A 72,089-nucleotide genomic window follows, 5' to 3' on the forward strand; every position below is an offset into this window, starting at 1 on the left:
CTTGGACGAAAATGTTGCACTGGATAGGCTACAAAAGCACATTAATACTAAGAGTCGGTTAAGGTCGACGTGTAGACTGTAGTAATACTGGATAATTCACATTTGGTACACAACTATAACATTCTCTTCAATGAAGTCTATTCATCGCAAATATTCTTAGAGCCATCTCATTTCTCCAATATATCAAGGGACCACATTTTTTTTTCTTTCTCTTCTTCACAAATTTCCCTTAAACTGTGATAGAACTATTTACAAAATAAAATATTAACATTTTCATTTCCCCCAAAACTTGGTGAAATCCTTTTATGTACAAAAAAGAAAAATTCAGGCCTCGCAGATCGCATGCTTGTGTGAGCAGTCTCTCGGTAAAAAATAAAAGACTCAAAAGAAATACTGTGGGTTGTGTGTGTGTGTGTGGGGGGGGGGAGAGGAAAGAAGTAAAACTTGGTGGCTGTCCATGCCTCCTCTTTAGTCCATGCATTCTGTCACTGCCTTTAAATTGATCGTCTGGGCCTCTTCTCAGTCCACGTTTCACTGGCTGACTTTGATTCCAAGCAGTTTTTCTCATTTTTCTTTTTTAAAATTCTGCAGTTTCTCTCTCCCTCTTTTCCTTTCTTTTCTGTGTTTCTCAAAAATATTTACACGTACCATTCATTGAAATTTGACGACAGCGCGCTGTGGCTGGCTGTGTGGTGCACTGCCGAGGCTGCTGGTGATATGGAGCTGCTGCTGCTCTGGTTCTCTGTGGACGGGGAGACGATGGTGGGAGGTGTGGACGACTCGTAGCCCGAGCTGGCCGCTGGAGACGGCTGCGAGGCCGGATTGGTGGATTCGTGGACCTTCAGTAATGAGAAACACGTTGTTTAGGAGAAAGAAAGAAAGAGGGAAAGAAGGAAAAAGGGAAAAAGGGTAAACCATGCCGTCTGGTGCAAACACGAGACATGGGAAATTCATCAAAACAAATTAAAACTCCTAATCTGACGGCAACAAAGCTCAACCAAAACATTATTCTCATTAAGATCTTAATCTGATTTGTCGGTTGGAGGACAAGACAGAAAGAAAGTGTCAAAGCAAATTAACTTATCCTTCTCTATTTCTTTAAAAAGGAAACAAAAAAAACAAAACATGCAATCTCTTCTACTACGGCTCCACCACAATATAAATAATTACAATATCTGCACATTTCACATATTAAATAATACATTTCAGAATGTTACTCAAACAGGAGAAGAGTGGGAATAATTAAAAAAGGAATGGAGGGATTATTTTTTTTACCTTCATGTGTTTTCGGAGGGAGCTGGGGTGTGTGTAGGACTTGTCGCACATTTTGCACAGATACGGTTTGTCCGACGTGTGGACGTGCATGTGTTTCTTGCGGTCACTGCTGTTTGCAAATCTCCTGTCGCAGCCCTCAAACTCACACTTAAAAGGCTTCTCCCCTGAAGGAAAACACAACATTGCACCGTTAGACTGGTTAAAAAAAAAACTCAATAATACACATTATTTTGGTTACACATTTTAACATTTTAAAATAGGAAATTAACAATATTAAGATAAAATATATAGACAGCTTTTCAATTTGACATTTTGCTTCATTTAAATAAATATTCTTCTGTAATTAATTTGACTTTACCCACTTATGCTTACGAGTAAATTCAGGTAATTCAACCACAATATTTTACACAAATCAGATTTTACGCACAGAATAAGAAGACTAAAAATAAAGCCTATGAAATATTTTCTGTCGACACCTGCACTGAATCACATGCCAGTGAAGGGACTCCAGCTGCCCACTAAATAATAACCCGGATCGCATGCATACTTTAGTCCGGGATATTGTCAGCATGGATTTGAGCAGTAAAACAAAAACGACCGGATCTGCACGGATCTTACCGGTGTGAGTCCTTTTGTGAATTTTTAGATTTTCCGATCGGGCAAATACTTTGCCACAGCCGGGGAACGGACAGGGGAAAGGCTTTTCTCCCGTGTGTACTCTGATATGATTCACAAGTTTGTATTTGGCTTTGAACGGCTTCCCCTCTCTTGGACAGTCCTCCCAGAAGCAGATGTGGTTGGTCTGCTCGGGTCCCCCCACATGCTCCACGGTCAGATGGGTCACCAGCTCGTGCATCGTGCTAAAAGTTTTGTTGCACGACTTTTTGGGGTTCGTCAGCTGCTCCGGCTCGATCCACTTGCAGATGAGCTCTTGCTTGATCGGCTGCCTCATGTATCGAAAGAAGGCCCCGGCTCCGTGGTGCGCGGCCATATTCATGTTCATGGGGCCGTAGCCGTGCAGCTGGGTGGAGGCGTAGTGGTCGGACCGCGGGCTCGTAACGTGGCCGTACTGGTCGGCGCGTCCGTACATGTCCCCAGAGAAGCCCAGCCGCATCTGGCTGTTGACCACGTTGGAGGACGCATGGCTCGCCGCCTGCTCGTGGAGCCCCGGGAAGAGCAGGTGCCCCGCCGCATCTGAGTGTCCATGTGGCCCTGCGAAACTTCCAGAGGCGAACAAACTGTGCTGCGCCCCGGCGGCGTCCCCGAAACCCCGATTTCTGAAGAGAAAGTCCCTGGTGGAGTTGTACGCCGCCGTGGAGTAAGAGCCAACGTGGGTCGGGTGGTGATGGTGTCCCAGGGCGGCTGCAGCGTAGCCGGGCGCCTGGGTGGAAAACGCCGTCTGTCCGGAGCCGATATCGTGGGAGCTGTGGTTTATTTTGAAGGCGCCCATCCCATCCGCGAACGGATTTATCCCCAACGCCACTTCTCTCTCTGTGACTTCGCCTGTTGAGTGATGCCGTGAGGAGCCGAAAGTAGTGACTCCTATGGTGGGATACTGCGGTCCTGCGTCCAAGAGCATCTTCAGTCTAGACTCGCCGAGACGACTGAGAGCAGAAGTAAAAAAATCACGCGCAGATATTCTTCCTCCCCCTCTCTCTATCTCTTGGACCTCACTCGACTGAGCAAACTCTCAAATCCACCGCTTTCCTGTTTACTTTCTACGACGCGAGGAATTCCCCTATACCGCTCATCCGATGCACACGCAAAATCATGTATGCATGCAATATTGTCTTTTGCGGTTTATCTTCCTGTGGCGCAACTTTCACCTCCTCAGTCAGGCGGTGAGCTCTAGACTGATAGTCGCAATCATTCCTGCAGATAAATGAATTGAAAAGACAACACAGTCCAGCCCTGATGAATGGGAGAGGAGGGGGGGTAGTCATGTGGCCGCGGAGATGCGCTCCCATTGGCGGAGCTCCTTTCCCCCCAATAACATGCACTCACCAAATAACAATCCACGGTGCAGGGCCCACGCTTCTATTGGCCTCTGCGCATCATCAATCCCAGATATTGTGAGATTGCTGACTGGGAATTTGGTTAAAAGGCTGAATAACCGCAAAAACAAAAGTCGAGGAACACAGCACAACAGTTGGGCTCGTAGGAAGTCGGAGCACGTTCTGCAGCCGTGTACCGCGGCGAGTTTATAAAACCACACGTGTCAGATTGTCCCCTATCTATCTATCTATCTATCTATCTATCTATCTATCTATCTATCTATCTATCTATCTATCTATCTATCTATCTATCTATCTATCTATCTATCTATCTATCTATCTATCTATCTATCTATCTATCACATCTATCACATCTATGTATCTATCTAATATCTCATAATCTCATAATCTCATACATCTATGTATGTATGTATCCATCACATATCAGTTACAGGTATTCAGGTAGATTTTGACATATTTTCAAGCCCATGTGAAGCCCTGATGTTTGACATTAACTGAGTCCACTCTCATCCCTCTCTCTTTAAAAGCCTGCTATTACCAACTCCCCCCCACCCCCCTTTCACTTCCATAGGAATCCACATGGTTTTTCTGTCGCCTGACTCTTGTGCGCATTTTGCGTGTTTTGCGGTCCTGCCTCCCTCCAACACAACACTGTCCCTGCATCCACTGGCGCTCACCGCGGTGCAACATCTGCGCTTTAGATTTTCCACATAATTTTGCTCACCAGCACCCCATCATAAAGGCTACCTTGGATACATATAGGCCAGTATTTGAGTTGGAGCCTCCACTATTCTAATGTATCCATCACGGTTTGGCCTGTGCGCTTGTGCAACTTACTCATTTTTGCAGGCCAGTGATGTATAGCCTGTGTGTAAAACGTTGTGGGTTGTCGAAGTTATCAAGTGGGATTTGCGGCGCTCTCTGCAGGAACCTCCGGCTGCTGGAGTTCAAAGCCACATGCACAGACGTGCCATGCGAACCATTAAAATATCTTCTTGGCTACTAGGCTAGTTTCTGCGAGGCATTCCCCAAGTCAGTCTGGGGAGTCCAGGGAGAGGGAGGAAGTTTTGTTGTTCTCAACTTAACAAGTAGACCCACAAGTTGATCCGAAGTTTTAGGTCGCCCACCACTCTGCTTTGCAAAATCTGGAGGGATCTTTCAACAGGTGGAAAACGGTAAGTATATCATTCCAAGAAGGGAGAGTCAGGACTGGGGAGGATCATAAAGTCAGACTTGCAACCATCAAGGTGAAATTAGAAACTGTGCCAAGAAAAATATTTTCTGGAACAAGACATAACTTTACAAACGCACTTTAAGTTTCTCGTGTGCCTCAAAATGACTGTAACATATTTAATTCTGATGCTTAAAAGATGCGTTCTAATTAAAGGGCCAATAACAGTTTAGTGCCATGACTCTAATGTGTTGGAGTCGTACTGTAAAATTTAAAATGGCTACCAGGAGCTATTTGGGATTTACAGTGAAAGGAAACCGAGCCAAGGCAGCAAAAGCAGCGTTTTACGAGACCTTCCTGCAACATTCAGCTTTTTTCTTGTTTCATATCTTACAGTCCCACTGCTTACATGTCTCCAAGAGTGAGTGCGCATAACTTGGACCAGAAATAGCTCTTCAAAGTTTTGCATTACGCCGGTGCTGTGGTGCCTCTGAAGGCTACAGCTGTGAGCCTCGCGGAGCCCAAGCGTAAAGGCTATTTAATAAACATCTTTTGGACCCGTCATGTTTCAAAATATTGACTCAATTTCTAACGTGCTCGATATGACGCTGTCAGCAGAGATTTTGACGAATTAATTTAGAGAAAGAGCCAAAGAGGAATGCACGTCTAACTATTCTGTGATAGAAACTAATATTTAGCAAAGTCCCAAAGTGTCTTTAATTCAGCATTTTCAGAGAATTGTTTTTGTTATATCTGAAAAGTGCACATTTAATAAAAAAGAAACACAAGTTGACATGTTGTTGATTTTCTATCAATGAATTTTAAAACGTGTGAATGGGGTCAAACACTGACGAGCGACTGTCACAATAAATTTAGACTGTTGTCTTACAGCCTTCATTAATTACTTATACTCGCTGCAGAAGTCAGATAACACTAATTAAACACTTAATAAAGTGATCAGCTCTGAAAAGGAACTTCTCTATGGTAACTACAAGCACTAAATATTTGTATTTTTAAGGATTAGGCGCTTAAACCACACATTCAGAAAAAATATATATATGACTTTCTGGGTCACAGTTTAGTTTCAGTACACGTGACACACCTAAAAAAATTCAAATAATAAAGTAATACCTAATAATTATCAGATTATTACCAGGATTACACTGGAAACATATTTAAAACTACTTAAATGTGATATACAAGTAAATTGCAGTCATGCATGTTGTAGCAGAGACAGTGTCCACGTTGCTGCAGACTACATTTACATTTACTGTAACATCCTAAAACACTACTCAACATTTTAATGACAACATATTAGATTTTTTTTTAAATATTCCAGTTAGTCTGTTAATTGTTTAAAAAAAGGCAAAGTCAACAGTAAAAATAACCATCAGTGAGTAGTGGATGATTTATAAAAATGTACGGCATGTGGTTATAATGGATAACTATTCAAATCCACCTCCTAAGCATTCACATAAAAGCCGAACACAATCGCTCAGGTTACGTTTTATACTTTTTAAGGATAAGATGGTAGTAACCGATACTTACAGTACACACGCTTTTATTTTGGACTTTAGTCTGCAACGGCACCACCTCCTTTGACCCTCATGTGCTGCCGTCCTGGGTCTAAAGCAAAATTACCCCGGATCATAACAACAGGTCCCGTCCATTACATTTTTTCCTCGCGACAATGGAAGCAGCTCGGACCGACTCCCTCTTCCCACACACACGGATGCTATCGAGCAGAGCACGGAGTCGATACTGTAGCACGCGCTGAAGGGCAAACGGCTGGATATGTAAATGTGGGTATTTATCAAAGCGCATATTAATGCGATATACTCCGGACTATTGTTAAGTCCCACGTGGACTTTTCCTTTGCTTAAGTTGACAAGCTTTTCTCCGCTCACGCCGATCTTTAGCGTGCGTAAAGCTGTGCGTAATCTGTGCGTAAAGTTGATCTGCATACGTTGCGGGGCAGAATTAAGATATCACCGCTTTATTTATGATCCTTACAACTCTTATAGGGACAATATGCATACTCCTGCGAGACAGTCTGTTTTGTGATCGCATAATCAAAGTGGGGAAATTGCTGTTTCATAGCCGCGCACTCTTTGTTCGCTGCAACAAAGGAGAGAGGACTATATTTCTGGATCAACTTTTTACGAGTTTTATCGTACAATAACCTTTGCATAACAACTATTTTTCTCAAGCGTTGCCCGAGGCACTGCGCAGGCGCGCTGGCTGCTTGCTGTCACTAAGACATTTTTCTTCACGTTGGAAACTGTCACTGGTGACGTCAATCACCAAGCTCTGACCAATTAGAGCGCAGGGTGATTGTTTAGCTCCACGGGCTGCAGCGCCTACCATGAATCTCTATTCAGTATCAAAGCGTCCTGCTGCTGCCTCTCAACCGAATGGGATTCCATGTAGTCTGCAGATAGAATTAACTTCATAAAGTTTTTTTTTTTTCTTTATTTTTCATTGCGATTAAAATATATTTGTCATCATCATTATTATTTTGCCTGCTGTCAAGTTATTCTAAAATTAGGAAGTAATGAGCGTGGATGCTTTGGGAAGCCCCGTGATGGACCCTACGTTTTCCAAACGGAACACGGCGCTGAGATTAGTTGACTTGGCAGGGGCTCACCACCATCACCATCATCACCACCATACCCCTCAGAGCGTGACAGGCTTCCCGGGGTTCAGCAGCCATCCACACTCAATGGCTCACTCGCACCCTGGGGAGATTACTGCGGAACCCCGCCTGGGGCCGAGTCCATTCGGGCCAGAACACATGGGGCACTCCGCGGCCCTCAAAATCAGCCCAGCCCATCATTATCCCCACCACCATCACCACCACCACAATCATCATATGGCAGGCCACAGTGAAGTGGTCTCCAGTCAAACGGGAGCTTTTGGCCCGGTTCAGGCGACATCGGTCCCTTATTCTATGTCTCACACGGCCCAGGCTTTATCCGCAGGTAGGGATTTCCTCATCCGGAGAGATCTGACGGCTCAAGCCATGCCAGTGCTGACCGACCAGACTGCTGGTTCAGCGTCTCACCACGGAATGTTTGTCTCAACAACAGGTAGCTATCCCGGACACTATGGTCATCACCCTGACGCTGGGAACCATACCCTCTTCTCCGGACTCCACCACGACCAGTCTTCTAGCGGATCACCGGGTGGCCAAGCGTTGAGTGGACAAATAAGGTTAGGACTACCTGGAGAAATGTACGTTAGGTCTGATCACTTGAGTCAAGTGGCAAGCTCCAGGGCTGATCCGTTCTCCGCCTCGCCGTTGCATGGCTACGGTGGTCTGAATCTGAACATGAATCTGAGCGCTCACCACCACCACCACCACGGAGCCGGTGCCTTTTTCCGCTACATGAGGCAGCCGATAAAGCAAGAGCTGATCTGCAAGTGGCTGGAGCCGGAGCACGCGCCGAAGAAACTTTGCTCGAAAACTTACAGCACCATGCACGAACTCGTAACGCATGTGACGGTGGAGCACGTCGGAGGACCGGAGCAGGCGAACCATATATGTTTTTGGGAAGAGTGTCCGAGGGAAGGCAAACCATTTAAAGCCAAGTACAAACTTGTAAATCACATTCGAGTGCACACCGGGGAGAAACCGTTTCCATGCCCGTTCCCTGGCTGTGGGAAAGTGTTCGCGAGGTCCGAGAATCTAAAGATCCACAAAAGGACGCACACAGGTCAGTAGTTGAATTTACAGAATGAAATGTTGTGAATGCACCTTGATAGAAAAATATTTAAATTGCATGTTGAAATCAAACCATTCAGCCACACTGTCCAGATAAGTGAGAAATAGTAAGCATATTTTTTCAGATTATCTAAAAATATTATCTTTTACTGTTTTTTTTAATGGTTTTACGCATTAAAAATGTCCTCTGATGAGCAATTAATCAATCCGTGCCTGCTGGTAGATGAGGGCGCAACAGCTATAACGCGGCCACCTGTTTGTTGTGAGCTGCATCAGGTCTCGCAAGTTTCCCTGAGGTGGAGCTTTTGGGGGATTACGGTACGGCTCACTCAGGCGTTTTGACGGTTCGACCGCTTGTCCACACCACAGCACAAAGACTGAGGCCCACGTCAGCCTCTTGTCCAAGTAGCTCAGTGCATGCCAGACGTGACTGGCAGCAAAGTTGGAGTGGTGCATCTTCACATCCATTAACTGTTAATGATGATGTGGTGGTGATGTTTTTATTTTTGCACTTATTCCAGCCACTATATTAATGACAGTATTTGTTTGGGTTTATTGCTTCAGAGCTGCAAGGATTGGGATTGTTTTGTTTTCCAAAAAGTGTAATCAAACATTTTGGATTCTTGTATTGACTTCATTTTCCAAAAGCATTATTATGGCAGCACTTTTTTTTGTTTAACCCCTGCAACAAGTTGACAAGTGCAGACGGTTCTGATAATTCAGCAGCAGGTTGGCTGAGCTGCCTGCGCCTCTGTCGTGACTGACGTGTGGACAATGCAGCTGGAATCATGCAGCTGATTTGGCATTAAAAAAAAAAAACAACATAGAACGGCGCAATATGGCCGCTTGGCTCTGTGACCCTGCAGTGACGCGCTGTGGAGATAGGGGAGGGAAAGAGAAAGGCCTCGAAATGTCGAGTCAGACTTGTAAATTAACACAATGATGCGTTCCCCTGTTCCTTTTCCCCTATGTGGCTGCATGTCACTCCCCCCCTCCACTCCATTTCTGCACCCTATGTATTATTCATATAATTTGCTCACATTACCTAAGTACAAATCTGTTAAATTATTTCTGTGTGTTGACTCCCAAGGGGCCTGGTCCTTTGGTATCATGTTTAAAACCTATCCGAAAGTGTGGTTATGACTGGGGCTGCCCCTGGGGTCTGCTCCTCGACGGTTTCTTGTACTACACTAATATCCTTGATTGGCTCTCTCAGCCCAACAGCTGAAGGTCAAATTGATATTCAACCAGCAAGTGTAATTAGACAGAGGCAATTACATATTCTCAAAAGCTTTAATCGCAGGAGAAAAAAAAAAAAATCAGCAGTGGATGATTTCCCGTGTAATTTATTCAGATTGTCTTTTTTTTTCTTTTCTGCCTTGTCATAATCAGGTAGAAATACTTGTTATTAAGACACAGAATTAGAGCCAGTCCACATGCGTGAGTCCAACAGCAGACAGGCTGCGTTAGCACACAGTGGGGTGAAGCCTGTCTGTGGCGATACTTTCATTTAGCATTATTTTCAGTTGGGTTCCGGGCTCCTCTGCCTGCAGTGCTCATGGCTCGTCTGTTTTGACGTATGTCTTGATGCGTGCAGACGCCAGGTACAGACCCAGGGCGGTGGGGGTTCAGCCATGTTTACACCAGACTGAGGCTCGTGTCAGGGTCTGTCCGAGGAGGCAGACTTTTAAAAAGTGCAAGTGCACGAGTGTGTGTTTACTGTAAATACACACAACGTGTGTGTTTTCAAGATTAAATGTGAGAAATCGAGAAAAAAGGGCTCCTCACAGTGGCTGTAATTGCGCATGCGTAAAATATATTTTTGCAGTATTTTTTATATATACCTTTTATTTTTTTAGTGGCAGATACTTGGATACGTGTTGCTCAGTTTATTCCAAGCACATAAATTGAGGTCACACACATTGTAAGTGTGTTAAAACATTATAGATTTATATAAAGTACTGAGGCTGCTAGAAATGGTGAGGACAATAAAATGAATACCTCAAATCATGCATTATAATGAGCACGAATGGCAACGTTTTTAATTTTTTTAATTCGTTGATTTGCATCTCATTGTGTCACCATCACTGTTAACAGGTGAAAAGCCCTTCAAATGTGAGTTTGACGGCTGCGACAGACGCTTCGCCAACAGCAGCGACCGGAAAAAGCACTCCCACGTCCACACCAGCGATAAGCCCTACAACTGCAAAGTGAGAGGCTGCGATAAGTCCTACACGCACCCCAGCTCCCTGAGGAAACACATGAAGGTGCACTGCAAGTCCCCCCCTCCCAGCTCGGGCTACGAGTCGTCCACCCCGTCCCTGGTCTCCCCCTCCTCAGACCTGGGCCGGGAGCCAGGAGGCTCCTCGGTGCTGTCGGAGCCGGTGGGGGCTTCCCAACCGGCGAATTTAAGCGATTGGTACGTGTGCCACAGCTCAGGTGCCAGCGGCGCCCAGACACCACCCAGCGGGCCCTCCACACCCGACCCCACAGACGAGCCACCTTACAGGAACCCAGAACCCAGGGACGCGTTTTAACGCACCTCGGACTCCTAAACCACCGCTGCAGAGGTGACAAGAACACATTTTCACAAGCTTAACTATTGTAAATGGTTTGGCTTCGGTGCCTGTTGAAGGCCCACTGCCCCCCCCACCCCCCCCCCCCCCCCCCCTCTCCCTTTGATTTCTGGATGAACCACCAAACAGACACCCAGAGCCAAGAGACGCATTTTAACCACATTGGAAGGAAAATGTGTAAACGTTAAAGACGTGCTAATTTCCAGGCACAGTAAAAGAATATATTTTCAAACCTCAGCTATTACGCCCTGCCGGCCCACTGGTCCACTTGTGGAGGGGGGAGTCGTGTAAATCCGTTAGACTATGTGGTACTTTATTGTAGGCTAGGCATGTTGGTGTAAAATTATTTTGTAAATTCGAGTTTCTGACTTCAATATGCTTTTATTTATTTTTCAATCCGATATCGAGGGAATTTTTTTGTATTATCGAACCAAAGTGCATGTTTCAATTCGGGCAAAATAACCTGTACATTTGTAAATTTTGTAAGTTTCGATGTGTTGATGTTGATAGTCTTTTTGTAAGGGTCTGTTTCAGAGCAGTGTCTTTCTGCAGTTATTTGTACAAACGTTTTATGTTTACAGCATTTCCCCTCCCCCGTCTGTGCAGAGGCTCAACTGTTTCATACGCCTGCAGTATTTGATATACAACCGTGAAATTCTAAATGTTTTATCAAAGTGGGCATTTTGTGATTTTTGTATCATTGTCGTCAACTTTTTTGTTTTGTTTTTGTTCCTCTTTTGAATATCTCAAATCGAGTGGCACTCAAAATGCGCACCGAATTGCCTTGTAATTTGTGAGTATTTTGAATAAATCTTGTATGACAAAAACGTGAGAACGCTGCTGAGCCATTTGGGGTTCATAAAATTTAAGTATCGTAAAAAATTGGGAAGATGTGCAATATGTCTCGTATGTCACTTTAAAGGGGCATGGCTTTACAAATATTATTTCCATAAAAAGAAAAAAAGAAAAAAGGAACTGTTGCTTCTTTTTACGCGCAGGAAAATTCCAGTAAAAAAATCAGTTTTCCAGGTGCAGATAAAACCGCTAAAATCCAAAGAAATATATTCGGTAACAGGTCTTTAAATATAACATTTAAACTTTTTTTACTTTACAAAGTGTTTCGTGGTTGAATAAAAAATAAGGGGTTGTGTGTTTTAAATCGTGCTCCGTTTGTGTAAAGTCTTACTTTCTCTGCTGAGCTGGGGTTTGATGCAGACGTGGGCAGAGGTTGATGAAAGGCAACAATATTCTGATCCAGACTTCAAAGAGCGTCGCGCACAAAGAGCCATTTTTTTTTCACGACGGTGAATCCTCATGGTGAATTAAGATTTCTATAGCAATAGCCAAGTCAAACTCAAATGATATGGGGCCAAGTCCGCGGACTGAAAAGCGCGCTCTAAAGAATGTAATATTTGCTTCCCATGGGGTCGGAAACGGTAATCTATGTCCTTTATACTGGAGACGAGGGCAGTATAAAGAAGAAAAATATATTCTTTTGCTCCGGGCCTACTTTACGACAATCAAAGGGGAAGCCCCTGAAACGCAGTTGTCCCACACCATAATAGACTCGCATTGCAACAGGGCCCGAGCTGCTCAATGGATAAAATTAACAATAATCATATTTTAGCCTCAATACATGAAACATGTCCTGTGAAACCAAGCTGTATATCATGATTAGTGCACATTCCAGCAATAGACGCGTGCATTAATTATTTCAGCTTTGAACGTGCAGATATATTTTTTTCAGGAGTTTAAATTTAAATTAAATGTGCTACTTTTAATAAACAGCTAAATCATTTTTAAAGAAAAGCTTAAGAGCTTTGTTGTACTTGGAAAACTTTCGCCTGAGAGGTGGATTTGACTCCACACCGGCGCACACTGAGGCAGAAAGTGGGTGGAAACAACAAGGCTACAACTCTTCCCGTGCGTTTATAGAGTTTGGTTAAGTGCATGACAGTTTGCTCTGTGGAAGAGGCCCAGCTGAAAGCAGAGAATAAACACTAAAGCAGCCAAATAGAAGAAGATGATGATGCCTCTTTTGGCACCAGCTCTTGTGCGTAAAAGGGGGGAAAGGAGGAGAGAAAGGAAGAAGGAAAACAACAAGATAGTTGGATCTCAATTGAAAGTGGGAGTCTTTGAAGTGGAAGTTAATATCAGAGGGATTCTTCTGGGTCGTCTGAACAACGTTGATGACACGGAAAGCCTTTTGTCACCGATTTGTTGGGCTCCTCTCTATTGGGCCGTCTAAAGCTTTTAGTTCCAGCCGTCAAAATGGACAAGAACTAACTGAGTCGCGTAAAAACATTTTCCATTCAGCGCTGAGAGTGAAGGATAAGCAACACTTAAAGCGTTGTTTCGTCAGAAGAAGAAGAAAGAAAGAAAAAGAAAAGAGTGAGGGGGGAGAGCGTTAAAACAGAAAGGTCCGCAGTGTGCGTCAATTAGGAATGGCGCACACTGCATTTTTTAAGCCAAAGTATTTCTGAATTTGATCTTTACCGCAGCCAGGAAGTAAAACAAAAGTGGTCGTGAATTCATTTGGAGGAAAAGGAAAAAAAATGCTCCGGAGCTGCAGAAGCTTAGTGACCTTTGCGCACAGTAATTTATGACTTTGACCAAATATAAACACGCAGTCTTCAGTCAGAAACCGAACTGGCACGAGCGGGATTAGAAGGGGTTTGGTTGGATCCAAACGACTTTAGTACATAAAGTGCTGAGGGAACAGGCGAGCTTTTACCGCAGCAGATAAAATGTGACGACTGTTTGCTTGATTGTAAAAGTTCAATCCCCGGCGCGCAGACACTGGATACCGCAGGCTGCAGTTATAGCAGCGTAAGAGGGGATCTTTTTAACAACCGATCCCGGTGGGTTCACTCCTCGGGGCCTCCCCCTGCCTTCAGCTGAGTGACAACGTGACAGCGTCTGATCTGATATCAGCCGTGGGGTCAAGAATCAAGAAAAGGTGTGTGGGTGCGTGTGCGTAAAGACAGAGGAGGAGGAGGGAGAGAGAGCTGCACTGCACGGATGCCATGTCCACTCCAAAAGCACCAAACAGGAAGGTGATGGCGGATTTGCGCAGGAAATACATATTCACTTTAATTACAGAAGAGATGCTTTAAAGAAAGAAAAATAAAACTAAAGAAAGCGAGAAGGAAGGGGGAGGGCTTGAGCTGCCAAAGTGCAACAAAAAGAAAATGAATCCATTTCAGCTCTTGCTCGGCCTCTCACCGCCACCACCGCTGCATCCTGAGGCTCATTTGAGTGTGAAATATCATTTCTTTGTAAAAAAAATAATGGAGGCGGTAATCCTACTTCCGGAAATTGTCCGGCATTATTGAACAAAGCCCTTTTAATAGGGGGATTAGCAGTCTAGGAGTAAAAGCCTCACTCACCCTCCTTCCCTGCCTCCCACCTCCCCCTTCTTTTCCTCCACGCTCACCCCACGCTCCGACACCACCATCAGCACCTCCACCACCAACCAGGTCATAATTATCAGGAATGAAGTGGCCGAAATTGGCATGGAGGATAAAGAGGAGAGGGCTGGGGGGACAGGTGCAATATACAGAGCCACCAGGCAGGAGCAGACCTCTGGAAACACTGAACACAAGCATGGGTCATTCATTTTTTTGAATCCTTTATTATAAAGTCTACAGATAAACACAGGAATTTCACCCCTTTACCATTTTATTATCTATATTTTCTTATTGCATTTTTCATTCTTAAAGGAGAACTCCACTTTGTTTATTAGACTTCCATGGCGTGCGCAGGGAGGGAGGTCAGAAGGCAAATTACGCACACCCACAAGTTAAATGCAGCCATCAAGCTTGTCATGAATATTGAATATTTTTACTCGAATTTGGCTGTACCACGAGGTTCCGTCGTAAAGATTAATGACAACCTCTCAAGCTAAATGAACTGTAATCCAGGTGACACCCCTGCTGTAGCTTTTGTGCAGGCACACATGTGAACCCCACTATCCTAGACCCTGGAAAAAACAAAATCAGCGACCCTCCTCCTCCTTCTCCATGGATTACCGCCATGCACATATTTCAGGAAACTAAGTTATTTTACTTCCATGGATGAGTGCGCGCCCTCCAATGCCAATCAGCCCCCTAGTAACCCGTATAGGCCCGAACACGGATTTCTAACAACCTCCGCATTATATGGCGGAATGTGCCACATAGTTCACACCTGCGCTCTGAATAGCAGCCCTCTTTCAGTGTATGATACGCCTGTTGGCCTTGGTCTCAATGCAGCTGCATGAATGAATCAGCGACCCCGCTCATTTGGCTCCTCTTTTGATCCGAGGTCTCCTTCTCTCGCTTGAAGTCGAAGCCTCGCCTGCAGACGGTCTAGTTAACGAGAGCTCTGATGACTTCTTTTATCATAGTGCGAGTGGAGTGGTTGCATGTATGGAGGCTATATAGCGCAGAGGAACTTGTTGCTGCAACGCGAGCAAACACATGGATCTAAATATTTTTGGAGTCTATTCAGGAGAGGGAGGAAAATATGGGGAAGTAGAAACGTGCAGAAAAATATAAACACCACCCTGATGGCGCACGGATTCTTTTCTGCTCATTTCTGCAGATATCTCTATTTCTAACATTTGTTCAGCAGGAAAAGAAAATTATTGCCAGACTTAACAATCCAAGTTTAGGGGCTGAGCGCTATATGCAGTGTCGTGTATTGGCTCCACATGACCCAACACTCCACATCCATGAAACCGGGCCATGCATCACGCAGAATAAAGCATTCCGAATCCATGGGACTTGCCCTTTGACGAGCACGTCGATCTGACGTTCAGCAGTGGATCATAACTTGAATTGATCATCCTCTGTTGACCTCTCCGTGATCTCCCAGCAGCAGTCATGGCGAACAGGTGTGTTAGGGTCCGTGGAAATTCTGCACAAGAAATGCACTAAATTATACTTTGAGAAAAGCAAAATCTGAAATGTTAAAAGCTCCAAGAGGCCTCAGCTCTTAAGTTTTCAAGACAATTCTCCGGTGGAAAAAGTGGAGACAGTCAGTGATGCAGGAATGAAAATAAATAAATAAAGTGAGATATGAGAAGAAGGGGTCCACACACACAAGTAAATGGACCGTTTTAGAATAAAAAAAACCCTCCTACTGGTTTAGCCAAAGCCATAATGGCAAAAGTGCGTTTCTCCACTCGATAAAAGAGACAGTATATCATCATATATCAAAATAACCCAGAGTGTGAGGAGATGCAAATGCTCTCGACATTATGAATCATTGGTTTATCTGCACTATTTCACACGTCAGATGTGGGGAGATATGTTCCAAACAGACACAGTTTGAGAAGCAACATAATGCATGTGATCAGTGTAGCAGGATCCCAAAGACTTTGGGTCATTTCGCCATCTCCCGCAGGAAAACACATTACCCCCTCTCATATTTACATACTCTTTAGTATTTGTCAAACATTCATAAATTACAAACTAATGAAATGTTCGACGGTCCTTGGAGATGGAGCTAATGAAGACATAGACTTTTCCTTGCTTTCTGACACATCTTTGTCAGGTTTAATACCATTCGCTCCATCACGCTCTATTAACTATTATTATACTTATGTCAGGCCACCGCTGACACGTTACGACACCGGGATCACCTGCTGGAGGTGGGCACGCCATGGGATATAAATGGCCTCCATCCATAATGCCAGTAGCCTGTATAAAAGTATTACATTTAACTGAGATTAATATATATATATATATATATGAAAGTGAATTTTAGAGGAGACAACTGCACGAAAATCTCTCCAGAATATCTTAAATATTTTTAAATGTAAAAAGAAATACTTGGTTTTACGCATTTATCAGTGCCACAAAAATCTGAATACGTTTCCCAAGGAGGAGGAGGAGGAGGAGAAAAAATATCACAGAATAATTTTTATACTTCCTCCTTTAAAATCAATAAGTTTTAATGCATGATTTGTTAAAATTTATCTTTTTTTGTTGTTGCAGTGTGTGTGATCACAACGTCAAGAGCTACCTGGGCTGAACCTGTGCAACGAAGAAAAGGGAGGAAGAGGAAGAGGAGGGGAGAGATATTAATTATGGAAGAGTGTCAGGCCGAGTATTTATTTATTCATTCAATAATTCGTTCGTGTTGTTATTATTGTTATTATTATAATGTTTTTATTTCTAACCTTTCCCAACGCTTCACACTTTTAAAAAACCCACAAACACGAACTCATGGGACAACACTTTAAAATGCAATGAATGGGAGGTTGCTGGGTTTTTTTGTGTCACTGCGACAATATAGATCCTCGGAGACGTGATTATTTGACAGAGAAAATCCCCAGCGTGTCAAGGTTGTCATATCTCCCCCCCCCCCCCCCCCCCCCCCCCCCCCCCCCCCCCCCCTCTCGCCTCAGTGTCCAATGCAAATACCGTGCCATAATCAGATGCAGCAGCATGACGCGTTTATTACTTTGTCAATCATCTTGATGCGACTGTATTGAAACAAAGCGAGTCCCACGTCCGGTAATAGAATTAAAGAAGAAGAAGAAGAAGAATGAAAAAAAAAAGCTTCTTCTCAGCAGCTGGCAATTTCACTTTGACGCGTAAAACCATATGTAAGCGGCGACTGGCTCCCAGACGCACAGGTCAGGGGTCTTTATCTGTCCCTGAAAACTTTATATACTCACACACTCACTACAAAATAAATATTAATAGTACGTTTTATTTTAAAGTCTCCAAATGGCACTTGATTCTGTCCAAAGCAGGATTTATTTGTTCCCCTTTTCTCGAACGCTACGCGAGGCTTATCCTCTCTGTCCATGAGTTAATTCATCAAAAGAAAAAGTTTCAATACGATTTTTTTTTGCTAAGTCGACCACTGCGACATTCTTCAAGCCTGCTCTATCTTCATAATACTGATTTGTGTAGCCTAGGAAACTCCTCAGACCAGAGCAGCACCAAAAAAAGCCCAGAGGGATTTTCTTTTTCTTCCTTCTCCATTTATTTCTCCAAAATTCGTCCATTAAGGCTGGATTGAAGAAATGACCACAAGTAGAGAGAAGGTTTATTTTATTTTTCGTTATTCTATTGAAGGGCTACCAAAAAATAACCAGTGCAGCAGCAGACAAGGTAAGTGTCGTTCCCCCTCACACTATGGCACAATCCATAGTAAAAAGAAGAAGACAAAAAAAACCAGTGCACATGAGTGGTATGTGTATGAGTGTGTTAAGAGCTGTCAGGAAATCAGCCTCTCCGAGTCCTTACCCGGCGTTAAGGCTGTCTAATTTCTCGGCATAATTAACTTTATGCTCAGAATCAATTGTTTCCTGTACACAGCCAGGGTCCAGGACTGCAAGCGGTGAGAGGCCTATTTGAGCATGTGAGAAAGCAGGAAGCAGCCCTACCTGCCACTCATTAAGGCCACAGAAACTCAATACAAAGAGGGGGGAGAAGGATTAGACCTGCTCGTTATACCTGCCGCGCAATTAACACTACTTATTCGTCTAATCCCTCTGTTCTAGAAATAATTGGAGTTGCGATAATAATAATAATAATAACACCCCAAAAAAGAGGAAAGAAATACGCACGGGCCATTGTAGAAAATCACTCGCGCTATATTTCCGCGCATGATGATTAGAATAATAATAATAATAATAATAATAATAATAATAATAATAATAATAATAATAATAGTCTGTTTATTTTGTGTGCTAACGTAGATTTCCTCTCACTTCCTCTATTTCTTGTAAGTGTGTGTTGGTGAGGAGGGGTGAGGGGGGGAGTTGCCTTCGTGGAGCACCGAAGAATCTGCTGCTGATTTGTGAAGAGTGCTCTTCCTCTTATTTTCCTGTGAAGCAGGTAGAGAATCAGCATCTTCCTCCCCCTCCTCCTCCTCCTCCTCCTGCAGTTAGTCACATCCCCTTCACGGAGACGGTGCCACTCTTTTGTCCCCGTTGTGTTGTAGGTGAATCGCAGCACACTTGAACTGAAAGAGGACTTGACCTTTGCCTTTATGTCCCGCCACCACCCCCACCCCAAATGTTTGTCTAAATCACAATTGTCTTTTGTGAGGGGACATGCGCTGCCGTGACGCGTCCCATTCAGCGGATGGGTGTTCGCAGTCAGACGGGGAGAGAGAGGGAGAGGACGCCGCTGGCGCGTAAAGGTGTTTGGAAACTTTTTTTTTTTGGCACAGAGGATAAAAAGTGACCCAGCAAAAACAAAAAATCCTTGTTTCCATGTGTGATTAATTCCTCGCTCCTGTGTCTGTAAACACCCTTTAAAACGCACGCACGGACCCCATGCGAAGCTCCAAGAGAGCATGAGCGTCCACGTTGCGGGAGGGATGAACTTGTTACCGCTCATGTCAGCGCGCAGGTCTACCTGCGTCTCTGCTGGATGGACGCACGGGTCAGTGGAGCTGTCGGAGGTGGGATTCCTCCAGGTTTCTGTCACTGTGCGCTCTCATTATTTGGCTGCAAACAAACACTGACCGATGTGCTAATTTCCACTAAGGTGTACCGTGCAAATTAGAAAAGAAAAATGAAAATGAAAACACGTGCAACTTTTATTTGTTTCTCTTTAAAATAAACTGATCATTTCAAAACGAAAACACTTAAAAATGAAAATTATATCCAACATTGTAAAACCCCAAATATCAAAATGTAATAATCTCAACATCCTTCTGAGTCCTGTATTTTTCCAAGTGAGTCATTTTGTTAGAAGTCACTTTAAATGCGTAATCATCGATTTATTCATCACTTAATGTAAATCAGTATTTATTCCTCTAACCTTTACACAGTTTAAATATTGACCCACAAGGTTTGTCATTTTATTTTTGTCATAATTTATAAACGTTAAAAACAAAACGTTAATAACATTGATTTATTTTGGTTATGCAAAGTGTGTCAATCATCCAGTTTGACAAATCTGTGCGTGTGTTTTGAATTTCAGCGGTTGGACTTTTTAAACTTTACCCCACAACGTGATTAAAACCTAATAATGTTCACGCGTAAACTCGGCATAAAAACGGGGAATATGCAAGAAGCCATGCGCAGCACAGGACGAGTCCTCGGAAACATCCTGCAGCAGCGAACATCGGCTCTGAACCCCTCTCTCTCTCTCTCTCTCTCTCTCTCTCTCTCTCTCTCTCTCTCTCTCTCTCTCTCTCTCTCTGTGTCTCTCTCTCTTTTCCAGCAGGCTCTCGACACGTTGTAACACTCTCCCTGTCAGTTTTTCTCGGTGTCTTCATTCTCCGCGCCGCAGCCCGGCCGCAGTTGCTCCGCCGTTGCTCAGTAAACTGCGGGAAAGTTACTTGGGAGCGATAGAACCACAAGCGGAGCCCAGTAAACGGCTGCTGTTTATGACAGGAGGGACGCGCCGCAGCCTATAGAGCAGCAGCGACGTGTTCATTCATCACGAGTGTGAGATGACAAAAAAAAAAAACCCACAGAGACAGCAGAGGCCATTTTCTTCCTCCTAATGCTTCTTCAAACGACTCCAGATATGATGATAATTACACTGCAGAGTGTTATTGCCAGTATTTACCTTTTTGATATGGTTTTGCTCATATATAAATTTACATAATCCTGGTGTTTAAGCACATAATATGTTATTGTATTTTTGGGAATTGGAAGAAGTGTATATTCCACTGCAAGAACAGGACTCATTCAACTTGGGAATGCAGACAAAAGCATGTGGCACTCAAAAAAATTGCCCTATCTTTTAAGGTCACCATCATAAAACGTGCGTTAAAAACACCAAGTAAAACAGAAATACAATCTCTGACACCCAAGAAAACATTTGAGTATTATCAAAGCTTTATTTTCCATCTTTAAAAACAAAAACTTAACTCCAGTAAGTCATCTTTACTCTTGTTTTAACTCATGACCTTAAGGGATTTGTGCTGCAAAGTACAACTGCAAGCATCAAATTCTCTGCTACAATAATAGAAATAAACCAAGACACTCTTGATGTGGAAGAAATTGAAAAAACCTTTATTAGTGTGGCTAATGTGGCAAAGATTGAAAAAAAAATACACTTATGCGTTGTAGCACACTGGCCTTCATCAGAGTGACTACAACCAGAAGTAGTATATGTATATGATACAGTTCAAAATGCATTGAAGAGACAGTTACACACAAAAACATCCTCACAAATGAACATATGAAACAAATCAAGTAATAAGAAGCCATCATAATCAATTTCTGCATTCACTTTGATGCCGTGCCTTCAAAAGGTGAACTGGAAATATAAGTGCACCAGTAAAGTGTCACTAATAAACACACACACACACACACACACCAACCTGAGCTCTACTACAGCATGTGGCAGTCACATCCAGGGTGTGTGGGGGGTGTTACCCCAAAGAGGAGCTATCACACCCTTCACAATATTCACTTCTGTATTGTTGTACAGAGGTGAAGATGTGAGAGTGAAACAAGGATTAACCATTTGACTGTGTGACACGATGTGCAGGCTCTCCAGAGACACACAGCAAAAAATCATAATTAATGTTGAGGGCAGATTTAAAATGTAACACAGACTGTGGCTGCCTGCAGGGCACAAAGGAAATGTTTGGAATTCATCATACTCTGCAGAAAGACCTGGAAACAGAGCCACTGCTCAAGTCTCACTCTTGCTCTGCAGTATTTCCTCTCTTTGCACACTAATAACAAGCTTCACTCTCTTATTTCTCCTGTAAAAAGAGGAACACGTGTACAAATGTGCTGTTGGACTCAATAGTGACTTTACAGTAAGTAGTGTCTCCTGCCTTTGTTGACAAAACTATTTTCTCATGTAGCTGCAGGATGCTTATGTTTTTTAATAAATCCCATATGTGGGATATAATAATTCCCCATAACAATGATTGTAGGTGTTTCTCATGAGGGTTGACTGTGCGGAGTCACTGCAAATGTCGTATTCATTGCAGTATGAGCTGCACTGATGATTGTGCCCTTCGGCTTTTTTTCCTCCCTCAAACTGGAACGAGGAGGGGATCAGACACAAAGTCCTGCTCCATATCATCTCCTCGTCTCCATAACTTTGTTCCTCTCGGTCCGCAGATCAAAAGCCTCTAAAATTGGTGTCCCGAAGATGAACATTGTTGAGGTGACAGGGCGACAATGCGGAGAGAAAGCGTGGTCTATCAGACATGTCAGGCCGCAGAAAGGAGAGGGAGGAGAGGCTGACAAAGGCCGGGGTGTCGATTTAATACCCCAACTGGAGGAATTTCAGGCTTTTTTTTTTTTTTTAGCTGTGGCCAAGTTGGTTTCTCCTCAGTATTCTTCTTCCAGTGAGCATCTGTGCTCCATGGGCTGGGGGGGAATGGGGGGGTGGACATGAGAGAGTCAAATATTCATATTTTTTGCAGATCCAAGAAGAACTGGCTGATTGAAACGTCTCCAAGCTCGTTGCGCGCCAGAGGGAGATATTTGGTGACTTTCTGGTTAATGCACAAACTTTGCCATGAGGTGATGTGACTAAAACTGAATAAAAAAAATGCGTAACAGGTGCGTAAAGTCATTTGTGTGGATGCAAAGGGAGTGAGACAGACTCGTCTTTGCGCAGCAACCTGCTGCTGCGACAAAGACTCTTTAACAGTTGAAAAGCATCCGAGGTGACTGGAGCTCAGACACTCGCAGAATCAATATTTGTATTCATTTGAGAAATGAGGAGTTTGAACAACGAGACAAAACCGGACAAAGAAAACAGGCGTGAATGCAACTATTGTTCCCGGGCTTTGAAATTCTGATTCACCATATCATAACCCCTGCGAGGAAAAAAACATCAATATCCCCGCGGAAAAGACGCGTTTCTATGGAAAACCAAAGAATTTTAGCTCATAACAGATCTGGCGCAGGATAAAGCAGGAGGGGGGGCAACCAAAGACATCAAAGACTCGGCTCAAGGAGGCTGAAAAGATGGACGATGCTGACTTTAAGCGTTGGGTTGTGTCTGTAAAAGTAAACCCACAAAGCATTTTGCAGTTTCTATCAAAGTTACAGCTGTGCCAGGCTTTGGAAATTTCTTTTTTCCCCAGTAATTTATTTGTGTGTTTTCTTTGCTCATCCACGTTTTTTCCAAGGGCACAAAACAGTAAGAGCAAATCATTTTTGATACAAATAGACAGGATCACACCGTAAAGGACAGAGAGTCAAATATCAATGCTGCGCAATTACGCACAGATTCTCACTCGCGGTTTTCTTTTTATTTGCGCAAACCCCATCGTTTTAAAGCAACCTCATCAGACCAGAACAGAGACAAAGTCACGTCAAACTTCCTGGAGCAGTATTTTATTTCTCTGCTATAATAAACCCGACGCGCCAGGCCCGAGGAAGCTGATGGCTGAAATGTCTCAATTTTAAGGCCCACGGACATTTTTATCCGAACGCCTTCTGCCTGACACGCAGGCGGCACGGAGGCAACACTAAAGTAAACAGGACTAACAGGAGACTAGTCCCTTTGTTGTGGCGGAGGCAGCTGCCCAGCCCTCTATTATCCCGGAGCAGACTGACCGCATCCTTCCCACTGCCCCCTCACCAACCCACTGCACAAAAAGAGAGGGATGTTCTGCTTGCATGGGTAACACTGTCGTTCCAGCCCTTAGCGGTCCTCTTGCTCTCCATTGAAAGGAGTGGGAGTAGTGGACACAGCCTGATCTGCGGAGTACAAAGGCTCTCCGTAGAGTCCCAATGGAGTGAAAGGAATGAAGGGGCTGGAAATTTCTGAAAGAGGGTCGGAAGATTTAGAGAAAGAGCGGAAGTTTTGTTGTTGTGCTTGATTTCCCTTCCTAACTAGGGATGGAGTGGATGGATAAACCCACTTAAAGCCAGTTTACTTACAAATTAATAAGCAGAAAAGAATTTGTTCCCCTGATTAGCCTGGTACAGACACACTGATTGTGTGTTTGGGGCTATGTTACTTCTTCATTGTTATTATTTCATCATTTGCCATATGCTTGTTTGTATCACTGGAATTAAGAAAACCCCACAGGCGACTCATGGTTTCTGTGTCGTGCAACATGCATCATTTTTAATAAAAAATATAACTTGTCTTTATTTTGTTGTAAAAGGCAAAATCTTCTCACCTGGATTTAAAATACAGTATTTTTCCTCCATTTTCCCCTCTTGAGTCAGATTTGAATAAATTCTCCAGTCCCCAAAAAACCAATTCCTCACACTTAAACGAAATCAGCAGAAAGAAATTCAAAAGGCCGACCATTTTAATTAACAGTAATGAGGGATTATTGTCCACAATGAGAAGAATCAGATATTCAATGTGTTGCCTGGCAGAGATGCGAGTCGGAGGCCCGTGCGTGTGCCCTCGGGGGAGTCCCATGCTGGCAGGGTTTATGTGGACACACACACACACTTTCAACAGGGATTGAATATGACCCTGTTGTTTCAAAATAGCCTCCTGATTTATATCCATCAAGGTTTAAAGGGCCCGTCATGTCTGCTGAAATAGAGGTGTTGACAGCCACACTTGACAGCTCCCGGCTCATACTGTTTTAATGTTGGTGGTTATGGCTTGGCTGTCTGACACACTGTCCATGTCCTGGTATTCTGGGCTAAATAACCTTACAGTTTATGTGTTGGTCATCGTGCATCACCTGTGTGAAAGTTTACAACGTTTTCCCGAATAAATAGTTGGAATATCTGCTTCTTTTCAGGCACCGGGCTCCGTGAAGGATGACTGGCACAAACCAGGGATGTTTGGATCCGTTTGAGCAAGCAGCACAGACCCAGGTATGGCATTTCACGTCGCACCATCCACAACCAGAGCCTCGTGCTATAAATTGCAGGGTAAAACCCGGGAGAGCAAATGCTGGTTTAACATTGTGCCACAGGACCGAGATCCTCTGAGAAATTCACGCAGCGTTAGAATCCTCTTTGAAGGCACATTCCATAGGTCACAGTGCAGACACCACACAGACGGGCCGTTTCATCCCCGGCAACATTTGTGTGGGCCGCGCAGTCACCCCCTCAGGCCAAAAAGAAACACGCTCGGGATTTCTCGGTCTATAGTTAGCAAAAGGACAGCTCCTCCGGCTCCACTGAGTGGAGACACGACTGACATCAGCACGGACGGGGCCTCAATTGGTGGAGGGAAGGACGAGGAAGTAAAACAGCAGAAATCAGGAAGCACCGCTGCCTGATTGTGTTTCAACCTAATCCACAAGCACTGTTAACTGTAATTAGGCTCGATTGTTAGTGACACACATCAGGTCTTACACACATTATATGAATCAGAAGGGACTCCTGTGTTTTGCTTCCAAGACTCAAGTGTGTGTTATTTTAGCTCGGTGTACACACGGTGACGGTGCACACACTTATAAAGCCGCTCGTGTTGTAATTACATCATCTCGAGTCTAGCCATTCAGACACTAGCATGTGAAGCATGTAAACCGCGCGGCCGCCTATATATCAGCCTGCTTTGTTTGACATTTACACACAGCCGAGGCCTCGTGTAATTATGAGCTTACGTTCTGTCAAATATTTAATGCCTCGTGAAACACTCAGCTATTTATAATGTACAGTGAACGGTAGCGTGTTATCTGCGGAGAGAGGAAGAGGTCTGATCCCTGACATGTGCACAGTAAACATGATTATGAGTTACAAGCTTGAGATGCCAGCAGACACCAGTAACTCATCGCACTTGAGTTTGGACTGCGGAAAACCAACAGCCATATATTATGGGACTCAGAACGGAAGGGAGCTGCATTTCACAGGAGGCAGGAAGGAGTTTTTAAACTTACATGCATTTTCCTTTAATTAAGAAAACTCAGAAGTAATAACAAGTGAAAGCCTCAAAGTTTTATTGTGGTTCCTTCCTGTTATAATGTTGTATCTGATCAGGTGGAACTACGGCTTCCTGACAAACTTGGGTTACGTTAGTCCAACAGAATGATTTGTGTTTTACAAGCTTATCAAATGTCTTTGTGTCATTTTTATTGGTTGTGTAACCACTTGTGCAGATATCGAGTTAAAAGTACAATAGTTTTCCCTCAAATTATATTATAGGTATAAGTTGCACAAAATGAAAATACTAAATTGAAGTACATCTACATTGCAAATGAAGTAGCGCAGTACTGTTGGACACGGTATCGATATGAGAAGCGACTTTCTGTACTAATACCAAAACAATGTTTACAATTTAGCCTCTATTTAAAGTGTTATAATCCTTTATTCATTTAAAAAACAATAAAACATTGTCAAATTTCTTTTACTACATTTCTACTTCGAAATACTTTTTACTGCTTTACTGCGCTACGTTTATTTGACAGCTTGACAAATCTAAATTTTACACTGAAAACATATGATAGGCTTAAGAAATACTATGCACAGATAAAACCACTCAACAGTATATGATTAGAAAAGGACCCCCCCCCTCACAATGGTAAAATGCTGCTTACACATTAACACACCAACAATATAATATGTAAAGTATTAAAAAACATATATCATTATTGATTGAGTACTTCTATTCTGCTTGAAGGTTTTCATACTTTGGGTGCAATTTTCAGAAAATACTCTCATACTTGTACTTATACTAGATTTTTAATGCAGGACTTTTACTTTGTGGATCTGTTTATATGGTGTCTAAACACAAGCAGCACACTAGACCCTCAATAAAGTGGTGTGTATCAGGGTGAAACTGATTCAGAGCTGTGTGTATCCAGCTGGAGAGTCAGTTAAGAACCGAACAGGCAGCTGTCGCATTCTGAGCCACAGATATTTTGGATGGCATCAAGAAAGACAACATAACCAAATGTGTTTTCATTTCTTTTTATCTCTGGATTTGCAATGTGACCCGACTGCTGCGTCGATCCACATCTTAGAGCGACTGTGGCCCTGGTGTATAATGTGAGGACATAGAGAAAGTGGTTTTAAATAATGCTGAACACATGGCAGGTGAAAATGTTGGCTCAAAGCAGCGTCCGCTTCGACTTACGTCTGTTTCCCACCGTTGAGAAGTTGACATGTGGGAATAAAGGTTCCATGCATGGCTGCCATGCATTGGCCCTTACGTTTCGCACATGTAGGTAAACAATCCCGCCTTGTCTGCTGAGAGGCCTGGCGTTTTATACATGGGTGCAAAACATGTGTTGCGGCCAAAGTCGCATCAAAGGTCACTAAGCTATGCTTTGAACACTTCAAAGCTGGGGGATGAGACTGTAGCTTTTAAGTTTTATGGCAGGTGTAAGCAGGGGTTGCTGACCAGCCCAGGGTGGTCTGCTCCCCGGTCTGCAAGAGGCTGCTGGTGGTTAGCATGGTAGAGGTGGTGGTGTGCAGAGGGTCCAAGGCTTTGGGGGCAGGGATATACCCAACTGACCAGGCGGTGTCCAAAATGTCTCGATGCAGCGGGCCACATTTGGAGCCCTCGCATCTGAAAGGGTTTCTAGGAGCAGACCTGACACAGGCACACGTCCACTTCAAGGGTCTCTGGTTTCAGAGGACCTCAGCAGGGTACGTCTCAGGCCTGCGTCAGTCCCATGTGGAAACAGATACACTGGCAGAGAGGAGCGGAGGGGCCAGGAGCCTGATGACCATACCACAGAGTGACCACGGCGCAGCGCGTACCCCTGACAGACCAGAAACAGACCTGATAGCAAGTTCAAAGGATCCAACGGGGTCTCGCCAAAGTTCATTTGCTGGTGTTCATTCATCTCAGCACCTGATGTGGTTCAGCGCCTCTTGTTTTGTCAGGCATTTCAGGTTTAAGTGAGAGACTTCAAAGGTGCCAACATCTCTGAGAGCTCCCGTTCGAAATGAATCATCCAGTAACAAACCATCGCCTCTGTAATGTTCCCACCCTGAGGATCATTCAGTGTGTTAGTATTGAACAAAGACCTATTTTCAGATATTCCTCATTAGCTTTCCCAGCTCCTTCTAATTTTGTTCTCCTCCTCATCACGTAATGGATTTTCTGTGATGAGATGGAGCCACTGATGTGTTTTTTTTAAACAGATTCTGGACTCGGCCCAAACAAAATGGCTTTCGCGGAAAAACGACTCCTTGCAAACACACTCACTTCGTCTGCCTCGAGCTAAACGAGTCCACACTCTGCAACACAACTGCAAAATTGACACAGTTGGGTGTGCTTTAATACTCCACATTATGAACATTGAAATCAACACAAAGTGCCTTAATAACTCCTCCGGTAACAGAGGCGGCTAAATTGATCATTTTCAAAGCTTTACAATATCCATAATTATGCGAGCGGAGTACAAGGTGCTGTGCGTCTGCTTGATGATCTCGGAATGACAGGTCTATAACAGCCCTCTCTCCTTGAGATAGTCGGAGACCCACACACACATTGAGAAAAGCCATTACGGGCCCAGGGTGAGGCAGGTGTGTTTTCGGCACTTCACAGATGGCTGGCAGCGTTGTTAATGAGAGAATAGTAAACAGCAGAAAACTTTCATCTCTGATGCGAGATTGTTTTTACCGAGGTGCGCAGCTCTTCACTCGTCAAAGCGGCGGAACGTCAGGTCAGTTCACACATCTGATTTGACTGACCCCTGCTTATAAGGTCCCGGTCATGAGCTGCTCCGGCACAGTTTATGGACTCACTGACACACAATGTACTCTGAGAATTTACAATGTTCAGGTGTTCACCAGCTTTTTAACTTTTAAAATGTACGATACGATACATGAGGCGATATATATAGATATTGATTTCAAATCCGCATGATAAAGAAACAAAATCGTGTCTTGATGTTTGCCTGCTGCAGTGACCGTTCTAAACACGTCTGTTCGGAATGAGCTGTTTTCCTGACCTGTGTTAACTCCGGTTGCAGCTTTCTTTCTAAAAACTGTACCAGTGACCTGCAGTAGTTGAGCCACAGCAAGTAAAGACCGACTCAGCCTGCCGAACCTTGAATCTGCACAAAGAGCCGTTCACCTGTTTATTTGGAGTTCAGTGAAACTCGAGCTGGAGAATCAACGTCACTGACACTGATGAGTCCCAGCCGCCGCCGCCGCCGTCGCTAATGTATCGCGTGTCCAAATCGCTAAAAATCCGACACTACACTTCCTTGGGCCCTTAACAACACACACGCCAAGTGTGAAGACGATAAGATGAACGGATCTCGAGGTATGCGAGCCACATACAGACACGTAGAGATTTCTCAATTTAGTGAACAAGATGTGAACATGAATGCACATCTCTTCTGCATAGTTTATTCCCTAAAATAAAAGTTTTCACATCTGCAAACCTGAACGCTGATACTGATATGTGTGTGAAATGCTCTTAACCAAATCGGTGTGGCTCTACAAATGTCACACAGGTGTAGTCAGGACGACAGACCTCTCACGGGCTCCTTATTAATTGCGTCCCATTATGCGGGAACATTTTGCAGCACCCAGAGAAACATTATCCTCCCAGAGTGTGTGAGAGTTGTCTCTGTTTTACTGTTGTTTTACTGTGCGATGCTTAAGCAGGATGATTAAAAGTGCATTACCTGGGCCTGGTGATTCCCTGAATGAGCTAATGCTAAATTGCTTGTTTTCCGTGTTGTGATGGATGGAGCTTCCAGAGCCACATTTCAACACGCTTTGTTTTTCTGTCCCCAGTCATCACCTATTATTAAAGACAAATTTTCAATATCTCTCTGGGAGTCCAATTAAGGATTTACATTGTGACAGTATTTTTCACTTTAATTACTATAAATAGTGCAGGCGTTTGACGAATTTCCTTATTTATCAAACAACGAGGTGGAAAAAAGAATTCATCAAGGAAACGGATAGTTGGATTCTGTAATTGCGGCTGAGCAAAGAAGCAGAGGTGTAAAAATCAGATGAACAATTAAAATATAGCTCCGCTGGAAAATGGCAACGCAGCACATTCGAGGTAGGAAACTTAACCGTAAACAAGATTGTAGCTAAAAGGGTATATAGCTATTTATTATATAGATGAAAAGAGAGAAAATGAATAGGATTTGAATATTATTATAACCCTCAAATACAGTAAATCAACTTCTGCTGCAATGTTACACCCCAGGTTTCTGAATCTCCGCGTGGGACTTGGCAGAAAATGTATGGTCCGAGTTATTAATTCACTTATACCTCATATTGGGAGAAGCAGTTGGACGCCCTCTGCAAGTAGCGGCGCTGTAAAACATCAGTGGAAGCCGGCGTTCGCAGTGATGCCTCGACTGGAACGCAGCGCGGTGACACTTGCATTCTGGGATTCCCTCTCCATACTTAAAACCTATAAACGGCTCATTGTTGGAGATGAGTGCAGTCGTGTTGAAGTTAAGTGGCTCCAAATTGAAATTTCCTGTGGGTTTGCAGCCTGCGTATGGAGCCAATAAAAGTCCTGTGGCCCTGAGTAAATGTTAATTTTTCTTTTTGTGGGTCTGCAGGGTATAAGAGGGATGATGACAGTTCCTCTGCTAAACATGCAGATACTCTGTGAATAATCATCTCATTTCTTGAAAGTAATTTAATAAATAAAAGATAGAGAAGCGATTCCTTTTTTTTCCTCCTTCCCCCAGTGATGGTTCCCTGGAAGCGAGGCCTGCAGTAGTTTGGAGCCACCCATGGCATCTTACTTAATGCCCAATTTCCATCCAGCATCTATACCACCTCTTTGTGTGACCCTGCAAATATCCTCTGGGCCTCTTCATTAGTGTACGGGGCCTGTGTGCAGAGGCTCGCTGGTTAATTTGCCCCGGCAGGACTGTTTCCCCTACTGGAGATCAGCTGGGGGGAAAAAAAGGCCGGCTCAGTCACTCAGAGATGCACAAAGACCCACTGGATGCAAATCTACAGTATATAGCATGTTATTTCTCCTCCTCTTCATTCTGAGTGCTTCAACAAATCTCTCACTCCTCTCATCGACGTGTTTAGGGCCAACATTGCTGCTCTGATCTCCTCATGCACCAGTGACACGAGCGCGGTGGTGGATCATGGCGATAACTTTTTTTTTTTCTCTACCTCCCCACCCCCCCCTCTTTTTTTCTGCATTGTTTGGCCGACCACTTGCTGCTACAATTGACCTGCGAGTGGAGCTGATGACCAAGATGACTGACCCCCGGGGAGCCCGAGTCAGGGAAATCATGCGAGAGATGGAGAAAGAAACACACACACACACACACACACACACACACACACACACACACACACACACACACACACACACACACACACACACACACACACACACACACACACACTGTACTGGTTGTGGCTGGGCTCAGTGCATCTTGGTCGGGGCGTCTGCGGTGAGGAGACGTGCCACATTCATGCACCACAAGGCTGTCATTTCTTTTTGGGTTCAGGGGCTCCTAGTGAGTCGCTGGCATGATGGGCCCGGCTCTGACAGGTGCTGCCATCCCGACAGCGCGGCTCGGCCACCGACCAGACAAGAGTTGTCTGCTCAAACCGCAGAAGGCCCAGGACCGTGCTGGGAGCGTGATCCTGACTTGGCACCGGCCAGCAGCACCAATCACTGGAGCTGATTTAATTGTGTCACTCTTGGGGGAAAAAAGAAGTTGATGGAAACAGAAGTGAAAGGCATGATTGCTCGCCCACATGAAACCAAGCAGTGTTACCCTTTTATTTTTTTTTCGTTCAATACAATCCCCAAAATCTGCCCTCAGCCTCCTGTAGTGAGTATTTTTTTTCATTTTTGCAATTGCAATCATAGGGCGTGTAAATGTTTTGTTATCAGGGGACTCTGAGTGGAGGAGCTGCTTCCATAGGAGACACGTCCTCACCATGAAACATTCAGGAACACGTCTTCTCCCTCCGCAGGGTTATGAGGTTGCACGTGGAAAACATTAAACCCTTTACACATTGAATAAGGACGGGCCACTAAATGTCAGGAATTTCAGAAAGCAGAGATCAGACGGATCAGGGCGGGACTCCATCACTTACCTCCAATCCGGCGTCAGGTTCATTACGAGCATTCCTCGCCACATCCCCACCTTGCATTTGTTGCTGTCTGCTCTGTAAATTAGCTCAAGCAAGCCATTGTTTCCATGACGACAGGAGCAGGCAAGAGGCAGACAAAACATAGACGGAGGAATAAAGTGAGATTGAGGGAAACACAGACCAGGTGGGAAGTTTTTTGGGCTTGTGTGCCGCTCCTCTGAATGGAGAACAGTGGGGTCAAAGCTGCAGAGAAAGAGGAAAAAACCTTTAAAAGAAATGAGATTATCATAGTGTCATGGTGCTGTAAAGAGATCAGGTGACAGTGTGAGAAAAACACATAAAAACACACACAGCACCATGTTGATGAGATTGGAAGTGTCAGCTTTAATTTGGGGGACTTTGGCTGAGCTGGGGCTGCAGATGACCCGGTTCATACTGCTGCTGGGCGACGTCCAAATCTGTCTCCTTGGAAGAGTTAGTGGGACGTGGGACTGGGTCCAGACACCCCGAGGAGGGCAATCTACACCACAGAGCTTCAGATGGGCTCAATTTGGATCGGCTGCAAACGTGGATCGATGTGATTTTCTTATGATCAAATGTTAAATGTCAATGTGGAACTTCTATTTCAGTCATCCGATGCAAAAGTTGTCCTCACACTCTTGAGAAATCCTTTAATTTCCACATCAGACTGGAGTGTTTCTGCTCTTTTTATGATTTTGCACTTAATTTGCAAACCACTTCTTGCTGCGTCGGATGTTTTTAAACTTTACGATTTGTCAGTTATGCTTATTCAAGCATTTTATGGTGGACAGAAGTCGATAATGATTATTTTCACTTTCCTCAGGCTCCATTAAGCCCCTTCTTTTAATCATCTTATTGAGCAAAAATCCTCTCCTCCCCCTGTCTTATTTACACATTCCAACTAGTAATAACTCACACTCCCAAGTTCACTTCTTATTCAACTCTAAGCAGTTTGGATCATAAAGTTGTGACCATTTTTCTGTTCATCCCTCCGCTCCGAGATTTACGGGGGGTAGCATCGTCAGAGTGAAATCATAGGTCTACAGATGTTTTCAAGATGTTTTTTCTGTCAGTTGCAGATTATCCCCTGTAGCAAAATCTCATTAAAGTGCAATTTACAGAGCTGCACTGATGTTGCCATCAACCAAAATTAAAGGCATTAATTTTTCAAAGAAGTTCACGAAGTCCTCAGAATAAATGATGTAGCACTTTGTGAGAATGATTTGCCAAAGTATTATTTTGGAGGGGAAGAAATTAACTCGCATTAACTGAGCAAGGGGATTGGACATATAGGCTTTTTAAAAAAAAAGAAGATGTGCAAATGTGGCCATTTAGTCAGAGCGTGTCGGTGCGGAGACATGCATATTAAGGCCTCCATGCTGGGACAGATGAGGGAAGAGGGAAATATGAAACCCTGATGGAGGTTATGACACAGACACACAGAGAGACGGTGCACACTGGAGGATCCAGGCGCCCACTCACTGCTGTTGTGTGCAAGGGGACTTAAAAAAACAGCCCAAACTTAAACTGGAGTTTGGTTGAATGTTGAAGTCACAATGCAACAATAAATGTTTGTTTTGAAATTAAAATAGATGTAAATTGTTGTTGTATTGACATCTTTAAAATCTGCTTTCTCCTTTGTATTTAAAAAAAAAAGTAATTTTCACATTAAAGGTAAATGTTTAATCATTAGAAAGATGGTTATTGTGATTGATAGAATGCACATGGTGTGTCTTACATTATAAGCATAAGACATTGTGTCTTAAAAGGTAAAAACAGGTTCAATACATTTCTTGTTCAAGCTTGGCTTGAAGAAGAATTAATAAATGATTACCCCAAAATTTAAAAAGTGAAATTGGTTTTAATACTTTTCAATAATTTAAAAGAAATAACAAAAACTCAAATGTAGGACACTAAGCAAGAGAGAGTATTTGGATTTGAACAAATCCATCTGTAATTTTGAACATATCTAACATTTAATACTATGCCAGTTTTAATCCTTGTTAATTTTTTGGGACAAATTGTTAAATGCTTTTATATTAAATAAATAGTCAGTTGTTTTTAAATCTGATATTAAAAAACATTTTCAGAATGGGAATTATACTAGTTATTATTATAAATAATAATAACACTAATAACAATAATAATAATATTAATAATAATAACAACAACAATTATAGTAATAATAATTTCATTTTCTTTGTTTTATTACTAACGAACCCCTCCATCCTTTATTCCAGTGACTTCTCAGGGAAATTACATGAACCCAGGCCGGATTTTAATATCGCGTTATGCGGGCTCCGTTATAAATCCTGATTGATTACTGAACACGGGCATCGAACATGTGAAGCTGCCCGCAGCTCCATCTTTTATGTACATTCAAATTAATACCATGAAACGGTCTCGGAGCTGCGGAGAGTGCGCGGGCACAGCATCAGTGGTGGAGGCTGCAGGGACGTGATTTATGGGGACGGGGATGTGCTCCTGCGGACCACGTAGGGGACATAAAAAGTGGAGCATAATATTGTATAGTCCGGTGATTTATGTCGGTATTTATGATTCGGAAACGGTGCAATTAACATTCATAGACTCTGAATAAATGCAGCATGGAGCTCGTATATGCCCCGTGCAGCCCTGCAAACGATATACTTTAATGGAGTTAGTTAAAATAATAATTATTATTATTATGATCATTATAACAACTTTGCTGCTGCTGCTGCTGCTTCAAATGGTGGCTTGTTCCCCTGCGAAGTGTTTCCCTCCTCAAAGGCCTTTATGTGTAAGTTAAAGTCTGTCTGGGCAAAACAATGCGAGGCGGATATAGGTTTAATTAAGTTAACTCCTGAGAAAGATGTCACAGCATGGCACAGGCAGCCTGGCCCGCGGCACATAATGTGGCCCTCAGGAGCAGCGCGGGGCCTTTTCTTATGGCCGACGCTCTCCGAGGCGCTTGTTTTTGTCCCCGGCTCGCACCGTCGGGGCGTCACGCCAAAGCCTATCAGCTAAATATCAAAGATGCAGAGAGTCGGGGTCTCTCCACTCTGCATTTTTACCTTATTTCCACCACCTCCCACCTGCTGTCGTGGGGTTAAGTTATTTAAATGCAGCCTGTGCGTGAGGATGCTGCACGTGCACGCTCAAAAGTGCCATTGTCTGGTTTTCTTTCTTTTTTTTTTTTTTCGTTTCATCCTCAAATCATTTGCAGGGGGAAATTATAGGCCTCGCGAGGGCAGGTTCCTCTGCATACTAATTTTGTTAGACTTACCTCCCGTGGTCAGTGTTCGATGTGACCATTAGTGAGAAGCACTAGAATTTATTTCATTCGATTGAAAAGACCGTGTTTGCAGAGTAATGTGGTGGAGGCACCTTCACATGTTTTAAGATGAATGGCTGAGAGGTGTCTTTGTTGCTGGACTCAGGCCTGATGCACATGTGATTTAAGATTCAAGGGAAAAACATGTGGAGACAACGTCCTCCTCCTCATCAGGGGCCATCACTCTGCTTAGAGAATAATTAACCTTGCATAAGCAGATATGCTCCATCTTTAACTGACCATGTGTCTGCACTGACCTTCATATCTGCAATATGTGAAAAACACGTGGCCTTTGTGCAGGAAACAATGTCCCCCTCATCAGGTGCCATCAGTTGCATTATAGAATAATTAACGTTGCAGAACTTGCATGCAAACTTGAGTATTTATCTGCATATGTGCAACCCTGTGTGCACCCAGAACTACACAGGCCCTCATTTCTACCTATGTGGAGACATGCAGTTTTTTTAAAAGGAGAAAGGAAATGTTTTTTCTTTAAGATGAATGGCTGAGAGGTGTCTTTGTCTGTTGCTGGACTCAGGCCCACTGCAGAGAGATTTACACTTAAGTATTAAATGTTACTTATTACTTACTGGTGCCTAGTTTTACTCTTGCTGCAGTAATATTATAAAAGTTCCCCATTGTGGGACTAATAAAGGATTATCTTATCTTATTTAAGGGAAAACACGTGGCCTTTGTGCAGGAGACAGTGTCCTCCTCATCAGGTGCCATGTGTTTCCTTATTGAATAATTAACCTGCATGCAAACTGAGCACTGACCTTCATATCTGTAACCCTGTCTGCACCCGTGCTAGAATTACACGGGCCCCTATTTCCCCCCTCGAATTATGTGGAAACACGGAGACGAGGTTTTTAAAAGGTGAAAGGAAATATTTTTTACGGGCTGAAAAAATAAACACTTATCCGGCTTTGGGATTTGTAAAGTGAAGCATGAGGCAGGAGAGGCTTTTACTGTCGGTTACTCCGAGGGGAGGGGGGGAGGGGGTGGTGAGTTTGAATGGCAGAAAAGGGGGGGGAGGAAGAGAGGGGAGGTGGAGGAGGAGGAGGTGGGGGAGGCTTCAAAAGCTGCTTACCAGCAGGTGGCGGCAGCATAACGTTTGAGCGGCCCCACCCCTCCAGCCTCTGGGCCGTGGACCTCTCTGGTATAATATTGACAGGTGTTTTCATCCTGCAGCTCACGGAGAAATTAAAACTGTCAACATTTCAGCAAATATAATCTCATCGATCACCGACGAGGGGGAATTCAAAGCTGCTCCTGCGTGTGTGTTCTCTCAGGTCTGAGCTGATTATTCAAACTCCTGCACTGTCTCCAGTCAGTAAAGATCCCCATCATGTGAGAAGTCCTTTTCATCACATGTCTACTTTCACAATAATATGGTTTTTTTTGGGGGGGGGCTCGTAAAACAAATCAAAACCAAGCATCTCTGGTTGACACCTGGACAGACGTGGAGCAGCCATCAAGGTCCTTTGTGACGACTTATCCGCGGTGGCCAGGTCCCCTCATGAGCCGGGAGTCATTCAGAAGATGAATCACGCGATGCATTTTTAATTTCCCTGCCGTGGCCCCAGTCCAGGACTCGCTGGGTCAGATGGAAATGAGCGGCGGACAGGCCAGCGACATCAGCCGACGAGGACTGCGGCACTTAAGACATGATGTACGACGGTCATTACCGGAGGCAGGTCAGGAGGGAGTCCGGGGTCATTCTCGCCACTGAAGAGAGACGGTGGAGGAGGCACAAAGTGTCGGGCCGGTTTAGAAAATGCCACATCTCTCCTCGTGTCTTCTGCAGGGCCGCACGCAGGGGGCCCCTGATGGGTGAATGGTCCCTCAAGACAGCGAGGGGATTATTACCCATCCTCACCTCTGCTCTTTGTTCCTGGAGAGTGTGCGGCTGCAGCACTTTGCTCGTTCTCTCTCTCTCTCTCTCTCTCTCTCTCTCTCTCTCTCTCTCTCTCTCTCTCCCTGAGTTGCATCACAAATAATAGTTTGACATATGTGCCACTTATCAACACGCCTGCAGACAAGTTGGCAAGTCACGCGTCTATTTTAGTTTGAGGTCGGCTGATTAGTGGTGCAGATACAGGATTGAGCATACGTGTCACTTGCACTCTTTGTGTTGGCATGGTGCAACTCCAGCACAGTCGACGCTGCGGCTAATTACCAAACGTCTGACGGCCTTTTCTTCCACCACCTTTTGATTGAGAGCTTGACTTTTGCCTCCCGAGCCGCGTTGTGAAGCGGCTCCTCTTTGTCAAAGTGCTCCTGGGTGGCGCGCAGGGGCCACGGAGCTGCAGTTCGGGGGCCCTCTGTGTTGTGTCTGGTGTCACAATATTTGGGGGTGTCGGGGAAAGCAACTAGATTAGAGCAAAGCAAAGTGTGAATATCACCACGTGTATCTACGCCACCAGATTTTTATAGCTTCCTTATTATTATAACAAAGGCCTTATTCAAAAAATGAAACAAAAGTGGCTGACAAGTGGAAAGTTAATTGCATTCAGAGCCAGTTCAGAGCTCGCATCCCCAACGCAAAGAGAGGACAGCATGTCAACGAGATTAAGGAGGGAATCAAGCAAGGAGAGGAAAAAGGGGAGGAAAAAAAAAATGAAAGGAAATAACCAAAATGAAATAATGTGCTGGACCACCTCTCGAGCGAGTACAAGCGTGGCATCTGTGTCAGATGTTGTTAATTAACGTCAGTATGTTTCTCGCTGGCACTTGGCTTCCTGTCCTGCGCGCGCGGGGCAGACCGTGGAGTGGAAGTGCTCGCGAGGAACAAATGTGTGTGTACGTGCGTGTGTGTGTGGGTTTTGAGGGGAGGGCAGGGGGGCTGATGAGTTGGAAGCAGCACTGGTAGGGAGTGTTAATCCCACTCATTATAATTCCAGTCTGTGGCCTGTCTTGGGAAAGGGACTACAGGGGCCTATACCACCACATCTTATCAATATGTATTTCGCCCCTTCTTCACCTTTCCAAGTGGCCCCTGACGGCACTGTGGCAAACCAGCCTCTCTCACTGTCTCGCTCTGCGTCTTCGGCTCTTTTAAATAAAGTTATTCATTGTTATAATCACAATTAGGATCCAACTCATCCGCAGAAGAAACATGATGCAAACCTGAAAGACGAGTGGTAATATAGACACAGAATGTATGGAGGATTGAATTGTGCACATAGTTCAATAACCACAAATGGGAAAGGAGCATATTTTGTGATATTTACTTCTATTTTTTACCTTGAAACTCTCACTCTGGAGGAGTGAACTACTCTAATATTATGTTTAATACTGGTTCGGCACATTACAAATACAGGAATTAACCCCTATATAGTATGTACTATATACACGATAGGAAACATGCATGTAGATTTAGTTAAAGTAGAAAGTTTAAAAGTGTCTTTTAATCTGCATATAAATAACAATATTGCAATAGATATACAATTAAAAGTGTAGCCTATGCGTTGTTTGGCTATTAAGTAGCAGCTCCCAGTAACAAGTTCCACCAACACATGCGATATTAAATTCCCATCTCATCATCTTCCACACTCGTAGGTGTTTTCCTCTCCAGTGTTTCCTTTTAGTTTGTTTTTCTCCAACAAAATAAACCCGATGTCAAGTTGTTGTACGTTCTTTGTTTTTTTCACGTCTTCGGGGAAATCAAAGACTTTAAAGACAGTAAATTATTTTTAATGCTCGCACAAAAATAATAGGCCATTTTCTAAATGATGTGCCATGCTGGTGCCAGGGATCATCAGAATGCCAGTGTCGCCTCCCTGTTGATCGGCTAATTTGAGACCGAGCGCACCTGGTGTGTCTTATTGCGCGCACAAGTGCCGAGAAAACGGCATCAAACCCATCTACCGGGTTTGGTTATTCCCATGCAGAGCGGAAGTACTGACGCCGTTCAGATGAAGGTGGGATGAAGTGGCAGCCACAGCCGTCTTGCGAAACGAGAGACCGGAGCCGGGGTGAGATAAAGAGGAAGTGGCGCTTTCAACATGGCCACCATGACCTGTAATGACCAGCGTTGGGCTTTTATAAGCTCTCCACTGAGCAGGGCCTCAGATTAATGTAGACAGGAGCGTGACAGCAGTGGTCTGAATGGACTGCTGGAGGGACCCCAGTGGGGCTTGTTTCAGAGAGCCCGGGCCTGATGGTAAAATTGAAATGGCTGTGACATGCAGATGTTAGAAGCATCTAGAACTGTCCCATAACCGAGGAAAGCTTTAAAACCTTTAAAAGGGCTACGGTGGGTGATGGTTATGGTCCTGATTATTGGAGTCTATCTGCCGTTTATCACTTTCACCTGCCTCGCATGGCGTGCGGGGGCGTCTAGCCGGCAACCGCCTCCAAGGGAGCGTCAGGGGCTTATCTTTTCAACAGGTCTTGGGTTGCCGCGGACAGCAAATCAAGGCAGGCTCGGCTAAGGAGCGCAGCGCAGTTTGGGGTGGCGCCACACCTCGGCACTAATTTCAGGGTTAGCAGAACGCCCAACAGGAGAACAGAATCGCCATGGCAACAGTTAACAGCTAAAAGCACTGTCTACAGTCTGATAGGGGCCCCAGCCACACAGCCAATTATAGCAGTCTTTTCTCTTCGACATTGGAAAATCTAGGTAAGAGTTAAATCCACGATTTTTGACCTGTTAAACATTTCATTTTATTTCTACAACTCTGTTCCGTATGTGATGTTCCACACGTTTAATACATTTAATGCATTTTTCATCCTTCGTTCTTTGGGCTCATCTTCATCTACACGTCCTGCACAAAAAAGCTCCTATTATTTAGCACTCACACACTCTCACAAAGTAATAGGACGACAGCTTCACCCATTTGTCTTTTTTCATTTAGTTTTAGCAGATGCACTCTGTAATAAAAACACCATTACATTTGCTTTGCAAACCAACCAAGCAAATTTACTCCACGTCTGTACTGATGTTGAAATGATTTTCTCTCTCTCTCTCTCTCTCTCTCTCTCTCTCTCTCTTTCTCTCTCTCTCACACAGAACAAGTGATATAAAAGGCGAATGAAGAACGTGAGAGTAGATGGCAAATCGGAGAGAGGGAGCGATAGTCAGCCAGGGGCGACCACAATATACTTTCCATCAGGATCTAGTCAATTTATCAGCAGAGAGATGTTATTAGCTCCGAGATAGCTGCAGCAAAAGCAGGTAGGTATTTTCCTCCCCATCAGTCTCCTTTATATTTTTAGATGTTCTTTATGTGAGCACAATGGCCTCAATATCAAACATTTTAAATGATGCTTGAAATACCAGTCACTTGACTTTGATGTCACAGGCAATTAAATCCAACCTTACCCCTTTTTCCACCGTTAATAACAGCAATCTCGCCCGGCCTAGTGCCTAATTAATATGTGCTATTTGTCACTTTGCCTTGACACATGTATATCAAAGTGGGGGTGGGGGAGAGCGGCTGGAGGGGTGAGGAGGTTGCTTTGTCAGAGGAGGTGGGGGTGTGCGGGAGGCGGAGGGCAGTGGAGGAAGAGTGGTATAGCCGGGCTTTCATTCGGTGGCGAGGTAACGCTCCTCCTCCTCCTCCTCCTCCTCCTCCTCTCCGTCCAGCTCGCCGCTAAGTGAACGGCAGGTGTAGCATCAAAGAAGATGAAGATATTTATTCTGCAGTAAAGCAGTGAGGTGCAGATAAGAATGAAAAGAGAGGGATGGTGCTGGTGTGGAAGCCGAATGGTAGAAAGCAGGAGGATGCTGTGCAATTGATGCAATTGATGATGCAATTCCTGCACCAACCTGGTCAGGATTTATTGTCATGATGTGAAAATTTGCTCCTGATTATCTTGGTTTTTATTTCACTGACACATTCCACAATCTATTTGTGTGTATTTTCTGCTTTTCAGGAAAATCATCACCCTTCGGTGGAGTTTGACTGTAGCAAAGCGGTGCTTATAATGAGGACTGTGTTTGCACGTGTGTGTGAGTGTGAGTGTGTGTGTGTTGTGCATGTGCGTTCTTGTGTGCTGTGCATTTGAGCACATGCCTCGTCACTGCCAGTTTCCACTATGGCTCGGTGGGTGGGAGGGCAGCGCTGCAACATTGCAATGAAATCAATGATCCATGGTTCTTTAGATGTGACCAACAAACTGAGTTGTCATCTCGGTCTGAAACAAAAGGGGTGACGGAGGGAAAGTTAAAAAAAAGAAAAGCACGGTGCACCGAAGCTATAAAGATTACATCTCCAAACGTGCAAAGGGTTTCATGCCAGTGTGGCTCCAGTGGGGTCAGCGGCCAAACGTTCATACACATACATCCGCACAGTACATCTTCCTCTGAGTCCCCTCCCCAACCCCCTACTCCGCCCACCCACCCACCCACCCACCCCTCTCACTTTCCGCCTGAAACCTTCTGCCAAATGCTGCCAGACTCTCACATCTGTGCCGAAAATGAATTGTATCCCAGAGCCCTCTGAGTCAAGGATTCACTTGTAAAGAATGCAGTTTTATTGGATGAACAGACTAATGTACCATGCAATGTAGTTGCACTAGCATTTTATGCCACATTGAAAGAGTCAATTAATTTGCATAATTCAAACGAGCATGTACTGCCACTTTGAAGGCATGGCTAGGCGTCCTGGCTCGTCACGTCCGCTCCTCCATTTCTGATAAATTAATCATTCTCGCCATACAATTAATTACATTTATGACAATTTGAACCTTTGTCCCACCCACCGGCCCCGGCAATTTTACAGCCGGGCTGCAGTATCAGAGCATCCCGGACGAAACCCTGGTGATTTAGTGAACACCTTAACAGAGAGCCATGTGCCTAGGGCTGAATAAAATTAATATTTTGTTTCCCATCTGGTGGAATCAGCAGAATTAATGAGGGAAGGAGGCCCGTAGCAACGCACGATCCAGGGATCAATCTGCCGCTCTCCGCTGGTTGCTACTCTTTGCTGGAGGTGTGCGTGAGGGGGGCCGAGAGGCGGGTGAGATGAGGGAGATAGTGGGTTCGTACACTGCTGCAGCCTGGGCATCCGTCGCCCACAATGCACTGTGGTGATCACTACTGTAAATGAGTGATTACAGCAGTGCCAGTCACTCCTCGCCGCCCTGACAGACAAGGCCGCTGCTTACCCACCACCACCCAACTGATTAATTTTCCGTCATGGCCGCCCGTCTGTCTGTCTTTGCCTTTTGTCACTTGTTTACAGCCTCTAATTGAATTGCAGAGGGGCAAGTGTCTCCGAGCTCGCCGGCGTGCAGTGCTGGCAGTTCAGCGGCGATGTGCTGTGGCGAGAGCGAGACTGGTTCAGTGCGAATGGCTCGGCATCGGGGGGTGGGGGGGCTGCATGCGGTCCCTGTCGCCATGGGGATGGCTGCGGGGTCAAAGGGTTTTTGGATGCTGTCAAAACAGGAAGAGGGGAATTTGCAAACTCCCTCATTGTTAGGGATGTTCTACATTGTAGATTTCTGTAGATGTTTCTGGGTCACTGGGTGTTTTCTCTCTCTCTGATCGGGGCTTTTACAGCGAAGCAGAAACAGGGACATTTGCACACTCCCTCTATTTTTAGCTCTGTTACGCTGCAGATTTATCTTCTAGATTTTTCAGGTCAGTCTTTCTCGAGATATTTCTGGACCGGCTGGGGGTTTTATTTTTGTTTTGGCTCAGGTGGGTTTTGATTCTTTCATAAGAGGAAAGAGGAAGTTTGAATTCATGCTAAAATGTTCAGGGTTTATTATAGTAAACATACTGTTTACATAGGAAGAGAAGAAATTCACACACTTGCTCAACATTGGGGATTTATTACTCTCCAGATTCACTTTTCTGGGTCAGAATTTTTTCACTTTTTATATTTTACTGGGTCAGTGGGTTATAATGATATTTTGAATCAGTTGGCTTTTTTTAGAGCTAAAGCAATAACTGATTTTTGCATAAAAAAACTGTTTCCTCCGACACATCATTTTTGGATCGTGGCATATGAATGATAAGATATTCATAGTACAAATGATGAATGGATGCATGTCTGTGACCCACATGACCCCATTTGTCATGGGAAACAAATAGTCATGAATAATGTTAAACGGTTGTGTTAGTACTGTAGGAGGAGAGACAATGTAGATGACGCATAGATTTTTGGATCCGAACCCCAGTAACACCTTTTCCAGACACCGGTCTAACACTCACATGTGCATAAAAGTTTAGCCCATAAGTTCAGTCCATCGCGTGACTTCGGTTGTGCACGTTCAACACTGCACGGGCCCGTGACAGGAAATAGAGAAGGAAGCACACGTTCATTTCACTTACTCATTTGTGGCTGGGATGCAATTTGGCAGAGACAGAGAAAGCACTTGTATGACAGAATAGGCACTCCCACAGTGTCATCCAATCTGGGCACCCCATTACCTCCTTCTCCTGCCCATGTGTGTGTGTGTGTGTGTGTGTGTCTATGCATCCATGTGTGTGTGTGTGTGTGTGTGAAGGACCCCCCCCCCTCTCCCCCTGTCTGCCTCGCCTGCTCCATGCAGCGTTTTGCCGCCTAGAGAAGGTGGTAGTCGTCTCTTTGAAGTATCACTTCAATTACGGGGTTTAACCCCACAGGTCAGCCCTTGATTATTTACACAAAGCTGGTGTAATTCTGCTGGAAAGCTTCGCCTTTGCCATGAATACAAAGCCGGGCATCAGTCTAATGGAGTGAATTTCACGTCGACACTCGTCCTGCTCTGACCTGTGTCTGATAGGGTTTCATCATCTTTGGAAAAGCTGCACCTGACAGAACTTACACGTTGTGTTGAGAAAAAAAAAAAAATAGATGCACACCCACCTGTCATAGTGATGCACGCGTGTGAGAGGGCGAGGCGGCCGACGGACGCCGCGATGCTTCTCACCGTGCGCGCGGGGAAAGTAAGAGCTAATATTATGTATTGGAAACAGTTGAACACGTTCCTGATGGGCAGTAAGTGGTTCTCTTTGGGTGTTGCGATGAAGGTTACAAGCGACTTGACACCATCAAAGATGCCTCAGAGAGCTTGTTTATGTGTTTTGTCTGCTTGGCTTGCCTGATAAATTGGGGCCATGTAAAAACTGATCTCGCCCAAAATGGCATTGAATAATAGATTGTTTTGTTGATCAGGTTGCTGTTTACTTACCCTTTTTAAATCCCCATCCTGCCTCCCGCTCAGCTGGGGGCCTGCTATTGAATTGTTGTTATTTTTTCATGAAGTAAAGTGGGGGCAATCGCGAGTGCAGCTATCACTCCTTAAATAATATAAACAAGAGAACAACAAGGTAGAGTCTAAGTCATCTTCCCTGTTAGTTCATTTCAGCCGAGATGGCCCTCGCTCGCTGGAGCATGATGCGTGCGATGAAAATACGAGGGTCCTCTTCTCTCCGCGGCCCCGTGTGCACCACCCCCATAAAAGTTGCAACTGCCAGCTCAGGTGGAAAAATGTTGCAGAGTAAAAGATGTATTCAATAAATAGAGGAGGACAGCATGGGGCCCGGGGAAAGTGTGCATGAGACAGAGGTTTGGGGAGGGGAATAATGGAGGAGAAGGGAGATGGGGCATGAGTGTACATTAAACAGCGGTGCTTGACGCCTGTGAGAGGAAGCATGCCGCTGGGAATATAACTCTTAACTAGCATTGTCTTCTTTCAATTTAAAGGAAAACACCTGAGCTGTCATCTATATAGTTCTCTTGTTTCCGCAGAATTTTTGGCATTCAAATTTATTGTGTCTGTGCCTCAGGAGGCTGCAGCTGGAAACGTGTGAGCGTGTGTTACTGTCCAAATCTGCAGCCCAAAATAATAGATATCGCCAAAAATACAGTTCCCAAAGTATGAACAAGGACTTGTCAGGAATGAGAGATGTCAGAGAGCGGAATATAATGTGCGTCATCAGAGATATTGAAGCGTTCTTGTTCACAAACAATAATTATTGTGCCTCAGGTGTAATATGCAGCTCTGATTCCCAACCACATGTTGTGATTGAGGGTTTTTTAAATTCTGTAATTGGCAAACGAGCCAAAATGTCTCAGTGGTTAGATAAAAGTAAGAGATTAATGTTTAAATTGATTAATAAAGATTCAAAACAGTGGGGGAAAGGCTTAAATATACGAATATGCATATATATATATATATACAGTGAATGTGACACATTGACATACATGTACATATCCATACGTTTGTGGTTTTCTGAAGTGAGGGGTTTCTTGAACCCATAAGGAAAACGGGATGATTACAGAGGATGTGTGCATCGGGATAAAGGACTTCCTGTGATGTCAGTCCATCAAGCTGATACATACGTGTCAAAGAATGGAAAAGTGCCATTGTAGTCATGTGGTCGTCACAAGATGCGACACCGCGCGGCTGGTGACGGGGGCCGTGAGTGACAGCTGCTCCCCTGATTGTCAGCTCAGCACTCCCATGACCTCCCATGCGCCTGTTTGTGCGCCACACACACACACACACACACACACACACACACACACACACACACACACACACACACACATTTTCACATGGTTTCCTGTCAGCGAGAGATTTCACGTAAGGAACAAATGATTCAGTTGCTGCGGAGATGACAGTGTGACTGCTGAGGAAAACGACAATCATTTTAATCCTTTGTCCAAATTTTAGATGCATTTAAAGGGGAACTCAAGCAGAGTCACGGAAAAAAATGCTTTTCAGTGTATTCTGAATGACAAAAATAGCACAAAGAGCGATTTTAAAAAGTGGATGCTCTCATCCTAAACTATTATCCCCCGCTACAGCAGATGAACGCACATTTTCCCCAACTCTTCTCAATTTGAATACCACAAACAGCCGGACCTCTGCGCTCTGAAAAAGCAAAGCGGTCGCGATTCTGGCAGAGCTGAGAGCCCACGACGTCCGAGTTTCCTGCCTTCGTGCCACTAAAGCACATTCATTACACCTCCTTCTGTCTATTTCAGACAAGGCATCAATTTGGAGATGTGAGGTATCACGGTGCAGAAAATGTCACATTTCTCCCCCCCCCCCCCGTCAACAGTGCCAATGTTTCTCTCTCTGCGGCCCCGGATAAAAGGAGTGGCCTCGGCGTGCATCTCTGCCATCTTTCCATTCCCCCACGGAGATATCTGAGTGTGAGATGAGTCTCCCTCCATGCTGAGTTCACAGAGAGAAAAGAGAATTGGTGTCAGCGCACACATACTTAGGAACGAATAGCAAGTTTTTTTTTTCTCCTTGTGAACAGAGAGGCGGTGTAAAAGTATTCAATTGACAGCATCTGTTTCACATCAATAATTCATTACATTTGAATGTTTTATAAGTAAACTGTGTAATCTATAAAGGGAAGAGGTGGTGTGTCTGTTATAATCAAGGATGGGATGATGATGTGTTTCTCCACAACTCCGCAACTTTCTGGCTTGACCTGTAACCCCATTGTATTTATGTTTTTGCAGAATATATATTTAAAATATTAAAGCTTGTTAGCACTGGTCGATTTAGCTTCATATCCTGAGTGTATTGATTAACATTGAATGATTTCAGCTAGGGATGAATATTATGATACTTTTACAATTTGATCTTTATTTACCGCTACTTTTGATTGATACTGTCCAAAGTTAGCAAATCTCCAAGATTAAGGAGCAGCAAGCAACGTGCATTTGTTGTAAGTTGTTCAAACATGGTGGAAGGAGCGGCAGGAGCTGCTAGTGCTCTGGCCATCGCTAACAAACGCTCCACTGTCGCCAAACTGAGTGCGTTTAACAGATGCCGATATTTTGTCCCGACTCTGACGTCCAAGATTCACTTCAGTCATTCAGCCAACACACAAGACAAGTGCACAGGAGAACAAAATTACGAAGCTATCTAAAGAAAAAAATGGCAATAATAATAATAAGTAAAAGGATAAATAGATACATATGGTACAATCAGACATTAGGATATTGCATGCAACTGAATAAAGAGATAAATAAGATGTAAACAGACGTGAGAATTATTGCACATTTTACACATGCAGATAAGAGATGAATATAACAGACATGGTGTATTGTAATGTGCTGTAAACATTAGCGTATACTACACATATTGTTTTTCTGTTAGTCTGCACTTAACGTAACAAGTTGTCAACCTTCTCTCCTCTGCTCTGATAAATAATATGAATATCGCTGATAATAAATATTTTATTTAAATACAAACACTTCAGTTTGTGCACATTTTAACAACACAGCAATAACGCTGGTGACGGTGACAAATTCGGCCACTATAATAATTTTCACACCGTTCCAACTCTAATTTCAGCTTTGATGAAATTGAATCGCGACAGTTTCTCTGCACATTACAGCCATTGTCATTACGGCCTGAAGACAATAGGATCAAACACGAAGCAACAGCGATCTCAGCTCTGCCGCCCGGCTTTATTACCGCCCCTCTATCTCTGATACCATCAGAAGCCTATCATCAACTAAAAGTTAACCGCACAAACCCTGAGCTCCTCTATCTCCTGAATGCGACGCACCATCATTTGCTTGTGTTTTCTCTTTTTTTTTTTCTTTCCCGGCCCCGTGACTGATTATCATTACCTTTTCTTGCAAATACCATGCTCATTACGTTAGTGTACAGCCAAAACATTAGTAGAGGGAGCCTATCTCTCTCCCATGAAGGGAGAGGAGAGGAGAAGAGCTATGGAGGCAGATTTTCCCCTAGCCTCAGCAGCCAGCCCTGGCGCGCTTGGCTATTAACCACAATGAACATGGGCTTTGTTATTAACATCTGTTCATCAGGGATCGAGCTCAGGCCTAATCACCCCTCACACCTTCTGTTTCTGCACAAGAAGAGAGGCAATCAAGGGCATCATTTGGCAGCTGGCTGGAACTACTAATGCTTTTCTCCGGCTCTACTGTGCGCCCACCCTCCCTTCATCGCCTTTCCTCTCCTCGCTGCCATCATTTTTTCCTCTCTTTTCTCCCCTTATCCTACCAAAAAAAAAAAAAAAATGGCTCTCCCACCCTCTTATGGGATTATGTTATTTGAGGAGAAAACACACACACACACACACATGCACACACATCCAGAGCGACGAGGACACGCACAGAAGAACGTGGACACACACGTACACGCGCATAAAAATGGACACAGAGGCAGAGAGTGTACCTTTGATAGCAGTGAGACGGTAGATTTACTGATGGCCGTAACAGTCCGGCGCCATGGGTGGTTCACATGAACTCAACCTCATCTCACTCTCTCTCTCTCTCTCTCTCTCTCTCTCTCTCTCTCTCTCTCTCTCTCTCTCTCTCTCTCTCTCTCTCGTCTGTTCTTCCCACTGTATCGCAGGCAGATGTTCGCAGGTTCATATCAGACCCCCCCCCCCCCACCTCCAAAACAACATTCAGACGGGGGTGTGAGGGAAAAAAGACAGACACAGGAAGAGAGAGAGTGAGAGAGAGAGAGAGATGTGAGAACCAAGAATGGCGAGAAAGCAGGAGATAATAGTGCGATTGACAGATTACCAGTGGGAGATACTATATGTCAATAAAAAAAAGAGCGCTGCTGCAGATTCACTCCCAGGGCTGAAGGAATGGGTTTTTCTGAAGGTAATGTTGGTGCTAAAATATGTGACACCCCTACATTCAAGGCAGAAAACTATTGAGTTACTCCCTTTTTACAAAAGAAAACTCGACTTTCTTTCATTTTTTTTTGTCTGGCTTTCCGCTGCGACCATATGATATGTATTTTTTCCGCCGCGACGTATGCCAGAGATTGCAGCATTTGTTGTCGTCGGATTAATCCCTTTGTCAGCTCCGGCCTCTTGAACACATTGTGTCTCCTTCTGTTACCCACAGGAAGGAAGGACTGGGGCATCTGTGTTTGGGTTGGCTATGTCTAAATCAGCACTCCTTGTCCTGTCGCTGTGAGGACACACACACACACACACACACACACACACACACACACACACACACACACACACACACACACTCTCACACTCACTCTCTCTCTCTCTCTCTCTCTCTCTCTCTCTCTCTCTCTCTCTCTCTGAATGGCTGTTTCTAACTGAGAACAACATGTCCTCTTCTGTCTCAGTAGAGGGGCTTCTCAACACAAAGCCTTTTCATGTGTGGATGCAGGTCTGTGATGGCTAAGTTCTCTTGGGCTGTCAGCTTGAGATGATGTTTACCAGGATGCTGCTGTCAATCCCCCCCCAAAAAAAGTTACTGATATTGCTTTACTGCCTTTATTTACTGTTTAAGGGTCAATCCGCTCTAATCACAAAATACATTTCGATATGAATCTTTCATTTTTAATTCAATTTAGTTGCATATTTGTCTATTTTTCAGATTCAACTTAGAAACTTATGAGTTTAAGTTGTGAACTTAACTCAACACATTCAATTTAATTATTTGCTAATTATTAGGTTCGTTAGTAATGTCCAGAAAGTTAAATTGTTCTAGTTTGATTAAAGTTATATGATGAAATGTTTCCTTATGTCTCAGCTAACTCAAAAGGTCTTTATGTCCATGCAGCTTTAGATTTTTTAGTGGAACAAACATCCAGCCTGTCGCCATCAAGTGCATATACTGCAGATGCAGGGTGTATATTCAATATCCATTTTGCAGGGTACTTTAAAACAAGCCTGCAAGAACATTTGAAATGATTCTGACTGTTTTTTTCGACAATTGTTTGCAATAAGTTAGCTTGATTAGCGAGTGAGCAGATCTGTATCATTAGCTCAAGAGGGTCAACTTTTGTTGAAGTTATTCAACAGTTAGCTGAATATAATTTCTTACCATCACCCACAATGCAATTAGCAGCCGGTAGTTTGGCCATACATTCACTTTCATCACATTGGCGTTATCCTCTAATGTGCAGTTGCCTTAACATCACTTGAGGCTTATTGTCTGATTTCCGGCCGTTCAGTTAGTTTTCTCACATATGCAGAACTCCTCCAGCCTGTTTTTTCATAATTCTGGCAAACTTTGGCCATTTAAACTTGTGTCTAAAATGTTGAAGCTGTGAACTTTGTGTGAAATGACATGGAAACATAATTAATTTTCAATGTAATTTTAATCCTCGCCTCATATGGAGCTAGAATTGCTGTAATTTCAGTGAGTGAGGCTGTCGTCCATCCATATCCAAAACTTAATGCGTCCATATGCTCATGTGCATATGTTAATTCAGGGTATGTCTGTATCACTTTGCCCTCCTGTTTAACAAACCTAATTGACTTCAGATATTTGCACTGAGATCTGACAAAAACAAGCTTTCTTACAACATTTAACCAGCACACAAACATGATGCGCTCCCGTGCACCCCCCACCATGTGTACTACTGCGAAGTGTGAGCAGGATTTGTCTAATTAGCCTGTTTGCAGGCTCGGAGCATCACTTTTAATGAGGTATCAGGTCTTCAAGGTCATTTCCGTTTTTCCGGCGTGTGTGTATGTCTTTGTATGCACGTGTGAGTGTGTGTTTTTTCTTCCCTTCTGTTTGTTTGTGTTCTCTTTTTTAATTGAAAAATGTTGACTCAGGTTGTCTCCATCTGTTATGCGAGGAGCAGCATGGCCGCAAATAATTATGACCTTTGCAGTCTGTCTTCTCCCAGAATGCTGTTCTGTCACAGAGACCGCTGCCCATAAAGACGAGGAAAAAAAGTGTTGCTGCACTTTCTTTATGAATACAAATATATTACCTGAAGATACTTGCTGCTGTGCGATCATTGAGACAATTGACTCTGAATGTGTAAAGACTCATTTCTTTTCCTTCCATCGTCCTACCGCCACACGTTTGTCTGCAATTCATATTTTCTTCATCCCTCCCTCCCTTTTTCCATTTCTAGCCCCGGGGGTCAAAGATAACGCACTCAGTTGAGGTTAGTCAACAATAGCTTTTGGTCATGGCTCACAACATCCGCACTTTACCTCCCCAGACAAGGGTCGTCAATTTTATTGTTTAAAAGTCATTGTGCCTAACCTTTATTGACTCCATTTTCTTTCATTTCTTGACCTAACTATCCGTTCAGTTTTCGTCTTTCTCACCGAATAGCTTCGGCACATATGTATTCACCACGCAAGACCTCTCTCATTTCCAGTGTTCCCTTCATTGTCATCTCATTCTTCATGGACAGTTCTATTTCTGTAATGGTGCATGGTCAACCATTATCTCCCTGCCACGCATCTGTCTGTCTAAGGCATTACCCCACATACAAATTGAGCTTTTCACCTTGGTGTCACCTACGCTTGCATTGTCCAGAGAGATTTTATCTGCCGCAAACCTCAAACCAGCCCAGAGCTTACAGGACTAGCACAGCTAGCCAAGGTAAACTGCCACCCACATAAATACCTTTGATTCAGTGGGAGGAAGCGTACCCACAGTGGAAATGATAACAGTGGATGTGGTATAGGCCTATATAGCCAGGGGAGTGCTGGTGTCCCTCCTCTGTCAAAGTAAAAACAGTGAGGTGCTAAACACCTTCCATCCCAACAGTGGCGGGGGGCTCACAGTGCCATTAGAAAACGTGTGGAGAAACACTGGGAGTGTCAATTCCTCAGGCTGGTTATGCTGCAAGTCTCTGAGTGTCCAGGGATGGTATCGTCGTGCCAGTCGGACAGAGACAGGGGGGCGGGTGCTCCAGGAATTATATATGGAGGATCAAGGAGAGATGGGGGATAGGGGGTCGAGGTAGGAAGATGTGAAGGATGTGCTGTGCTGCTCCATATGTGGCGGGACCCTCGGATTGCTATTTAACTACTTACCGGCAGGCGCAGTATAGTGAGGGGCCCACCAACGCAAACAGGAAGGACTGTAACAGGGTAATAATGACTGCGCACACATTAACATAAGCACACAAACATGTGCACGTGTAATGACAGAAACATACACTATGGCAGACGCTGGTGCACACAGTTACACATGATAGCAAAGAAAAGTAGACCGGGCTTTGATGGGTTAAATGGCCATGTCCCCCCTGTGTTGAAGGGGAATGTGCTCCTGTGCTGTGAGCGATCGCTTCCTCTCTCTGGGGCTCCAGCATGGGGCCAGACTGGTGGCTGTTAGCTAGAGATGGATGACTTCTCATCCTGCCCCTTCCGACAAGTACAGTGCACAGGCAGAAAACCACACAGAGGAACCTGGACGTGCAGCCAGGAGTAGCACTTGAATATATATACAGTCGACTGATGAAAAATATATATTTGACTCGTAATATTTGTAAAACCTGCACAGGCATTCCAACATCGGCCCTGAACCATCGTATGCCCCATTGGCCTCTGAGTAAACAAAGGTTTTGGTAGCCATTATAGCCGAAGTCACAGGAGAACCATTACACCAAACTTTGGAAAAGTAAAAAGTGTTATTTAAAACTGTGGATTAACGTAAGGCAATTGGCCAACTCACAGACTTAAAAAAGGCATCATGGAAATTGAATGAACGTCTGTTCTAGTTTAAGCTACATTGGTGGTATCAGAAGTACATTCAAAGTTTCTGTGAGTCAGATTTAGTTGCATAACACAATAAGGTAAAAGGCCCACTCTAGTTTTAGCTATTCACTAATGAAAATCTGCAAATATCTGTATGTATACGGTATAAAAGCTCTGCCAATAGATCTCCCTAAACCCTTCATACTTAATAAATTACATATTTATAGATATCTTTTTTTATAAGGGACGGATAGAGAGACAGAGTATAAAATAGAGATGGTGAGATTCCCAGATTTGTACAAGTGCACCGGGATAACAGTTCAGAACAGTGTTTGGGATGTATTGTTTCTTATCTAACATAATATCTAGTAGAAGAATGTGGTTCATTTATCTACACTTGTTAGTAGAGTCCCCTTTATTATTTAGAAATGTGGCTAAGAGTTTGTAACAAAAAGTTTATATTTAGATTGATACGTCCTCTTTAAACTGTTTCTCAGGCACATTTTCTCACTAACGACCGATGTCAGTGGACGATTCTCAACAAGACTCGTGGGCTAAGTCTCATGCAATGTGGGGGGTTCGTCCTGGCTCGTCACAGATTATCGTGGAGGAAGACAATCCCGCCGAAATGGTACAAAACAAATATTTGGTGACACTGTAGATTTAGCAAGACAGATGGATGATTTGACAATGCATGTAATTTGCAGAACGTGCCACACCGCTACAAAGTGTAGAAGCAGCACCGCAGCTCTCTGCTCACTGAAGCGTCAGCCGACCTGCTGAACGTGTAAAGCTCATCCATCTGCTGGCAGAAGTTACAGCACATTGCGCGATACTCCGTCGTTAACCCTGAGCTTCCTCACACTGTTGTAATGTGCGGTGTTATCAAAGTGTATCAGGAGAGGAGGACTGATTCAATCGAGGTCCAGGGTTTGCTGTTGTTCGCACTGCATCATAATCAGGGCTGGATCGTATTGCGTTAGCAGTTGTTTCATATGTGTCTTTAATGTATCGGATCATTAGCGATACATCAAGACGAGTATCACATCTGCGCCAGTGATGGAGACGCGCGTCCTCGGTATAGACTGAATCGTAAAATCTCTTCACGGTTGATTGTCTCATGTTATATATCATCATATTACCCAGTGCTATGTATTCTGCTGACTCTGCGGTAACCCGTTGAATCACTACAATCGTTGTCAGTTTTAAAAACAAGAAAATCTTACGCCGTGCTCCTCGGGCCCATGTGTGGGACCACATGGGCCGCTGCACTCCATCTTCACTTTACATGGTCCGAGAATGGAGGTCACCCTCAAAGCCCAGTACAAAGAGTGGCCTGATCCTGGGGTGTTGATTTTAACGTAACGTCCCGCCTCCCCTCCGCCACGTTCAGAGAGGCCTGAACAATGTATCTAAAGTGAAGTCCTCTCAGCAGGTGGAGGTTCAAACGGGTCCCACACCAGAGGCTCCCCGGGAGGGATCGGATGGCTGCCGCCTTCAGGCCTGGCCAAAGTTTGACCCGCACTAAAAAACAGACCTGTTCCAGACCATTGCTGCTCCCCCCCCTGCTAAAACAACACCAGTGAAAGTGTGTGCGTCAGTGTAGATCCAGTTTTGGGTCTAAATTATGTGTGTGTGTGTGTGTGAGTGAGTGAGTGGTGAAGGAAGGGCATGTAAAGGTGTGTACGCACCTGAAAACACTGACCCAAACCTGGGTAAACACGCAGATCACCGCCTCGTGGGTCTTCTTCTTTGAAGTCGTGACGTGCAGCTGAATGTGTCGGAGCTCTGACGTACGACCTGTTAGTGTGACGCATTCTTCACGTGAGGTCAAATGTGCAAGTATTTATATAGTCTACATCAAAGTGTGATGTTTTACATTTTAAACTTTCTAACAATGGATTAGGATTCATTTATCATCGAGTGCTTATTTTACCTTTGAATTCCGGCACAAGTTCTTTGCATCCCTGAAGTCTAAACTTAATTTCCTGATTACTGTTGAGCTCACCATATGAGAGGTAACTATAAAAACAGACATGTGATAGGGCCTGAACATCTTAACAGCCATTGATGGCCACCAGCTGCTAGGCCCCGCCCTTTGGTCAGTGACTGATGGGCCCAACTTGACCTTCTCTCTGAGTGGCGAGGGGTGCAGGGCTGGGGGATTGAAAACATCCTCCTGGAGTGACGGCTGTTTTCGGTGGACGGAGACGCGGAGAACATGGCCTGCCAGTCACGCACTCTCCGACGAATCAGAGAGAGCCAGCAGTGGCATGCCAGACATGCCACCCATGCGCCAGGCAAACCTCGCAGGCCAAGCTGAGCCAGCGGGACGCCAGTGGTCACTGACTGGAGCAGATAGAGAGGGGTTATGTTTACAAAGTAGTGGAGGAGGTGTGTTTTTACTGAAAGTGCCTAATGCAACACGATACGTATGTGTTGTAGCTGTGAGTTCTGACTCTATTCAATATTTAAAAAACATCTCCTAGTGATGGATAAGTCAGAAATACTGTAGCTCGTGAATCACAAAGAGAAAATATTCATACTCAATGTCCTTGTGCATGTATGTGTATGGAGACAGGATTATTTACATTACCTCTGCCAGGGAGGCAGAGGTAAGGAATCTAGTCCTGATTACTGGGAGTTGTGCTGTCAACACTTCCTCAGCCACCTCATGAACTCACCGTGGCTTCTCTCCTCAGTTTTCAGGCAATAATGGGAACCTCCACCGTTCAAATCGCTGCTGTGGTCGGTGGCGACCTGGCGGGAGAAGTGACATGTGAAAGTGTCGCTGGGCTCTGAGGTGACGCCGCGGTGCTGAGAGCTTTCTCAGAGAGGCCACAGTGTATGTGACTTGCGAATTGGGTTGAGTTAGCCGCGTGTAATGTTAAAGGGGACATTTCCTGATAGTCATGCTTGAGAAACGGCATGAGAAAATGATGTGCACCCAGGTGGTCAAATGCTCTTTTTGTCTCTCAGCAGACAACCAGTGCTGCTTTTGTTGCTGTTCATCACTTTGAAGCAGGACCCATGGTGGGCGTTTACGGTTCCTCGCGTCCCCCTCGGTTCTGCATGCTTCCATGCTCCCCTCGCCAAACGAGCGGGAGCTTTTGTTGCAGGAGGGGAAGTGAAAACTTGTAAGGGCTTATGATATACGGTGTGAATATATGGCGTGTGAGTAATAAACCACTATCCAAATCCAGCTTCCCATTTAATCCATACAATGACAGGGAAAAGACATCTCAATTTATTTGATGCCATATTACACGTATGTAATAGTGGCCCTATTGGGGGACACAGGCTGGAACATATTGTTGCCAGTCATTAGGCTCAGATTAATACTTGCATAGACGTACATAAAACCCAACAGAATGATATTGCACAGAGTTGGCATCCATAAATTGTGGAGATATAGTGTCGCCAGATAGAAGGCATATGGCCGTGGTAGGACAGTGCGCCTTGTAATTGAGCGGCAGAGCAAGCAGTCCATAAAGATGCCAAGACATACTTAAATATTTATGTAGACGAATGGCGTAATAAATAAATGGTTAAATGAATAATGGCTCGACTAACGTGATCGCAATAGATAAGTCATGTTTTATTCAGGCCTGCGAAGCCGTTTAAAGAGAGAGAAGAGGACGCTGCTCTAATGAGTGATTTCAATTCCTTCTGAGTTAAAGTTAGGACGTGGTATTTTGACAAAAGTGTATTTTCATTGGTCGATTTAACGATCTCCTGCTCTTAATAAAGCTACGCGGACGTCCTCTTATGCAAGGCGACCGCACAAAAGTTCGGTGATTTAAGTAATATTTCTTTGGCTTAAATCAAATTTGATTTCTAAAGTCTCGGTGAAATGTTGTAAAACGTGAGTTAATCAGCACAGCTCCCACCTTCATTTCCCCTGTATTGGAGCATTAGTATTCCTCTATCTAACAAAACCATTTCCTCCTTTTATAGACAGATGAAAGTTGCCCTGTGCTTTTCTCCTGTGGGGATATTGTGTGTCTGTGGACTCCCCACCGAGCTGGAGCAGATTGCTGTTCAGGCATGCCCTCTACAGGCTGAACGGGGAACTGAGAGTCCACATGCAAGAAAACTGGAAATCTGTCCTCTGAGACGATGTTTTCAAATATGATTATGAAGGGTTATGAATAGATGCATTATTAATAAGGAGAAAACAATTGTTTAATTTGATGCAAATCGACAAGCATTGTGTAAAAAGGCCCTTTTTGATTTTTATTCACCAAAAGTCAAATTAGAAAAATCATTTATTTTGAATAAATACAAAAAGTAGTCTGTGTTATTTCCGTATGAGGCTCAGAGCCTTTGAGACACTTTCCCGAGTGGACTTGAGGGAGGAGCTGTCAACAGCACAGACGCAGATTCCCACTGTGAAGTCAGGACCACATCAGACATGAAGCTGTCCACAGCATGCCATCAGGATTTCACTCTTTGTCCTTCACAGTTTTTCTCTCTTTTCCCTCTGGATGAAAATAATATAAAAAAAAAAAACATGGCTACTATTTTATAGCCGCAGATTTAGTGTCAGGATTATATTTCCCATCACGTAAATTGCAAACAGATCCATAGTGGTCAAAAATCCTGATAAAGGAAATTAATTTTTATTGTGTGTTTATTTTTCTAACCAGGAGAACGTCTAAAGATCTGAAAATCTGATTGAATATATTTCATCAATTATTAAATATAAATTTGTTACAATTCTGTATTGAATAATTTCCAGTGAAGGAGTTCTCATTTTTCCAGTGACCCTGTAGAATCTCCCTGGGGCCCCCTGCAGCCAACATTTCAAAACCTCTCTTTTACATCTACTTTACAATACACAGGCTTTAAAAGTTTTTGCACACATGCAAACAAAACCATCATATACGAGGAATTTCAAAGAGGCAGAGTCATTTAAAAAAAAAATCCAGAGACAGACCCTTTCTACGAGATACAAGGAAAAAGAAAGAAAAAGACACACAGCACGATTTCATGATTTGTCCACAGAAAACCTGTATGATATTTTGGTGGAGAAAATAATTTTCCAGGCGCATTGTTGTTTTGTGTTCATGTGCTTGTTTGCCTGTGTGTTCACGAGTGTGTGTGTCTTCGTCTGTGTACGGCTGAGAGTGTATTTGTTTAGCCTTTGAAGGCGCAGCCTTCCCCTGTGTGTCTTTATTGTGGGGCAGCTGAGGCCCTGCCTGTAGCTCTGTCCAGCACCGAGACTCAGACACCAGCTGCATTCACCGTCACAGACCTCTGCCGCTGTTTGATGTCCGCTCTGCTGCCCGGCCCCTGACCACAGAGACACTGCCTATCCACCAACCATCTCCAGTAAAAAAAAAAAAGAGACAGAAACAACTCACTCCTATTTACATGTTTTTATTATCTAACGGGAGAGGAGAAGTTGTTTGATATCTGTGGACAAAAAACAAGCTGTTCGGGCCTGGGCACTCTGGGGTGTCTGACTGATTGACTGCATGGGCAAAGTTCCCAGGGTCTGTCTTTGTGTCCGACTGCTTTTCAAACAGCCCCAGGCCTGAGAGAGTTTTGCCTCAGGCAGAAAAATGATAAATTAGAATTACATTTTACCAAATCAGAGTGTCTAGGTTTGGACTAGAAAGGTGCAAGAATGAAATGAGACCGCCTTTTATCATGTGGAATCAAAGCACAACGGCACTGACATGAACGTTGGAAGAGTAATCATATGAATATGCAAAATAAAAGACAGGGGGCTTCCCGCTGCTGTGTTGATGCAACTGATAGGACACTTTTGAATTTGATTTGTTTTGTAGTCGACGTTTTTGCACATTAGCATTGAGACGCACAACCTAAGACACTGAATTCTAGATGTATTTAATAATGTGAGGGTTTGTCTAGTGAATGAAATTACCATGAAATACAGCCGGTTATATACTGTATATACATCATTTTAATTAATGTAGAATTAATATACATCTTAGCACAGATTAAATAAGATTGATAGGAGAAAGTGAAACTTGGGAAATATCTCTATCCACACTAACTGCTGCTGTAGGTTCAAATTAAAGGTTTGAAACTTGGGCACACCTTCCTGACCTTTCCTCACATCTTCCTCCGCTGAGCTGCGTGGAGAATACGCCGTCCTTGACAGGAAGGCGAGTGTGCAGCTTGTGATGAGTGGAGCAGAGGAGGCCATGAGCATCAAAGATATCAATCCTTAAGAGAAAGGGATAGAAAAACAACGCGTCATGTTCCTTTTATCCTCTGCGCTTACATAACCGGAGTTTTAGCGATGAGGTTTGTGTCACAACCTCTGAAAATTCACCAAGCGATGACATTTCCGTCCTGCTCTGTACCTGCGCTGCATCACAGACCAATGACACCAGACATGCACGTGAACCCCCCGGATAGCGGCTCGCTTCACGACCGTTGTTAGCCTTGAAGCCCCAGCGCCAAGCAACTCACACATGCGTAATTGTCTTTATCATAAATATCAGTGCTGCAAAGGTTATCGTTAGATAGATATCTCCCCGTGCCCCATTTAGTAGCGTGGCGGACACTCCTGACTGATGCTGCTTTCGAATAGGTGGAAGCGCATTGATAGAGGAGGCTTAGAGCTAAATAACAAGTAGGTTACTCTTCGGGGGAAATCTTAATGCAGCTGAAATATCTGCTCTCGTGTAAAGGTTATCTCAATATAACTTCTTGCATTGTTCTCTCAAATCTCTGCAACCTTCTCCGTTAAACTAATGGAGGACGTTGCCATTTTTGCAGAAACTCAGAAAACAGTCTGCATCAATACACAAAGCTCACAGAGACTCGGCACCGGCGACTAGAGGGACTATTTAAGTTTTGACTAATGTTTTGCTCGACTGAATTATAATCACATGATAATATCTATTGACCGCCATTGATTTGCTATTAGAGGACTAGTTTAACCTTGATTTATAGCAGGAGACCTGTCGAGTCCAGGGCCATAAAGGGATCATTGACAAGCAACAATAGCCCTTCTTAACATGCCCCTAAGGTCCCCTTCAGTCCTGGATCAATAGCTGACCTCTATGGCTATTATGCCCTGGCAATTGCATTTCACCGTTTTCTGAAAATGATGTACAGTATCTGTCTGGGAGGAAAAGGGATATGTTGTTATTAACCTTGACGAAATAGGCTTTGAAGAATCTGGTGCGACTGAACACATTTCCCACCTTATCTTTAAGTCTCAGGGCTGAAGCTCATGATTATTGTTATTTAATCTGCTGGTTGTTTCGTTTGTCTATAGAAATCCAATTGTTTTGTTAAAACGTGTACTTATATATTTGTACTATACTATACTATACTGTAATTACCACCTCTTCTTATCATCTCTGTGTTCTTTCAAATAAAAGTGAAAACGCCAACATATACAAACAAGTATTGCAAATGCACCACATTGCACACGCTCATAAATATCAGTCCCCTAAATATGCATCAGCACCCCTGATCGCACAACAAAATCACACAACAAGTCCTTTCCTGACCACATCCATTCACCAAGTTTTGTGGCAATCTGTCAAGTAGTTTTTGTGTAAACCTGCTAACTGTCAGACAAACAAACAAAGCACAGATTAAAACATAACCTCCTCAAATTGATCTTGACATGTCCTCAAATTATTTATTAAAAATACCAAAATCAGATTACATTTATATATATATTGAGGAAAAATCTGACAGTCATTATAGTTTGTGATGGTGTTTTCTTTGTCAGTGAAAGTATAAACTAAATAAAGATGCTTAAATGTTTCTTACTTGCTTGTTAAGTAGAGATCAGAGGCTGAATTTAATTTAAATTGAGCAAAATGTCCTAATATCCTAAAAGTTATTTGGTTGTTATTTTCAAATCTGTAAGGAGTTAGTAAATAATGTCTGTGTGCAAGATGTGTGTGCAGTTTACATACTTGTAAGTATCCAAGTGACTCGTGTGCACTGGGTAATAAAAGCTACAGTGGCTCCCCATTAAGGAGGACCTGGGGGGACAGAGTATTTCTCACTGAGCGACCTTTATTATGAACAGAGCCGGTAGGTCACTGGATGTGACACATATGTATTAGCCTGATTAGGGCCTCAGCCCTGGCCGGGGTCCGCAGGTGTCCAGCAGCGTGACACCAGCCTCTCTCTCTCTGTCTGAATTAAGAGTAAATGATGGAGGCATGGATGTGACCTTTTTAGTTAGAAGAGAAAATAACTTTTCAAGCGATCCGCTCTGAAAAAAAGGCTGTTTAGGTTTTTTTAGGAAAAAGTGAGAAATGTTTTTATATTTTAAAACAGTGACAATGCCGAGTAGATTGTGCTTAAAGGAATCATTTTAGTATGATTCAAAATTGTGGCTTTCCTCAAAGTTTGTTTGCAGATTTGAGCGTGCATGGGACTGCGTGAGTACATCTGCACGGGGCTGTGTGTCTGTCGGTCAACAGAATCCACTCGGACAGGTGATGTGGGTGAGTAATCCATTAGAAGGATACAGAATCCCTTCATCAGCAGTGCACAGTTTGAGTGCACCCGGCCAGACCTTGACAGGCCCCAGAGCCAGGGCCTGTCAGGCCAGGAGCCAGAGTGATGGAGAGCCCCCACCATGGTGCATGGGACCCTGGCTCTCACCCACGCACTGCCACTGCGGCTGCACACTCAGGGGCCTACGGTCACTGCAACACGATCCAGATGTACTCTATGCTGCGTGTGTGGAGGTGTACATGTACGCCAGCGCTGGGTGCACGTGCACTTCTCTCTAAGGTTATGAGGCTGTGCCAACAAAGGGTCAATGCAGATTAAGATATTTCCTGCCGGTCTCCTGTCTGTTTGTCCCAGGGGCTCGGGATATTTCCATTATTGCAGGGAAATTCACTCAAATCCCTCAACCTTGTCAGTCAATGACACGCGGTCCCAGAGGACGCCGGGCTTTAACTCTGAAGGACATTAATGAAAAGGCAATCGGCTCCCTGAAGAAATACCACAAGAGAGATAACGGCGGAGAGAGACTGAAGCGCAACGCTGCAGAAAGTTTATTCCAAAAGTTATTAATGTTTATTTGACACAAAAACAACGATATTCTCGATATTTCACGAGATCTGAAAACCTGAACGGAGCCATGAGGTTTTTGTTTATGCAGACAGATTCCTGACAGAAAACCAATGCACTTCCTGTAGCGACCGTGGTAGTCGGCAAAAAACGGCATTAATGATTAAACCCGGAGATCTGACCCAACAAGACGGATCTTCCTTTGTGTATTTTCCTGCCCTTGTGCACACACTTACCTGCACGACCCGCTGTGTACATACCGGTGATATGTGACATACCTCCTGACTGTTCAGTAATATAGTAAATGATTTCAAATTAGCAATAAGACACCACCACCGTGAACACAATACTGCAGTTATTATAAATCAGATCTCGCAGGACTTATTAAAGCGGAAAGAGAGGCTCCAACTTCCCTAATTGGTGCAATGATTTTTTAAATAAGTGTGTGTGATTCCTGCTCCGCCGATTGCAGTGAATAAAGACACTCTGGGTTGTTATGAAGCTGAATCAATAATGTAGAGCACTGCTGTGTCTTTATTGCACATCTAGGGAGCTACTGATTCATTAAAAAAAGCACATTACATTATGGGATTTGCTTGCCCAGGGCTTTGTGTATATTGAAATGAAAAGATATTTCTAACATTTTTGTCTTTTTCTCTTAATTTATTGATGTATGCATCCACGGTAATGATTCACAGAAGAGTAAAACATATGAAGTTATTAAGAAGTGGCTCTTAGTTGCAGACACTTAGCAGCGTCTGCAGAAATCCTTGACTTATAGTCGCAGCGTCAGAGATTGAATAATTATAAATCCTGAGAATATAATGAAAACAGTTACTTTAAAATACTTTAACAAATTACCACTGTATTTGTGTGTGTGTGTGTGTGAGTGTGTGTCTCTGTCCACTGTGTCCGTCTGTGTCTGTTGTGTGTGTGTCGTATGTGTGCGTGTCTGTCCGATGTGTGTGTCTGTGTGTCTCTGTCCTATGTGTGTGCGTGATCTGTCTGTCTTTGTGTTAAATGCGTTTCTGTGTCTGTGTTTGTCTGTGTGTGTGTGTGTGAGAGAGAGCATGCGTTTCAGTCCTCTGTGTGTGTTGTATGTGTGTGAGTCTGTCTGTCGTGTGTGTTTCTGTCTGTCCGTTGTTTGTGTCTCTGTCCTATGTGTGTGCGTGATCTTTCTGTCCGTTCTGTGTGTGCATCTTTGTCATGTGTGTGTCTTTTCTGTGTGCGTCGGTTTCCCTGTCTGTGTCTGTTTGTGTGTGTCTAAGTTTGTCTTGTCTGTGTCGGCTTCTCTGTGTGTCGGCTTTTCTCTCTGTGTGTGTGTGTGTGTGTGTGTGTGTGTTTCTGTTTGTCCCGTCTATGTGTCAGTCTGAGTGTTGGTTTCTCTGTGGTTGTGTATATGTGAGTGTGTGTTTCTGTTTGTCTCGTCTGTGTGTGTGTGTGTGTGTGTGTGTGTGTGTGTGTGTGTGTGTGTGTGTGTGTGTGTGTGTGTGTGTGTGTGTGTGTGTGTGTGTGTGTGTGTGTCAGTCTGCGTGTCCCCTGCCGGCCTGAAAATCAGTTTGGGCTGTGAAATCCCCGTCAGTGTCGAGGGCTTAGTCGTTCTGATCTGCTTGGGAAAGCTGCTACACTAATAAACAGCATTAAGCCGGAACGGTCACATTGTCTCACTGTAAAAGTTTCGATTCATTTTTCATGCTTCTGTGAGTAGACGTTCCTGCTCCCTCTCATATTCTCTCTCCTGGTAAAATCAGAAACAAGCAGATCCCAGCAACTGAATAACCCCTGATCTCTCCAACATGGCTGTGTTTTACATGGAGGATGGTGACACAATCAAATTAGGACCAACATTGTAAATAAACCAGAATTACCCACATGAACAGAAATTAAATTTGATTTTTGATATTTGATATAGACACAAAAGATTAAAAATAAAAATTGTTGAATAGCTAAGTTTGAAAGTGGGTTCATCATCACTTCTAATGGAGCTTGTTCGACAGTTTCCTTCTGATTCCAGTCTTCAAACCAACGTTCACGAGACACAAACTTCTGGTCTAGACTGTGGGTCTGATTGCAAACATAACGAAAATGTTGGGACTGCTCCTTTAAACCCCTCCGGCTGTAAACCCACATTCTGTTTAAGATTTCCTCCACCATCAAATATTTATACAGCTGTATACTGACCGAATGCACGAGTTAACCAGCTCCCATCAAAATATCATTAACGGTAATTGAAAGTCTCTGTGGATCTCTACCCTCTAGGTGTCAGGGCCGTCAGAGTTAGTTATGTAAAGGAGGACATGATGACAGTAGATGAGTGTGTGTGCGTGCGTGTGTGTGTGTGTGTGTGTGTGTGTGCGTGTGTGTGTGTGTGTGTGTGTGTGTGTGTGTGTGTGAGAGAGCGAGTGAAAGGTGAACGTGGTCGGTAGCTTGGACAGTTCGCGACCCAGCGGGGACATTGGCGCTCCGGCTGGGTAGGTAATGATATCAGATGCCACACTCCACAACAACAGGTGCCTTGGCACTGCCACCTTCTACCTCCACGCTGTGTCAATGACATCAACACCGACCCACTGGTTAATTATAGATCACCAATCCCCTGCTCTTCACTGCTCAGCCATGAGAGGAGCAAGAGTTCTGCTGGCAGGTCTGGTGCAACTCACCTTTCCTTTCCCGTAATCATCTCCATATCCTGCGTCCACAGAAACTCTTGGATGAAGAAGTGTGGTTCTGTCGTTTGAGGGATTTTTGCTGAATTTTCAACTGTCCAACTATGAACTGCAACGCTAGAAAAGTCACTGGCTCCCTGTAAAATGCAGAATATAATAACATAGTCCTTCTCCATCGTATCTTAACTCATCTCATATTATCCCAATCCAGGGCAAACCACATCATCTGTTTGTGAACTGCCATTTTGAAGCCCAGAGTTTGGCATTTTGGCCAGCGCCATCTTGATTTTTGTGAACCAGAAGTAACCATATCAACCATATCAGTCACATGGTATCCAGGCCCTAACTGGACCATAATTAATAAAAATGAACGTGTTGTACTGAAAAAGAATCGAAACCAGAGATTGAGACTTCAGAGCTGCAGGATCCAGATCTGTTACCTCCTGAAACTGTTTTTATTGTTATAAACTGAAGCTGTTATTGTTGATAACATGGTTGAAACTATGATATTAGCTTTTATTATTGACAATAACAGCCAGTCTGACTGTGCTTAAATACAGTAACACAACTGTGCCTGGTCCTTCTCGCTCTCACGATTTCCTCCTGTTAAAAGGGAGAGTTTGTTTCTATTCACTTTCATGAAGCACTTGCTTATTGTGGGAACTGTTGGATTTCTCTCTATAATATTGTTATATCTCGCCTCAGTCTGGAAAGTGTATGACGTGGTTTAAAAGGAATTTACGAAACGTGAGCATAAGCTAAATGTTCCTTTTATTGCTCCACTTTCCTTCCCACTTCTTTTCTTTTTCTTTTTGACATGGAGGACACATGATTGCTGTTGTCTTGTACTTCATATGCTCAGAAGCCTCGTGACTAATTCAGTAGAAGTGCTCAGCTCCGGGGTGGAGATTGGGAGCAGATTTAGGTGCAGCATTTGGATGACCATATGGAACTCTTTGTGGCGCCAAGAGACCATGCAGCTTGGAAACCTGATCACCATCTCCCTAGTGACAGCTGGAGCCTCGACACCATCAGAGCATTTGTAGACTTCTAATTTGTCATAACCACCTCCTGTGGCAGAGAAATATGCGGCAGAAATTAGGTAAGCAAAGTTTGGAATTACTGGGTCAGAGTGCGATTCTGGGGAGCGGGGGGGCTCGGAGAGATAGCAAGACGTGAGGCGGGGTGTGCTAGTGCGTGCATGAGCGAATACAGGAGTCTTATCTCACGCTTACGTAATTCTCCCTGCCATGTTCACGGATAAACCAGTGATCGTGAGTTTTTTTCTTTCAACAACACACATTTCTTTGTCATGCAATTCTCAGAATACACACACACACACACACACACATGCTCTCTGTGGTCTGGAGGTATGGGAGGGGTCGCCCTGGCCCCCGCTCCGGTCATAATTTCACAAGTGCACGTATGAGTGTGTTTCTGTGTCAGTGCGTGTCGTGTGCATGTACCTCTGCAACTAGCGGTTGTCAGTCAAAACAAGCTCTCTCTCTCTCTCTCTCTCTCTCTCTCTCTCTCTCTCCCTCTCTCTCCCTCTCTCTCTCTCTCTCTCTCTCTCTCTCTCTCTCTCTCTCTCTCTCTCTCCCTCTCCCTGAAGAGCCTGATGAGAGTTGCTGGTTACAGTAGCTTGTCAGTAAATATATCCCATTAATATTTCATGGAACTGTTTTTTTTCCCCTTTCTTTTTTGTTGCAGCTGTCTCTCTGTGTACCTTGTTGTTTCTCCCCATTTGTCTGAACGGACCATGTACCTCATGCTCGTCAACCAGAAAATGCCCCCTTCCCGCTCCCGCACCCCCCCACTCCCGACTCAATTCTCCATCTCCAGAGTGCAAAGTGTTTTCTGCCCGAAGGCACAATTCTCTTGTCATTGTTTTACACTCAGGACCTTGTTGCGGTGTGATGTAATTGTTTTGCTCCGAGACCTTTTCACGAGCCGCGAGCTGCAAACAAAGGACGCGTTCGTGATCTATACGGCTCTAATCCCTTTAAACTCCCAGTTAGTGCTTAAGCCATGATTGTTTAGCTAACAAATTAACGACTCCCTAACAAAGGCTCACAGTAACAGAACAGTAATTGCTCCAACACAAGTCGCGTATCACCCTTCAAATTGGTGATGTGGGCCTGTAACGCCGGCAGTAAACAGACCGAAATCCTCATTGCACTCAGAAGAGCTCTGGGAACGGCTTGTAGGCTGGAACCTTCTTGTGGGAAATAGCCCTGAATGTTTTTTTTTTTGTTCCATGTTGGTAATGCTCTCTAATGCTGATGGTTGACTCTTCGCAGGCAGTCTCACAATTCTCAGGTGGGGCTTCCTGAAGCACTAGCTGAATTAAGTGGATATGGCTGCAAGATTTTTAAAGTGCGTCACGGCGCACAGGCCGCTGGTGTACCGTGACATTACTTGGTTGTTAAGTGTTCTTTAGCGGATTACAGCGGGCCGTGGCGTGTTTCTGACCAAGCAGAATGGGGCTATCAAAACCAGTTGGCCCCAACAGTGGACCGAGAGGAGGTACAATCTGTTTCTGTTAATTTGGTTCAAGCTGGCACCACTGGGGGACCAGCAGACAGAGAAATGTCCAAGTGGGCATCTGGGATGGTTTTAAAAACAATAGATGGGAAGCCAAGCGTTCGGAAGCATGAAATGGAAGCGGTGAGATTGTGTTTGTTCCACAGTGAGAATGAAGGAAACTGTTCCACACAAAGTCTCAAGGCCCATTACTGTACATCTGTAAGGCACAACATTTAGAAAGAACTCTTCCCATCCAATAATGAAAACAAGGAAGATCCTTACATAAAGTAGATGCACTTTTATTATCAAATTTGGGAAAAAGGGAGCATTGGTATTTAGCAGCTTTCAAGACATTTACTGACATTCTGCGGAGTGGACGTGTTGATGACGTTTCTAACATGTGACGGACACAAAACTTAAAAATACAAAGAGAATACAAATATCTGAAGATTTGAGATTTGAGAACTTTTGGTGATAAAGGATGTTGTTGTTGATTTTGCTATCAACAAAAACACATAGTTTCTGCAGCAGGATTATGTCATGTCCTGCCTCCTCCATGCTCTACTTAGACGCCCGAGCCTGAATGTTCCGGACATTTTCCTTTTGTAGTGACCACATCTGACTCCTGCTGTGCTCTTATGTGAAAGGCAAAGTCTGGAAAATGTGTGGATGCAATTTTCTTGAGTTCATTTCTAAAAAAAAGGCTATAGACTTGTAAGATGTAGGTAGAAGAAAACAATTGCCTCAGTGCATGTGTAATAAAAATGGCGGATTTTTCTCCTAATCTCCTGTTGAATCATCGTTTTTCTTTGCATTTGTTGAAGCGGATTATCATTGAAAGAGCTCTGACACCGAGTCAGGCAGTAAGCTTTGGCTGTGAGTGTTACTCCTTTTGTTTGTTCGCTGGTTCATGAATAAAACCCGTCAACCAACATCCAGCCAGTCATTTCCTGACACAAAAAAAATCTCGTTCCATGTTCGACACAAAAGTCAGGGTGAGAGCAGGGAGGAGAATAAAGGGAGAGAGAGGGGCTGGCTTTAGAAACGCTCAGCATCTGTGGCGAGCGAGCTAGACTGTAACTTAGATATGTAGTTAGGAGAGAGAGAGAGAGAAAAAGAGAGAGAGAGCTATGGATTTTAATCCGTCAGCCGATAAAGGTCAGTGCTCGAAAGGGCTTTATTCCTCAGCTCCACATCAAAGTGTAAATCCGCTGATTGCAGGCCCTGAATGGGGAGACAACAAGGCTCCATTTGTGGTCCGTTTCTATGGCTCAGTGTGTGTAAGACCCCGCGTGCGCGGACCCATAATACAGGGGGTTTCTATCAGGGGCCCCCTAGATCAATGGGCAGCATGACCTTTGCATTGTGCTGCCGGCTTGGCCCGTGATGTCATGCCATCTATCCCGTGCTCCACTTAAAGTGGTGAAAGAAAAGCAAGGCAAAGTCCCACACCTTCCTCCCACTGAGCCACAGAAAAGACAGCATGAAAGGCATCATCTGCAAATGTATCCACCTGAAAACAGGATTTATTCCCCTCCACACACACACACACCTCCACAGATTAGGGGGCTCTGGACAGTGTGGAGGTGTTTGCAATGAGATACCTGCTGGTTAAATGCTGCACGTTACAAGGGCAGTTGTAGGTTACTGCTGAATCACCTTTTCTGAACGCACGCTCGCTGACGTTAACGAAAGTCTCGTTGGCCGATTCAGATGAGCCCTATCACTTCTGGAGCGTTGTTCTGCATTGATCTATGGCCATTGAAATTAAACATGGTGCGGCAGAGACTCCGGGCCCAGAGAAAAGAGAAGCCCTCTCATTGTTCCCTGGTGAAAGGTCCTCTTTATGGTGAGGAGAGACGATGGCAGCTGGTAGGTTCTTCCCTCTATAGAAGATAGAGCACTTTCACAGAGTTGTGGAGTGCATTTGAATGGAAATCTAAAGAGGTAGGCGTGAACCATTTGTTTTGCTATGTTTGTGTTTGCTGTCAACATGTCTGTCTGTGTTGTGGGGCGGCCCCTTTCTACTGCACAAAATGGCCAACCCCCCCCCACCTCCACCCACATGACCCCACCAACTCTGCATCTCTCCCCGAACCCCAGACATAATCGCAGGGGAGGAAGAGTTGCCCCAAAAGAGAGAGAGAGAGAAAGCGCCGGAGCCATCTTTGCGGGCAGCTTTGTCATGGCGACAGATGTTGTAATTGCCAACTGATGGATCACTTGTCAAGGGCGTCATTAGGACTTTGGTGGCCGCGCCCATTGGAAGAGGAGAAGGGGTTAAAAAGATTGACTGGGAGCTGGCTCGGGCGGGAATGGATGAGAGACCAGGTCACATATATCAACCTTTGGACTGCAGCCATAGAGATTAAGAATGTGATTGGCCACGCGTTGGAGGAGACACCGTTGAGGACAAAAGAGGCTTTTGCCTTCCTGTGATGGCACGAAAAGTTGTAAAGGACAGAACTTTTTTATGTTGTTTTATAAAACACTATATTGCACATTGGCATCACGGTGCCAGCGACAGATAAATACATTTACTCTACATGCTCCCACACATATTTAACTGCGACTGCATTTTAAAGTTTTGTATGAATTGGATTTAAAAATATAAAAAAATAGCTTTTATGTCTCCAAAACTATGGAAGCTTTTTTAACTCTGACTGCATGTTGTCCCGTTGTAAACGATAGTGGGGCCCTCTCAGAGGAACTGAGGCTTCTGAGGGGCCCGGTCCAGAGAGAGGCGCTATTCTCTGGTGGCACATTCAGGGTCATTTAAGCAAGTGTCCCCGCGTTCAGTGCCTCAGTGTCACTCCACACCAAAGTAAATTGTCAGTTTGTTTATACTTGCCATTTGATTGTGTAAGGCACCCTCCAATGCACACGCACACACACACACACACACCCACGCACACACCAAAAGCTCCCCAGAGGTCAATTAGGACAGACAAGGGCCTTTCAGACAAAGGGTGCTAGTGGCCCAGAGCAGCCGAGGGAACCACATAATTAACAGTTATAAAGTACTTTACTCTGCTAATTTAATTAGTTAATCCTTTTATCAGTGATGCTTTGTTGAAGGGGAGTCATTACAGGGTTCCTCTTCCAGTGTCACACTTGGACTGGGGCTCCTCTTCCAGTGTCAGGGCTGAATGGCTGTAATGGAGCTTCAGAGGTGATCCGATCTGCGAACGGCTGCAAACGCTCCGACGCCTGTGGGCTTGCAGGGTCATGGAATCTAGAAAACGTCATTACACGTTCATTAGCTTGGCGCCAGTGAGGTGTTGGGATGTTTCGGTTTGGATTGCACAGCCACTCGACAAGAAAAGAGACACCCACGGATCAAATACATCTGAAATCACAGGTTTCTCGTCTCTGATTAAATGTCTGAAGTCATTTTCACGTGCTGCCAGGTCTCATCTCTTTGTCCCTTTTGGAGCACCACACTCCGTCGGCCCCAAAATCCATATCTGTCTTCACACGCTGCAAATTATTCAAATGATCCGAGCCTGCCATCACGTTTGCTTTGCAGCGCCACTCGAAGCATTAACAATAACGTGCACGTAATCTAATTTGATGCTGTCACCTCCTTTCAGGTGCTGCACCTTTGAACATCAAATCGTTTAAAAAAAAAAAAAAATGTTTTAATAATCAGCTCCACTGCCCCCTGCTGGGCGGTGAACCGGGTATCTCGGGTTCAAGGGGAGCCACTACACAAACGCCCATCGGGCCTCGTCAGGCTGCACTGACATGAGCATTTAACTCACCACCTTAGCGTGGAAACACCGCGATTCAACTTCAGATCAGTCCCTGAAATGTGCACGGGAAAAATAAAAAATCATCAACAGGCTCTGCGTGTGCCTGCTGTCACCCCAGTATTCCTCGCTAACGTGGTACACAAGGTCCTGCTGATTGCTACAAGCTTTACAGTCACAGCTTTACGCCACTGCTGACTGTGTGTAAATATTTAACACCAACAATTTTTGCTATGGTGCATTTTATTGATAAAAGCCAAGCGGTGTTGTAATGCGCCCGTTCAGCCGGACGGACTCATTAACAGCAATTCACATTCACAGCAGTTATTTATAGAAACAAATTCATGTATTTCCATCCAGTGATGGTGCATTTGTGCAGTTTCTGTGTCAAGACGCTCTGTAATTGCTCTGTATAGTTTTCGAGCGCAGTGGGTCAGTGCCAAGAAAACGAGCGTGGAGTTTGCAATCAAACAAAAAAGTCCTCATCTGACCAGATGGCTGATTGTGTTTGAAAAAAAAAAGAAAATGAAAAAGCGGTATTTCTGATTGCAATCACTCTCAACCATCGTAGCATCATGAGCTGGGAAATCACGATGATGTCGGTGCGGAAACACCTGTTAGTCACCAGGTAAACGTTAATCTGGACCTGCCGGAGCATCTTCCCAGCATCCTCCACTTCTTCATCCTCGCCTTAACAAAACCGACCAGCATTGCAATATTCTGTTTTCCTAAAGCTGTTCTCCCCTTTCGCCGGGGTCATTGTAAATAATGCACCGTGACACAAACAAAATTACTTACTGTCGGTACAAGGCAAAGTTCTGAATTTTTAATGAGGGGATGCACACCTGAAAAACACGAGTCCATAAAGCCTGAATGTTTTATGATCAGTTTGTGGGAAAGGAAGGTTGGAGTTGTCACAGAAATAGAAATAAAACAGACAAGATATTATAGTTGAGAAAGGTCTTAATATTGATCTTAGATACATATTCTACAGTTTTTTATTTATTTGACAACTGGTTACTGATTATTTTGTGATGGACTTATCAAAATAAGACCTTTTGCTATTATTAATGTAATAACAACAAAATAGATTGTTATGTATTTAAAATTAAAGAATAAGATTCTACAATGTATTTTTTTAAAATTTATAAACATTTATAGAGACAATGAAGGGGTTGTGTTTCAAGAAATACATTCACGCTTGATAATAAAAGTACATTTTACAAATAATACTTTTCACTACTTGTCAGAGTATTTTTCATAGTGTTTTGTCTCTACTTTTACATTGTGAATTATTTTCTACCAATGGACCTTAATGTATATTCATTTTAATCTCTATAAAAGATAACTGCTAATTGCTCCTTTTACAGACATTGCAATTTTCAAACACAATGTGATGTAAAACTATAGCCTCCATAACTGTATAGGCTCAAGTTTACAAACTCCCCCAACCATGAAAGAATGGCTCCTCTATAATTTCTGGCAGTCTTTGATGGGGATTTGTGGCCAAATGAAAATGCATTTGAAATGAGCAGCCCTCTGCGGCCCCCACAGTGTGCAAAGATGGCATACAGCAATAATCTTAAAAAATGTAATTAAACACAGATAAGATTAATACAATCAGGGAGAGATGATTGAAAGATGCTGTTGTTGTGTAGGAGGGTGGCGAGGCCCCCGGGCCCCCGGGCCCCGAAACGAGGCGGCTAGCTGTGGGGTAGGGGGCCCTTCGCACTGGGATTATCTTAGCCAGGTGGGGGAGCTCCGTGGTTGGAGCATTTAAATT

At 44.1% G+C, this 72,089-nt stretch overlaps 2 protein-coding genes across 3 annotated transcripts in view; one reads left to right on the forward strand and one right to left on the reverse strand.

The window, feature by feature from the left end:
- The window catches only part of zic1 (zic family member 1 (odd-paired homolog, Drosophila)), a 3,801-nt gene extending 333 nt beyond the window's left edge, over positions 1-3,468 (reverse strand). The window contains exons 1-3 of the mRNA XM_034572906.1: positions 1,894-3,468; positions 1,276-1,439; positions 1-839 (exon numbers count right to left, since the gene is read on the reverse strand). The exon at positions 1-839 is cut by the window's left edge and continues 333 nt beyond it. Coding sequence (XP_034428797.1) covers positions 639-839; positions 1,276-1,439; positions 1,894-2,854 — 1,326 coding nt within the window. The 5' untranslated portion in view covers positions 2,855-3,468 and the 3' untranslated portion in view covers positions 1-638. The remainder of the gene's footprint in view (positions 840-1,275; positions 1,440-1,893) is intronic.
- A 2,541-nt stretch (positions 3,469-6,009) lies between these two features.
- On the forward strand, positions 6,010-11,723 carry zic4 (zic family member 4). Of its 2 annotated transcripts, XM_034572905.1 has the most exons (3): positions 6,010-7,442; positions 7,551-8,177; positions 10,283-11,723. In XM_034572905.1, exons 1-3 carry the CDS (start codon positions 7,016-7,018, stop codon positions 10,720-10,722), a joined length of 1,494 nt encoding a protein of 497 aa, XP_034428796.1. In that variant the 5' UTR covers positions 6,010-7,015; the 3' UTR covers positions 10,723-11,723. The 2 variants fall into 2 exon arrangements, with proteins under 2 accessions (XP_034428796.1, XP_034428795.1); XM_034572904.1 differs by having other exon boundaries at positions 6,010-8,177.
- The last annotated feature ends 60,366 nt before the right edge of the window (positions 11,724-72,089 follow it).

This window comes from Hippoglossus hippoglossus, chromosome 20, assembly GCF_009819705.1.
Source record: "Hippoglossus hippoglossus isolate fHipHip1 chromosome 20, fHipHip1.pri, whole genome shotgun sequence".
NCBI lineage: Eukaryota > Metazoa > Chordata > Actinopteri > Pleuronectiformes > Pleuronectidae > Hippoglossus > Hippoglossus hippoglossus.

What these genes read in the sequence shown, in the direction of transcription:
- zic4 (XM_034572904.1), top strand. Translation starts at nt 7,016, where the DNA reads ATGAGCGTGGATGCTTTGGGAAGCCCCGTGATGGACCCTACGTTTTCC. An exon ending in CCACAAAAGGACGCACACAG is followed by an intron (nt 8,178 to 10,282) that starts GTCAGTAGTTGA and finishes CACTGTTAACAG; the next exon opens with GTGAAAAGCCCTTCAAATGT.